General features: G+C 33.7%; 4 protein-coding genes across 5 annotated transcripts; 1 reads left to right on the top strand and 3 right to left on the bottom strand.

Annotated features, from left to right (window-relative positions):
• Positions 1–13,583: 13,583 nt before the first annotated feature.
• LOC130228364 (membrane-spanning 4-domains subfamily A member 15-like) lies at positions 13,584–16,908 on the bottom strand. The gene is made up of 6 exons (XM_056456800.1): positions 16,741–16,908; positions 16,435–16,557; positions 16,298–16,354; positions 14,335–14,424; positions 13,698–13,750; positions 13,584–13,596 (listed from the first exon to the last, which is right to left on the bottom strand). Exons 1-6 carry the CDS (start codon positions 16,906–16,908, stop codon positions 13,584–13,586), a joined length of 504 nt encoding a protein of 167 aa, XP_056312775.1.
• Positions 16,909–22,350: 5,442 nt separating this feature from the next.
• On the top strand, positions 22,351–24,684 carry LOC130228363 (membrane-spanning 4-domains subfamily A member 4A-like). Its single transcript, XM_056456799.1, has 6 exons — positions 22,351–22,518; positions 22,665–22,793; positions 22,877–22,933; positions 23,563–23,694; positions 24,248–24,385; positions 24,611–24,684. The coding sequence occupies exons 1-6, from the start codon at positions 22,351–22,353 to the stop codon at positions 24,614–24,616; spliced, it is 630 nt and encodes a 209-aa protein (XP_056312774.1). The 3' UTR covers positions 24,617–24,684.
• Positions 24,685–32,842: 8,158 nt separating this feature from the next.
• Positions 32,843–35,246, bottom strand: LOC130228523 (membrane-spanning 4-domains subfamily A member 4A-like). Its single transcript, XM_056456954.1, has 6 exons — positions 35,072–35,246; positions 34,791–34,919; positions 34,651–34,707; positions 33,902–34,030; positions 33,373–33,510; positions 32,843–33,147 (listed from the first exon to the last, which is right to left on the bottom strand). Exons 1-6 carry the CDS (start codon positions 35,237–35,239, stop codon positions 33,142–33,144), a joined length of 627 nt encoding a protein of 208 aa, XP_056312929.1. The 5' UTR covers positions 35,240–35,246; the 3' UTR covers positions 32,843–33,141.
• A 2,251-nt stretch (positions 35,247–37,497) lies between these two features.
• Positions 37,498–41,462, bottom strand: LOC130228522 (membrane-spanning 4-domains subfamily A member 4A-like). 2 transcript variants are annotated; one of them, XM_056456952.1, is made up of 7 exons: positions 41,426–41,462; positions 41,137–41,311; positions 40,925–41,044; positions 40,777–40,833; positions 39,251–39,367; positions 38,327–38,464; positions 37,498–38,006 (listed from the first exon to the last, which is right to left on the bottom strand). In XM_056456952.1, exons 2-6 carry the CDS (start codon positions 41,281–41,283, stop codon positions 38,327–38,329), a joined length of 579 nt encoding a protein of 192 aa, XP_056312927.1. In that variant the 5' UTR covers positions 41,284–41,311; positions 41,426–41,462; the 3' UTR covers positions 37,498–38,006. The 2 variants fall into 2 exon arrangements, with proteins under 2 accessions (XP_056312927.1, XP_056312928.1); XM_056456953.1 differs by lacking the exon at positions 41,426–41,462 and having other exon boundaries at positions 41,137–41,312.
• Between the last annotated feature and the right edge of the window lie 19,873 nt (positions 41,463–61,335).

Here is a 61,335-nt window from a genome sequence, read left to right as displayed (position 1 = left end):
GATCTCACTAGCCTGGATGTAGTTTTCTTTTTGTAGTCCCCAAACTTTATTCGCTTTGGGCCTTGCTAAGCTAACTCTTTAAAAGCCAATGTATGCCTTTGCATTGAACTTTGAGCATACTACTGTACATTCAGAGATGTTGTTTATGTTCACACAGCTACACTACACATCAACTAAAGTTTAAAATATGATATTGTAGTAGACCACCCCTTTAACAACAAAACATCAGTAAATAGCACTATTCCGCCTAGACTGCTTTACTGAGGTGAAGTTGGTTTTATATTCACATGGTTCATTTTTGAACAATGACAACCTGTGATGCGCTTCCTATATTGTTTGCCGTGCTACTCTGAATATTCTGTCTGAAATAGCATGTAAGAGTGGCTCAGTAATGTGTAATTTCTGCATGCCAGCGGCCAAGCATTAACCATACAGTAGTCGCTTTAGGACAAAGCGCGTGAGAGAGTGAGACCAGCGATCCTTGCATGCATGAAATATTGCACATTATGACAAGTTTTGCTTGCTACACAACTGAAAATATGCTAGACATAATACAGTCTTTGTTGGGAATTATAGTGTTATAAAGTGCTGTAAAGTATTCTAACTGGTGAATGACTTGAACTAGTAGGTTGTCTGCTGTCATTTTTAAGGTGCATGTGTTCGTGTTTCAGGAGGCGTGGCTTTGGACAGCAGGGGAGGGACTGCGTTCCAAAGATATTATGCTAACCGGATAACATTTTGGCAGATAACCTACTGCACCTTTAACTAGTGTCAAAAAATCTTGCCCTTTTCTTTTATTTGTTTATTGTTATTATTGTTATTTATTGTTTGTTTGTAATTGTTTAAATCAAAAACCATGTCAATATCAAGGGAGCAAAGTTACAGGACTAACTTTGTGTGTGTGCTATAGGTTTCTTTTTCACCTTTAATATGACAGGATCTAGAGATCACTGACAGAAACACAGAGAAGGGAGGGATGGGCAAAGGACCTTGAGGCAGGAATCGCAATCGGATCACAATGAGTATGGAATAAAATCCCTGTCATAAATATTTAGTGTGTAAATAAAATTCACGCATCCGTAATTAGAAAATCATAAAGGAAAACGGAACGTCCTCGTAATTTTACGAGGGTACAATTATAAAATCTGTGATTAGAACAGACACAGATACGACATTTTCTTTTTCTGTTTGTATATGACTGATATATTTACGATGGGTGTACTTTACAAACACAAAATACAGTTTCACCACGGACACGAAGACCTGATTACGAGTACAAATCAAACAGCGACACTCCACTGTCAAAATTACGTCACCGCTCTCACAGGCATTAATAAACAAGCGAGAGTCATCGTTCAAAACAGCGCACCTGCTGGGCACTCGAGCTCCCACACGCCGTCTCAGGTAACGTTAAGATTTTTGCTATTCCCTCTTTGAGAAATGTCCGACATGAGCTGCAATAAAAGTTGAGACTTAATGAGGTCCATTTTCGCAGTGTTTCTTGGACATTTTACAAAACCAAAATTAAGAACGGGCCGAAGCTAGTGACCATAATGTAAGTTAACGTTACAGTTTCTCAGTTAATCACTTACTGGTGTTTAACTATAACATGACATCTGTTGATTAAGTAACCTTTTTTAAAGCCAGATCGACAATTGATCAATTATGTAATGAAGTCATCAGCAAAAGGCAATTTAAATATTTGAGGGTTTGTGCTTACCAGAGGTGTGAAACAAATATTTTTATGAGACTATAAATCAAAATAAATAAATATTAAATATGTGAAATATGTGACCCCGGACCACAAAACCAGACATGAGGGGCAATCATTTGAAACAGGCTTGCATGTCATCTGAAAGCTGAATAATTAAGCTCCTCATTGATGTATGGAAAGGAGATTATATGTTCAGATATATATATATATATATATATATATATATATATATATATATATATATATATATATATATATATATATATATATATATGTATATATATATATATATATATATATATATATATATATATATATATATATATATATATATATATATATATATATATTTATATATATATATATATATATATATATATATATATATATGTATATATATATATTTTTTTTTTATATTATCTTTAAATTTGTACAAAGTAAGGTATTAGTAACTAATAATATTAATGTTTGTTTTGTTATTTGTTAGTATTTGTTTGTTACATTACTTGATTAAACTATTAGTTACATTGTATTGTATTATTATAATTAATAAACTATTACCATAAACATCTATATTACCATTTAGCCTTATACTATTCTATTTCTCTCTTTTCGTGTGTGTTTGTTCTAAATTTGTGATTGCTTAATTACCACATTATATTTAGCTTATTCTGATTTATTTGAAGTTGCAATTAATTAATAAGAGTAAAAGATTTCCTCGTTTTATCTACCTAATACTGGATTAATCTGTCTAATTTACTTTGTGTTCTCTGGTGATCTTATAGGGTGTTTGAGAGTTACTTAGACGGTTAAAAAAGGTTACCTAATCAACAGGTCATGTTATAGTTAAACTCCAGTAAGTGATTCACTGAGAAACTGCGCTCGCTGTCTGTAACGTTAACTTACATTATGGTCTCTATCCTCGGCCCGTTCTTAATTTTGATTCTGTAAAATGTCCAAGAAACACTGCGAAAATGGACCTCATTAAGTCTCAACCTTTATTACAGCTCATGACGGACATTTCTCAAAGAGGGAATAGCAAAAATCTTAACGTTACCTGAGACGGTGTGTGGGAGCTCGAGTGCCCAGCAGGCGCGCCGTTTTGATCGATGACTCTCGCTTGTTTATTAATGCCTATGAGAGCGGTGACGTAATTTTGACAGTGGATTGTTGCTGTTTGATTCGTACTCATAACAAAGAGCTTAGAATGAGCAAGAGGCGACACTCAATAGAACGTTCCATTGCAACAGCAGCACACAGCAACAGCTCCGGATTCCGCCATTTTGGAGTGAAGCGATCGGCTGTCCATTGCATCTTATTGCTGTCGCGATGGCAAGTAGCTGCTTTGTTTTTTTTTTGTTTATTTAAAAATCGCATTAAAGTTGAGATACAACCTGAAAGAAGACAATACAATCCTCAGCACTTTTAATAGTTTATTTTACAGACTTATAATATGCTGTTGTTCTATTGGAGTTTTCATTCCAAAATGGCCGCCACGCCATCTAGTGGCTGTTTCCCAAATTGCACTAGCGTGTCACCTCTTGGTGATTCTATGCTCTTTGCTCGTAATCAGGTCTTCGTGTCCGTGGTGAAACTGTATTTCGTGTTTGTAAAGTACACCCATCGTAAATTTATTAGTCATATACAAACAGACAGGGAAAATGTCGTATCTGTGTATGTTCTAATCGCAGATTTTAGAATTGTACCCTCGTAAAATTACGAGGACGTTCCGTTTTGCTTTACGATTTTCTAATTACGGATGCGTGAATTTTATTTACGCATTAAATAATTATGACAGGGATTTTATTCCATAAATGAGCACCATAGTACAACATGTCAATGCACTAACCACTGGGCTATTGGCGACTACATGTAAATTATTATATTTATATTTTAGATTTATTTTATTGTATAAACCCATTTAACCTTCGGTATGGAATATTTACCTGCCAAAACAGATGACTTAATGGGTTTTTGTGCTTGACAAACTTAGAATATAGACTATGTTGAAGATCAGGATAATTGATCAAGGTTATTTGTGCATCTGAAACAGATTTGCCACAAACATCTGATTATAACTGCACTTTGGTTGATCTTGTTCTTGGCTGTGAGCATGTGGCCTTAAGGGGCTCTCCGATAGTGTGCTGTGGCTGTGTGTTTGAGGTTTGGTTTAGTGATCTGATCTAGATACTTTTGTTATGAGCACTGCTTATCCAAATACATTTTTGTCTACTGACGTTCATTGTGGGCAAGTTTCCAGTAGTCGTTTCCTTGCAATTAGATCCTTAAACCCTGCACATAACAGTTTATGCTACTAATAACAATTTGAATTTTAGACATCACTGATGTGTGGTGGCGACCGCTAACGTTGTTATTTGGACTTTTCTTTTCTCTGCTTTTTTGGTAACATTTTAAGCATAACATTTCTATAAATAAATCTATAAAAAAAAACTATGCTCTATTATAATGAGTTATAGCTAAATTTATAATTGTGTTATTGAATAATTAATACTTATAAATTAGTGTATAATGTGTTATGAACATGTATATTGAAAAGTGAAATGCATCACTGACAAGTGTTAATAACACTGTAAATGTAGCTTTATAATACATTATAGGTTTTGTTGTGTCTTTATAGATACATTTAGAGAATTGTTATGTTTGGTTATTAATAATTACAAAGTTATAAATCATTATGAACATGGAAAGTGTTACCTTTTTCCACCTTCCTAATGATGTTACTTTGTATCTTCCCTTATTTTTCCTTTATTAAGGGGAGTTTGCATTATGTTTTGGGCAATGTTAAATGTGTAATGAACATACATGACAAAACACTGGGACTTTCATCCAAAAACCTTATATAATTATAAAATATGTCATTATAATCTTAAAATATGAATAAAATATACAAACAACAAGAAACTGTATGACTAGGATGTTAGACCTCCCAACAACACCACTGACTCTAAACAGGAAGCAACCCTTTTTGAGGTAACATTTCAGTTGTGGTCTGTACTATTTGCAGCACATTTTTGCCCTAGAATTTGTGTGCATGTGTATTGTCGAATTAATTAAGATGTTTTCTCCGAAGAACACCATCTCTGTTTGAAGATTTTTCTTTATGCATGGAGATTCCTGAACAACACAGTAGAAAGAATGGGGATATGATATAATGAATTTCAGCTATGGATTGGTTTAGAAATGTCTATTACCTGAAGAAATAGTATTGCATACGGTCATCTCATGAGTCATGACATGCACAGTACCAAGGTGCAATACGTTGCTGTTTCTAACTTAATATAACAAATATTAAATCGTAATATACTGTACGCAACATGCATATTAATGTAACTTGTTTTGATACACTGTAAAAACATCTTGCTGCAATTAACTTTTTTAGTCATTTTAACTGACTAAAAATGTTAAATTGAATTTTGAAAAACTTTAAAAAAATTAAAAACCTGATTAACTTAATAAAATAAGTTAAAGTTACATTAAAAAAAAACTATTTGTTGTTGACTTCCTGTCATTACATTTTTTTACAGTGTAGGTGTATGGTTGCTGCTGCTCTTTGAGCTTGTTATATATGTAGTTATTGTATAAGTGTAACCTCCAAAGGCTGTAATTTAATGTGTTTTCTAGTTACTCTTGGTTACTTGTAGTGTAAGATCCGTGGATTCTAATTTTAGTTTATCAAGGTGCCTACACTCAAAAGGTCATACTGTACTCTTGATTTGGTCTGCTGTTCTAGGGTGACTCCTGACAATTGTATTACCTCTGATTTATCACTTTCTGACCACTTTGTTAAAATCCTTTAATGTTCAATTACATGGATCCAAGTCTAATCAAAGTTGTACCAGTACATTTTGCAAAATTAGAAACTCTCACAGCCACACTATTTTATATTAACTGTTCATAAACCCTTGATGACTTAGTCCAGCATTTCAATGTTCACATTTAAATAAACCTCGATGTACCCCACCTGACAAAAGTCTTGTCTCCTATCCAAGTTTTAGGAACAACAAATAATACTCGACTTCTAGTTGATCATTTAGAATTAGAAGTGGCTTATATGTAAGGCAAAGGCCTCTAGATTACGCTTATTTTACCAAAATAAAATATGATCATGTCTTGATTTTTAATTATTTAATTAGGACTGTAAGGTCTGACTTTGCTTAGACAAAAGTCTTGTCACTTAACAGTAATAATGTACAGTATAGAATATAAAGTCATGGTGGAGTGGATATATATATATATATATATATATATATATATGTATGCTGTGAGACTCAAAGAACTTATTAATAAAGTCATCTGGAATGACAAAGAAAGCGTTCTTGCAGGACTCCCAGAGTTCATCAAGATTCTTTGGATTCATCTTCAATGACCCAGACCTGCTCAATATTCATGTTTGGTGACTGGGCTGGCCAATCCTGGAGCACCTTGACCTTCTTTGCTTTCAGGAACTTTGATGTGGAGGTTGAAGTATAAGAAGGAGCGCTCTCCTGCTGAGAAATTTGCCCTCTCTTGTGGTTTGTAATGTAATGGGCAGCACAATGTTTTGCTACCTCAGGCTGTTGATGTTGCCATCCACTCTGCAGATCTCTCACATGCCCCCATCCTGGATGTAACCATGATATTTCCTTCATCAAACTTGACTAATTTCTGTGAGAATCTTGGGTCCATGTGGGTTCTAATAGGTCTTCTGCGGTATTTGTGATGATTGGGGTGCCTTTCATCAGATTCATCAGAAAAATCTACCTTCTGCCACTTTTCTAAATGATCAACTAGAGGTCAAGTTATTATTTTTGCATTTACAACTGGGATCAATGACAAAACTTTTGTCAGGTGGTGTATGTGCTTCATTGAAAACCAGGACTGTTTTGTTTATTAACTCTGCACAAAGTAGCTGCTAAATAGTATTCAGGTACACAATGGAACTTTGTCAGTTAAAGATGTCATATAATGAAAATCTGGTTATACATATACTGTAGGCTATATCATGTTCATGTTCACTCAAAATGCATAAATCAAAACATTACACTGTTAGTAGGTTTGTCTACTTGTACGGATATCTTTTAATAAATGCATTCACAAATAGAGTGGCGCAATATAGACTATATGATATCTAAAGTGCTCACCATTTTTAAGTCGAATAATGTTTTGCAAATAATTATAAAATATACATAAATACTCTTGTCATGATAGATTTTTTTTCTGCTCAATTTAAGAAACCTTGAGTCATCAGAAGCAAAAAATACAGTGAGATATTTATTCCTTTGGATGAAAGGAAGTCCACACTGTGACTCAGTCAGTACCCCTGGAAAATAACAGACAACATAAGTATGTTAGTATTATGGCTGTCAATTTATTGCTAATTGAATTAACTAGTCATTGGGAAAATGTGTTCAAAATATAAAAGATACATTCACTTTAATTCAATCATTTTCTTTTCAGCTTAGTCCCTTTATTAATCTGGGGTCGCCACAGTGTAATGAACCGCCAACTTATCCAGCTTATGTTTTACAAAGCGGATGTCTAGCTGAAATGCAGTACTAGGAAACACCCATACACACTCGCGTTCACACGCATACATACGGCCAATTTAGTTTATTCAATTCACCTATAGCGCATGTCTTTGGACTGTGGGGGAAACCTGAGCACAGAAATGCCAGCTGGTCCAGCTGAAACTCAAACCAGCAACATTTCTTCCAAAAATATGAATCAAATAGAATAATTGAAATTAGACTAATTTGTCATAGGTTCCTATAAGATTTATAAGGGTTTTCAGTTAATAAAGTCTGACAGGACTTTAATGTTTTGGTCCACAATATAAATATAAAGAACTTCAAATGTTCATATCAACTTCCTTATTAGAAATATGCATTTCTTCTTTTCGCCTTAGTGACATTATTAGTCTGGGGTCGCCACAGCGGACTGAACCACCAACTTATCCAGCATACGTTTTACGCAGCTGATGCCCTTCCAGCTGCAACCCATCACTGGGAAACACCCATACACACTCATTCACTACAGGCAATTTAGCTTACCCAATTCACCGATATCACATGTCTTTGGATCTGTGGGTAGAAACTGGAGCACCTGGAGAAAACCCACGCAAACACGGGGAGAGCATGCAAACTCCACACAGAAATGTCAACTGACTCAGCCGGGGCTTAAACCAGCAACCTTCTTGCTGTGAGGCAAACTACCTACTGCGCCACCACGTCGCCCCTTATTAGAAATATGTATTTTATAAAACAAAAAATGGCTTCAAAATTCATGTTTTCAATATGGGTGTGTCTATTTACATTGTAGTTTATTTCATAAACTCATTTCAATAACATTAAACATTTTCTATCAATACACATACACACATTGATTAGATGACAAAAAAAAAAAGCCACACTAACATGAGCATACCAAAATGACCTCCGCTGAAATGAATGTGATTTTTTTCACAGCAATTATTAGATCATAATGATTACCTATTGTTATTCAAAACTGCCAATATAAATCTGCCACAACTCTTATGAATATCTATCCAGGTTGGCGCCAGTGGTATAGTGGTTAGTGCGTCAACACATGCACTCCGGTGCTCATGGCGACCTCAGTTCAATTCCACCTCGAGGTCCTATGTCGATCCTTCCCCTCTCTCTGCTCCCCATGCTTTCCTGTCAATAGTCTCTACTGTCCTATCAAATAAAGGTGAAAACCAATTCAATTCGGTGAGAGTCCCGGTAGTAAACATGCGCGCCAAAAAAGCAGGCTACTTGCTGCTCATGCGTTGTAAAACCGGCGTAACAGCCTTTTTCTGTTTAGCTAGTCAACAAAACTAAAGTTTAAACAATATGACGGTGATCTTATTAAGCATGCCTCCTCATAGATTATTTAGTATGAAGCAAGAAGGAGGGATGAGGAGTCAGAGAGGTAAAGACTTAATAAACCTAATTCTCTGCCATGTGTAAGATAACAGATAATCCCATAACACATCATTTTTTTTGTATTTTATTGATATGCCTATAGAATTTCATTCAAATGAAATTAATATTCATGCAAAAGATTTCTTAAATGATCTTAGCATCACTCTAGTTGTGTCTAAACATTGTTTTCCAGTTACATTTAAGATTATTTAGAATAATAACTGTATAATAACAACAATACTTTTATTTATAATATTTATAATATATATATAAGAAAAAAAAAAAATATATATATATATATATATATATATATATATATATATATATATATATATATATATATATATAGTGTGTGTGTATATATATATATATATATATATATATATATATATATATATATATATATATATATATATATATATATATATATATATATATTTTTTTTTTTTTTTTTTTTTTTAATTTTTTTTTTTTTTTTTTGAGGGGGGTGTGCCCAGTAGAGCTTTATGTCTAGCAACGCCCCTGGTGAAAACCCTGAAAAAAATAATTATAAAAAATGTATATCTATACAGAATGAAGGCCTTGTTGACGAGCACATGGAACAATTGTGATCATTCACAAAAACACAAACGTGACTGCAACAGACAACATGGATATACTTATATGGAGACCTATTACAATAAATAGTATGTGACTAAAATCTAGGTCTTGTCCTTTAGTGGCATTTTTGCAAATCTTTGTGGTATTAATTAAAAAAAAACAAAAGGCCTGGTCAAAACTAAAAGAATATTGAAAAAAAAAGTACTGATTTTACAGAATTTTAGAACATTCAATTAATAGTCTGTCAGAAAAGTTGAAAGTTAAGATAGAAGATACATTTTTAAAAAGGAATGGATACGTCCCTCTGCTGGATATATACTGAATATCATTTCTTTAATTCATTCATTTATTCATTCATTCATTAAAAAACTCATATTTAATTTTAGGTCATGATTACATTTTTGAGCTTGATAATTTTTCAATTATTTCAAAAGCCTTTTATGTGACTTTATAAAGTAAATAAGTATACATGTTCCACAGAGCCCTCAAAATACTACACTTAACTAAACCTAAAATAAGTTAAAAAGGTGGATTTGTTGACACTCTTTAAATGTGGTTTAATTTTGAACCCCTAATACCATCTGTCTTTCTCAGAATATAGGATAATGGATTGATCTGTTTTGACCAACTCACGCCTAAAGGAGATGCATCATGCTTGACCTAGTGCCTATAGAGTAGTACTTCATCCATATTTTCTCCAAAATATCTTTTAGTTAGTTACTGTAATACTTTAAGACATAATTACAGCTTAAATATTCTTTCCAGGAAAAAAAACAAGCACCTGGAGGTGTACCATGGCTGGATCTACTGACTCAGGAGTGTACAAGCATGACAGATTCCTCTTAGCAGCCACCTGCAGTACATTCAGTGATATTGCTATACATAAAATGGAGAACAACTTTGTAATCATAACAATTTAAAGCATACAATCACAACAGTGTGATCAGGAATGCTGGTCCCTGGAGCGTACAATCACACCAGTGTGATCAGAACATTTAGTGAATTATTGATTATTTGCTAAATTCAAATCTGTCTTCCTGCAATGGCTGGCACTGAGCCAGAGAAAGACGAGCACATGTTTTTCAAAGATCAAATCGTCTCAATCTTAGCAATGAAATAACATTTGTTTAGGTTGTCATTTTACACACGCTACAACAACAGATACACACTGTTTAGTTAACTGTTAGCTCTATTCTTCCAGTTAAACTGCCACTTTACTTTCATGCAGTTTAGAAGTTGATGTACTGAAGTGTAGTAAATCCAGCACCTCTAATCTTCAGTGGAGTGTGTGAAGCTGTGGCATGTCATGTCATAAACCAGACGTCTCACCATGGAAATATAAAAGTGACGCGTTCCAAATAACTCATGAAGGGGGATCAGCCGAAGTATTTAAAACTTATGTGTAAAGGGGTTAAATTAACTTGGGCTTAACAAGATCAGCTCTCCCTCACATTAAAAAGCACACTTAGGACTCATTATCATTCTCAGTCAAACACTGTAGTGTTATGCTTTCCTCAGTCAAACATCTGTTGTTTTTTTTAACAGGAGAAGCACCTAAAAAAGATTTCCAACCTTGGTTAAGGCTCGAAAAAACATTTAAAGCTGAATTCAACATCTGGAAGTAAGATTTCATTCATTCATTTTCGGCTTAGTCCCTGTATTAATCAGGGGTCGCCACAGCGGAATGAACCGTCAACTTATCCAGCATATGTTTTACCCAGCGGATGCCCTTCCAGCGGCAACCCATCTCTTCGAAAGGAAGTAAGATTTGTGGATCAGAAGCTTTTTTTGTAACATCCAATCATTTTTTGAAACTTTGACCTATGCTCGAGCATGATAGTCCAACTCGTTATCAGTATAAATAACTCTGAATGCATAAAAAAGAGCATTAAACCATCCATTTAAACGTTCAGTAAGTGCAATTTTTAACAAGAGCTAGAGCTTTTATATGCCAGTGATATTTGACAGACTAAATGAACCAGGACCCACAAACACTTGCTAAGCTGAATGTAACCTCCACAAGAGTTTTTTTTTTATTATTATTATTGTATATTTGAAACAACTTTTGTTAATTGTCTTAGATGTATGAATGTATTTTTCACAACATATAGGAATAATACTGTCACCAAGGCTATACAGTAAATACATGATCACCATTGAATCATTTATTCATTCATTTTCCTTTTGCTTTGTCTCTATTTTAGAGGTCGCTAGAGTGGAATGAACTGCCAACTATTCCAGCATGTTTTACACAGCGGATACCCTTCCAGCCACAACCCAGTATTGGGAAACACCCATATACACTCATTCACACACACTCATACAGTACACTGCAGACATTTTAATTTATTCAATTCACCTATAGCGCATGTCTTTGGGGGAAACTGGAGCACTTGAAGGAACCCACGCAAACATGGAGAGAACATGCAAACTCTACACAGAAATGCCAACTGACCCAGCCGGGATTCAAACCAGCTTTCTTGCTGTGAGGTGACAGTGCCACAGAGCCACCGTGCTGCCCACCATTGAGGCATTTACCTGATTTACTGCCACATTCACCTCTGTGGAATTGCTGTTACAGGTGGCTTTGCAGGCAAATCCTGACCGGCAAATAATCTGGCAATGGGGGCAAAATAATCTTGTTTTTCCTTTTGGCATTTTAATGTTTTGCTTATACCCAATCTTTTTTACCCCATCAAATTTTGAGATATTGTTTCTTAAAACAATAATATAATATGTTTATTAAATACAGTATAATATGTTTAATAATATTTTTGATAATGTTTTGCTTGTCTAGAAAATGCTTATTGATCCAAGTATTTATTTGGACTAGAAACAAGACAAAAAGAGAAGCATTTTTTGCAGTGTACAGTATATTTAAAATAAAGTAGTTGTGAACGCATGTTAACATGGTATTCAATGATAAAATGAAAACAACAAATAAATAATTTTATAATAACAAAATGAATAATGTGCAATCAATAAAAGTAAATTCATTTTATTATTTATATTTATTTATTGTTTTATTACAAAAAAACAGTTAAAGAAAGCTAACTTTTTATACCAGTGAAAGACAGTTTATCATGAAGCTGTGGTTGCCTTATAATTTTCCTTTGGTCTGACTAAGGCAACTTTGCTGTGAGATATTTCTCTATCTGAATTATCTCTTCAAAAAAATGTACACTTCTTGTTTTTAGCATTGACCAAACTGGAGTAAGATGTGTGAGAACCAGCAAAGGACCTGAGCAAATAACATTTATCATATTTTGATGATTATCATCTATAAATCTTTTTACAGAAACATTGGTGAGAAATATTGAGTACTGAGTTAGATGCAGAACTGACCACAATTACACTTACCAGTAATTTTGTCTTGCAGAGCAACAGCGACTTTACTCTACAAAAAACCTTGTTTTAGAAATTAACCAGAAAAAGCTCTGAGAAGAGACTTCTCAAACATGTCTGAAACATGTAAATATAAAATGTTCACTGCCATATTAAGGAAAAAGGAGAAACGGAGAACTACCATTGCCTAAAATAAATTACAAAACATGTTACTAATAGCTGTACATTATGAAGGCTACATTCATAAGATGTGTGCTCAGTTTATCCATTACAATCTAATCATGTTGAATATTGATTATTTTGATTATATTTATTGCATTTCTTACTGCTAAATTTAGCTATCATGTTTGGTTTTGGTTTTTCATCACAAGTTGAATGTGGCTGCTTCGTTTGAGGCAAGGGTTCATCTCTGTGCTAAATTCATTTCAAATTTAGACATCATATTTTCACTTTTAAATAACACTCCAGACTTCTAGTATGTCGTGGGGGCTGCCAAGGTAACACTTGAATAATTACTGTGGAGTTGACATGGACTGAATCATTACAGTTAATTTCTGTCATTTAGGGTCAGTAGTTTATAAACAGTCATTTAAGTCTGGTTTTGTCTTTGACACAATAAATGCAGTTAATTTCTTCATAATTGATGCAACTTTGAGAATATCAATATACATATCCTCAACTTAAAAAAAAAGAAAACACAATATTTATTTACTGCTTAAGAAATAATAATAAGAAAAACTTTGTGTATGTTAGTAAATCTATTTTTCCCCAAACTATTTAACCAATCATGACTTATTTTAGACAAATCTTCATAAACAACATAATGAATGACAAACTGACATAAACATAAAAGTTAGGCTTTTATTATATTTATTGTTGTTGTTGATGACGTGAGAGCAGTTGTAGATAGTTGTAGCTTTGTTTCAGGCATAATATTTAAAGCCAGTTAACAAAGGAACATTTTCTGATTGCTTTAGATTTTTTTTTTCATACTTTAGTTCTCACTTATTTAATCTAAATTATACAAACAAAAAAATCATTACTACATGTCATAGCAAACAATTACTACACACAGGTAGTAGGCAGGTAATAACAATCACAAGTATTTTTTTTACCTGTTACAGCTGGCTTTCCAGGCACATTCTGAGATACAGATGGAGATGATGACCTGAAGAATGGAGAACACCAACAAAAGTCCAATGATATTACAACATTATTATATTAAAGTTTAATTAAACAAATAATATCCTCTCACTAATACTAAATGCGCTTTCCCAAATATAATTTTATTATGCTTTCATCAGAATCACCAGGCTTTCAAAGTTGCATCTTTGTCACTTTTATGAATGTATTTTGGTGTCTTTTCATCATTTTAAGACATAAATTATCCAGTCAAATCCAAGACCAAAAAAAATAAAATTAGTTCAGTTAACTGTTTTTTATGTATTATTCTTTTAAGTAAATTAAACTAAAAAATCATATACAGATATTTTATTTACACAGTATATTTAGTACCTTTAACAATAAACAGTCTGTCATAACTATACTCCAGTCTACATTTTCAACCTCTCCCTAATCAAACACACCTGAATCATCTTATCATAACATCAGAAGAGACTCCAACACCTGAAGTTAATGGGTCAGATAACGGAGACATCCAAAATATGTACTGTTGGTGTGCCTCCAGGAACAGGGTTGGGAAACACTGCTATACTCTATATAGATATACTCTTGACTGTAGCATTTTTTAACTGAAATGAGTAGTAACTCCATGGACATCAGTGTAACTGCGACAGCTGCAGTCATAGTACTGATCACATTCACTGTAAGTGAGGCCTTCGCCTATGAATAGAAAAGATGAAAATTTGAAAATAACATCCCAGAAATAACATTCCAAAAAATGAAAAACACTTTATACATTACTGAATAGTGGTACAAAGGGGAATCTCTAGGTGTTCAGAAGTTTCAGAAAGTATTATGACTGTGTATCTTCTCTTTTTACAAAGATATCAGTATGGCTAAAAGCTCTCTCATTTTCTGAAAAGTTTAAGTTTTCAATAAAAGTCATATACAGTGCATTAGGAAAGTATTCAAAGCGCTTCAAAATTCTACACACAATACCCCATAATGACAATGAGAAAAAAGATTTTTTGAAATTGTTGCAAATTTATTAAAAATAAAAAGCCTGAAAAATCACATGTACAGAAGTATTCACAGCCTTTGCCGTGAAGCTATAAATGGAGCTCAGGTACATTCTGTTTCCACTTATCTTTCTTGATATGTTTCAGCATGTTTCAGAGGCACAAGGCTGGGGAAGGTTACAGAAAAAGTTCTGCTGCTCTGAAAGTTCCAGTGAGCACAGTGGCCTCCATCAACCGTAAGTGGAAGATGTTTGGAACCACCAGGACTCTTCCTTGAGCTGGCCGGCCATCTAAGCTGAGTGATCGGGGGAGAAGGGCCTTAGTCAGGGAGGTGATCAATAACCCGATGGTCACTCTGTCTGAGCTCCTGTGTTTTTCTGTGGAGAGAGGAGAACCTTACAGAAGGACAACCATCTGTGCAGCAATCCACCAATCAGGCCTGTGATAGAGTGGCCAGATGGAAGCTATTCCCCGCCTGAAATTTGCCAAAAGGCATCTGAAGGACTCTCAGACCATAAGAAACTAAATTCTCTGGTCTGATGAGACTAAAATTGAACACTTTGGAGTGAATGCCAGGCATTATGTTTGGAGAAAACCAGGCACGTCTCATCACCAGGCTAATACCATCACTACAGTGAAGCATGGTGGTGGCAGCATCATGCTGTGGGGATGTTTTTCAGCAGCAGGAATTGGAAGACTAGTCAGTACAGAGGGAAAGATGAATGCAGCAATGTACAGAGACATCCTGAATGAAAACCTGCTTCAGAGTGCTCTTGAATTCAGACTGGGGCGATGGTTCATCTTCCAGCAGGACAATGACCCAAAGCACACCGCCAAAATATCAATGGAGTGGCTTCATAACAACTCTGTGAATGTCCTTGAGTGGCCCAGCCAGAGCCCAGACCTAAATCTATTGAACATCTCTGGAGAGATCTGAAAATGGCTGTACACCGTCGCTTCCCATCCAACCTGATAAAGCTTGAGAGGTACTGCGAAGAGGAATAGGCAAAAACTCCCAAAGACAGGGGTGCCAAGCTTGTGGCATCATATTCAAAAAGACTTGAGGCTGTAATTGCTGCCAAAGGAGCATCAACAAAGTATTGAGCAAAGGCTGTGGATACTTCTGTACATGTGATTTTTCAGGTTTTTTATTCTTTTTTGACATTGTCATTATGGGGTAATGTGTGTAGAATTTTGAGGAAATAAATGAATTTAATCCATTTTGGAATAAGGCTGTAACATAACATTTGTGGAAAAAGTGAAGCGCTATGAATACTTGCACTGTACATAAAGACAGATGTATAGATGATGATAGTAATATAGGTGATGTGATGGTTTTTTTTTTGCTGCTTGCTGATGGCTATGATCATATTGAAATTTTACAGTGTACCTCAATGGTATCCTGCTTCATTTGTTGGTCATTTTACCACCATATACTGTAAATGCTGCTAACAAATGATGGTATTAGGACTGCAGCTATTTCTATATCATGAAATAGTTTAAACTGCACAACACTTTCTTGTGTAATGTGAATAACAGAAGGAACAGTTATCATGCACATTATTTGTACATACCACACATGCATTAAGTTTGTTCTGGGCCGCAACGGACAGAGATCCAGCACTGATGTACTGAGAAAGAAATACAGGACTTGTTAAAGTTAATTTAGGAAGATTAGAGATAACAAAGCAAAATTATTGACAAAATTTACAACAAGAGACCCCCAGTAGGTGATGCCACTAATAACAGAGAGATTTGTTCCAGGGTGTCCATAGATTGTGGTCCGTAAGATACCAAATAAGAAAAGCACGAGTCCAGTCAGTATGTGGACAGTCTAGACAGGACAGATTTGGGTCAAGTGTTTTTCTTCTCAGTATACAATAGAATGTCATTCATGTTGACCTACAGACATAACATACAGTATGACAAGATTTTTTTTCTCCTTATTTTATCACAGAAGACTCAAACAAGACACTTAAATCTTCCCAAACACATCTGATTATTAAATGGATATTACCCCCAGTGCCTTTGGTTGTACTTTAAAAAATCCCCGAAGAGACATATCGTGATGTGATCCACTGCCCTCCTGTCCGTCATCACTAATAACAGCATTTTGTGTCACCTGTGGATTTCTTTGGATGACAACTGTAACTTTTTCAGTCGAAATTAACTTGCTGCTTTCCATTCTTGCCATAGATTTCACCTGGAATGAATAGTTTAGCATGCAAATTGTACAGTTCACAAAAAAACCTAATGTTGTTTCCACACATTTCACGTCAGCCCAATTTGAAAAAAAGAAGCAGTGCACAGTAAACAATACTGTACTCTGATACATAGGCTACTCATTTCATAATCATTTGATTTTCTGAGATACTCGAGAATTGTAGATTATTGTAAAGTTTTGATGAAGATGCATTTGAATGTGTTCTTAAAGATACGATTTACATTTTATCTACAAAATATTTTGCATGGTAGCATATTTTGTAGCCTAAAGTCCAAGCAAACCACAAATCGAATTTAAAAGAAAGTTATAGAGCAACAAATTCCACTAAATTTACCATTGGGGTAAAAGATCACTTGGTCAAACGTTAAGGTTATTTTAAATTTACGTAGATGTAATACAAAATATGATTAAAAATATAATATATATATAATATAATATGATTAAAGAAATATAATAAAAAAAACCATGAATGTTAATTGATGCATGAAATATTTTACCTGAAATAGAATGAGTTGATGTGGATGTCTGATGTTCTTATGGTGCGTCTTTGTGATTGTAAGAAGAAGCTTGAGTCAGATGAGCTGATTTTATATATTTAATGATTATATTGATGCATTTCTTTATAAAATTTAAGCGAAAAAATATACAAAAAGATCTGTATCTGCAGGCCAAAGACTAAAGAATACACAATACATGTCACTCGTATAGTTTTGAATGGGGAAAAAACAAATTTGAGACACAATTGTTATTAATGGGCACCTATTTTACCCCTTTTCCAGATTTATAAAGTCTTTTGTATCCCCAGAATGTGTCTGTAAAGTTTCAGCTCAAAACAGATTATCTTGATTATATTGCCTCAAACAACAGACAGACATGAAGGAAAATCTCATGTAACGTTTGTGAGAAATACTACAGTAAAAACTTTCCCAATGAGTATTTGATGCATTTGTTGCAGAGTTGCAACAATGAGTCACACACAGTCGTTACAAAGTTCTCGCACACACACAGATAAACACACACAGCGCGAACACTTTGCAGTCTTTTTGCACGCAAATGTTACAGGATACAATTGGTCCACCGTTTTTTGTTGTTAAATTGAAAAAAAAAGGACTGGGTTTGTTTATATCATGCCAATATGACAGTACATACACTATACCCACACATATGTCTGTCCAAACAGCTTGAAAAGTAGATTTTTCACCATAGCTGCCCTTTAAGGTTCGAAATTGAAATTTATTCGTAAGCTTGGCAAACAGGAGAATTTTGGAGAATTGGATGTCTCCACCTTCAGGGGCGCCCCCAAGGTCACCCCTGGGAAAACTCTGGCCACCCCTGTGGCCACCCCAATATGATTTTGCTGTTGACATTATTAATTTAAATGTACTTATGTAAATTGCCAATATTTCAATAAATAAATAAATAAAATGCAGCCACTAAATTATTGTTGGTGCCACTGACATAGCTGATTCACTACCTCTCCCCCTCAGCGCTGGTTCAATGCTGTTGAAAGTAAACTGATGCATGCGCGCAGAAAATCATTCCCGTGCGCTTCACGCACTCCTGTGCGAATCCCGGTTGTTTACATGCACACCGATAAAATACGCGCCGTATTGTATCGTATGATGTAGATGTAACTTTCACCAAGCATGGCTATAAAGCAGAAAGGAGAAATAAAGAGTCAGGAAGGTAAGACTTCATAACATGAGTCGGGTCTGAGACAACAGATAATTCTATAAAACATATATTTTTGTATTCTTTAGAATTGTCATAATTAATATTCATGCAAAAGGTTTCTTAAGTGATCTTAGCATATCAGCCCAGTAACATTTAGGGTTGAATTCTGTTATTTATTTAAAATAATAATTGTATAATAATATTAATAATAATTGTATTTATTTAGAATAAATATAAATAAATTGTTATATTTACTGAATAAAAATTTAAACAATTTAAGGGGGGTTGGGGGGGGTGTATGGGGTGGTTCGCCCAGGGTGTCATTTAAACTAGAACCGACACTGCCCTACCTGATCATCGTTGACAGCAGGCACACACCTTCAATAGACAGCAATGGCAATTTAATTTACTTAAAGATACATCAATAGAAGAAGCTGCATTAATAATATTGTGGCTCAAAAAGGGATATGGATAAATGATATTATTAGGGTCTGTATAGTGAGTGTGTGTGTATATAGCAATGCCTTTTGTTCAGTTTGTTCAGTTGTTTGTTTTATTAATTAACTCATTAATCTTCATTAATTTTAAACATAGCATATACTGTAAATGGCTTACACAATAAAAGTATATGAAAAATAACTGAAAAGTTATTTAAATATATGAAAAGTGTTTTTAAACTAAATATTGATCTTTATTTGGTTTGCACATGTACTTGCTGAATTATTTCAAGGAAAAAATTGCAATATTTCATTCATAAATTTTCTTTTCGGCTTAGTCCCTTTATTAATCTGGGACTTATCCAGCACATGTTTTACGCAGCGGATGCCCTTCCAGCTGCAACCCATCTCTGGGAAATATCCATACACATTCATTCACTACGGACAATTTAGCCTACCCAATTCACCTGTACCGCATGTCTTTGGACTGTGGGGGAAACCGGAGCACCCAGAGGAAACCCACACAAACGCGGAGAGAACATGCAAACTCCACACAGAAACGCCAACTGATCCAGCCGAGTCTCAAACCAGCGACCTTCTTGCTGTGAGGCGACAGCACTACCTACTGCGCCACCGCGTTGCCCTGCATGTTGGGTGTTTGTGTTTTGTGCGTTTGTGTGCAACTATTGACCGGTTCATTGATGAAAGTCTGCAGGTCTGTGGAGCTCATTAAGAAAGTCAGACTGTAAGTTCTCATTTAGATTGATTTGTCACAGAATGGAAATAAGAAATTAAATTTGTGGACATTAAATTAAATAAAAAAACAATAATGAACTATTTAAATAGTCATACTAATGCCACATTATATAAACAAGGTGAAAATGTTTTTGTATGAACTAAAATGCACCATATGGTGGCAGCAGTTCTAAGACTGAATTTTTATAACACATGTATTCCATGATTAACGGGGACTCCCTATAGACATTATCATTTTTTATGTAAAAATGCTGTATATCTCTTGAGGCTTATCATATCTTACAACACAATTAAATATTAAAAACAAACAAATAAAACAACATTTTAACAATGTGTTGTTTTTATTGGACAACAATTTCTCCCCCTCTCAAAATGTTAGCTTTTATTTTGTGGGCAAATTTGATCCCCAAATTAACATACTGTAATATGTGGAAAAGTTAACTGCTGCCTTTTTAATTTTTATAATATTAAATAATATTCAGAGAATATGATTAAACATTCAGTTGAAGACCAAATGTGAAAATGTGAACATTTAAGAATAGTGTCTATTAAAAGCAGGTTTCTATTAAGTAAATGTGCAGTGGCAGTGCATGACAACACTTGTCAATTAGATTTTCTGGTCTGTGGTTTGTGGTCAGTTCTGCATTACTTTTCAATGTTTCTCACCAATGTTTCTGTAAATACTGTAATGGCTTAATATTTCAGAAGTAGACACTGATCAAAATATATGTTGCTTCATGTTTTTATGCCAGTTGACTTGTCTATGCTTGTTTCCAGTTTGGTCAATTTTGTAAACTACTGGAAAGATTTGCTCAAGATAGGGTTTGATAGATTCACAGCAAAGATACAGCTTGCAGACTGCAGAGGAAGTACAATGTAACCACAGATGCTTCACGATAAACGTCTTTAACCTGATGTGTTTAAGACAGTTTGCTGTAGGTGAGAAAAAAAGTGATATTTAATACCACATTTAAACATGTATGATGGTACTTTTTTGTTTTTTTAAGAAATGATGCACAAATTTCAGATAAGAATGATAATTTTAATGTTTTAAAGTTAAATATCAAATAAAATAAAGAATCATATACATATGATTAAATCTAAAATAAAGTTAAAGAATTGTATTGCACTTTATAATTATAAATGATATGTAATTGTAATGGTTCTTGTATGAATTATCCTCTGAGGGGTTCTTTAGGGACCTTGACTGTTTAATAATTATATATTCTTTGTATGCGTGTTTGTATGCATGTATGTATCTTGTACATACTTTCTACTAATTTAATATAGTATGTTATATATAGTAGCACACACACACGCACGCACACACACGTATATATATATGTGACTTTAAAATGGCTTTAAAAAAATTTTAATTAGTTTTATTTAAGCAAAAAATAAATAAATTAGACCTCCAGAAGTAGAAAAAATATTATCAAACACATCTAAAAATTTCTTGTTCTGTTAAACGTTATTTGGGAAATGTTTAAAAAAGAAATGTGTATATATATATATATATATATATATATATATATATATATATATATATATATATATATATATATATATATATATAAATATATATAAAGTGTTTTACCTAATTTATGATCAGTTTAACTAAAATACACATATTTTATTTAATCTCATCATAAATTGGCTGAAACACTTACCAAAATACAGCCTTTAATTTTTATTTCATCTCATGTGCTAAACTGGTTAAATATGCATTGATTATTTGCACTTAATTTTTGTAATTCATTCTTAGCTAATTAGCCATTTTACAATTTTTCATATATAAGAAAACAATTTGCATTCTATATTTAAAGTCCCTCCTTCCGTTCCACATGCACACACACACACGCACATACTGGAGCATTATTATGTTTGTATCATGTAGTTGTTATCTTCATGCAAAGGTCTTTGAATTTTCGGGATAAGAGCATCACCATATTCATTAAAATATTGCTCAAAAGTGAGCTCGTCTGACATAATCTCCTCCTCTGTGGTTCTTCACAGTCCACTAACACAAAGATACACCATAACAGCATCCATCAGACATCCACATCAACAACTCATTTTATTTCAGGTAAGATATATACAGATATATACATATACAGATATATAGACATATACATATATCATTTAACATTTAAGGTATTTTATTTATGAAGCTCTAATATACATACAATTTTTGATTTTAGTCAACTTTCACACTAGTGATCATTTACCGTACGATTATACTACATGCTTTAGCTAGAATATCCTTCTAGAATTTTAATCCTAGAGTTTTTAAAACATCCTTCCCAAAACTTAATGATTGGTTTGGGCAAAATATACAATCCAATCTTAATGGTGTATCTCAGAATTTAGTTTGTTTGTTTGTGTAAGGTTAAATCTTCCAGTCCCACAGTTTTATAAGTCACTGGACAAAGACACCATGCTAATGTTTAAATATAAATACTGAACACAAATATAAAAAAGGAAGTTGTGAACATTTTTGAATGATTAATTATTAATAGCAGGTGAAAACTTAAGAATGGAAAGCAGCAAGATTATCTCAACTGAAAAAGCGACAGTCGTCATTCAAGTAAACCCACAGCTGACACAAAATACTTTCGCTAGTGATGATGGACAGGAGGGCAGAGGATCATATCACTATATGGCTCTTAAAGAATTTTTCAAGGCACAACCAAAGGCACTGGGGGTAATATGCGTTTAATAATCTTTTATTCAGTGAGAAGAAAATAAAAACTGCTCTCATACTGTATGTCCTCAAGTGAAGAGATTTGTGAATGCTTTGCAATTAAATGAAAATTGTGAAGAGAAAAAACTAATTTCTGCCCAGTTTAGACTGTCCAGATAATGACAGGAGTGATATTTTTCTCGTTTGGAATTGTACTCACCACCAATGATGACTTCAGATACCCCTATCCACATTTGTCTGTATTTAGTGGCATCACCTACTGGGGATCTCTTGTTGTGAGTTTCTAAAGTGTTTTGCTTTATTGTCTCTTATTCTTAATTTCCAGAATGAACTTTGACACATCTCTTGTTTTTCTCAGTACATCAGTGCTGGATCTCTGTCTGTTGCTGCTCAGAATAAACTTCATGCATGTGTGGTATGTGCTTATAATATGCTTAATAATTTGTGTGACCATTCTTATTTAGTCACTCTCTTTCTAATGTATCTGTTATTCACATTACACAAGTTATTGCATGTTTAAATCATTACAAGCCGTGAAACACTGAGCATTCCAGAAATCATCAGGATATGGATACAAAGGTGTGTTTAAAGCCTAATGCTAATTATTTTTGCCCTGAAACAACAAGTAGCAAAATTCACACTGCACTTATAGATATAGTGTTTGCTGTATTTAAATTGTGTGGTAACTTTAAAATTAACATTTAATTATCTTTTGGTGTTTTTACAGTGAGAACATCAATATTTTAGGGTGGATTTAAGCAACACAGATGTATTTGTGTAACAGAATGATGCATTTGTAGAACTGAAGCATTCTGTATAACAGCATTAAAGACTAATATATTTTTTTGTGGTAAACTCTATTTTACCACATCAGTCTAAAACGTCTCAACAAGACATTTGTTCTATTGTCACTAAAAATATGTGGACTGAAAGGACATGTGGACATCACCATTTTACAAAGTCAATTTATCATTTTAAACCTTGCAAGTAAGCAATTGTTATTCTTGTATATGCTTTTTCAATGTTTAGACTGTCTTCTTGTAGGTGAAAGCATCTCTTATAATGAACGTGCTCAGTGCCATAACTGCAGTGGCTGCAATTACTCTGATGTCCATGGATTTATTCCTTGTTGTTCATCATCATTGCTACTATTACTCTGACTGTGGAAATATTAAGGTAAATACAACGTATATTACAATGTTAAGAATTTTGTATGTTTAAGATTTTATTTGATGTTTTATTTACTTGAATAGTTCACTAAAATATAAATTGATTCAAAATGAGTTTTTACTTTTAATTATCTGTTTAATTCAGTTGCAATGACTTGAGATCTAATGCCTAGAGGCACCATACACTATAAAAACGGCAAAGTATTCACAGTGCATCCAGAAAGTATTCATAGTGCTTCACTTTTTATGTTACTGCCTCATTCCAAAATGGATTAAATTATTTCCTCAAAATTCTACACACAAAACCCCATAATGACAATGTGAAAAAAGATTTTTTTTAAATTGTTGCAAATTTATGAAAAATAAAAAAGCAGAAAAATTATACGTTTTGACTGGAAAAAGTGAAGTGCTATGAATACTTTCTGGATGCACTGTATTTGTGTTCTATATATTCAAAGTAATATAACTGAATAAACTCACAAAAATATCTGACAGTTTGGTAACTGTACCACTGGGTTTTAAATTCTTTCATACTGTATGATCATGCTGATTTTTTTTAGAGGTATAATCTGGGAATCCGTGGAATTTTGCTGGTCTTCTCCATCCTTCAGTTTATCATCTCCATCTGTATCTCAGGATTTGCCTGCAAGGTCACCTGCAACAGCAACTCTGCAGTGGTGAACGTGGCTCTAAATCAGGTAAATAATTTAGTGGTGATCATGTACATTTATTTTAACATGGTGGTCCTTTATAAGGGTTTTTAAAAATCTAACAAACAAAAGAAAACTGTATGAAAACAATATATTTTTATTTTTAACATTACTGTTAAATAAAATTCTTACTATTTCTATTCTATGTTGTATAGAACATGCGAGGAGATTTTAAATTCATTGTGTGCCAACATCTATCTGGTTTTTTTCCAGGCATAGTGTCACAGTGAAGAGATCTACAGTATTTACAACATTACTTGCCTCTAGAAACCAAGTGTTCACTAAACTAATAACATTATTTGATAGTATTGTTTTAACAACCTTAATATCAGGCAATGTTATTTATCTGTGTTTTAGCAGTCTTGTCTTCTTGATTGCTTGTCACAGGGTAAAAATTTGTCTTTGACGCTGGTTATAGATACATTCACATTAATACTTAGAAACACATAAAATGGGGTAAGGTTAAAAAAGGGTTGAGTTAGTTGTATAACTTGTGTAATTTTTTAACACGTTGCTTATGGAATGTGTTTTACATTTTTGTATGTTAGGATATGTATTTCTAGCCCCCCCCCCCAAAAAAAAAATTAAATTGTTTACGCCAGTTTTTTACTGCATTATTTTTCTTCAAATTCACATTTTTCTGCTTCAGTTGTAACCATTAGTTGTTGTGTATTGATGCAGTTTTATTGACATTTCAGAATGTTTATAAACCCTGTGCTTTTGTTTGTTTGTTGTACTCTATTTGTTCATGTTAGCTCCAATGCTTAAACAGCTTACAATAATAAAAATAAAGACTTCTTAGGATTTGTTTCTTTGTTGCTTCATAAAACCATCAGCGCATTAAATAATAATGCATCATCAGTAATACAGATTCATAGTATTTTTCTTTTTTTTTTTGGTTTATTTTGTCTTTTCTTTGCCCTTGTGCCACAGCACAACTACATCAGACCATGTGAATGAGCCTGCTTGTAGGGAATTAGCTTAAAGGGGACGAATGTTTTATTTAACAATAACAAGTTATTGTTGAATTATAAATATTTAGATTATTTAAATATTTACTGTAGCAGATTTAATACTGCAATCATCTAATCTGACTTGTTTGTTTAGCTGATAACATTTACTAAAAGAACAAGTTTCCTCAAAATGTCAATATTTCAACAGAAACCAAAGTGTTAAATATATACTTTTGGAATAGTTTTTAAGGCTCCACACTGCACAGCAAACCCCACCCTCCGCCATTCAATATTTTTGTTTATGAGCTAAGAATCGCATCTGATTCTGTGAACCAGAGGTGTGGACTCGAGTGGCGGCAACCTCCCTCTCCCTCGGGAGTAACTGAAACTGCAATTCATCAAAATTCCGCTAGTCCTGGCTCCATAATAAAGCAAATTGCAATTGAGCCCACTGTTAGAATGGCCAACTTTACAGCAGAAAAAAAAGGTGTTTACAGCCTGGTACAAAGAACGATTTTGGGTCATATAGCTATTATTACCCTCCATGACAACTGTGAGGGGGGTGAATTTTTTTATAACTCATCCATTTCCTTTATATTAGGTTATTTTAAGTTTGCATAATTAAGGGCGTGGCCACTTGAGTGACAGCTAGGTCTCGCTGGTCGCCGTCACTTCACCTCAGCTGAACCCGGCAGATTAGCCACTGATCTCGGCATATTCATCGTATTTTTGTTCTGTTTTATGTGGCTTTACACAGTCAGCTGCCTTTTGGACTTATTTCTTACAATTATCAGATGATATGGGATGCTGTGTGCACTTAATTGTGCTCACAAACCATTCATGTGGCCTCGTTTCCCATGCCATGTGAGTAAAGTTATATACTTGTATACCATCTCTATAAATGTATTTGTTTTATTTAAGATCATTTATCATTAATATTTTTCTTTAGACCCGTAAAGCACTCCAGAATGTGACAGATTGATTAGCTGTAGGCTCTAGAACAGTCATCTGAAGCGTTATCATACAGTGTTATGCCTGGAGTTCATCAATAGTCTTGCATTTACTAACACAGACTATATCTGAAGTGTTTGGAGGTAATTCGCGTTTTCCTCCTGTAGAAAAACGTCATAAGAGCAATGTTTAGTGGCTCACTGTATTACTACAGTGTTTTTAGAAGTCTAAACACTTTATTGATATAGTGTACAGCCAAGCACATGTGGTCAGAACACAAACGAGTCGCAGGTAATAAAGTTAAGCGTTCTCCCAAAGTAAAGTCTGTCTGCCAGGTCTAAGCAAAGTGCCAGCAGGCGTCTGTAGCTCCGCTCACTCTCCGCCTCTTTACCCTTGTTTAGTATCCCGCCATGGGTGCGATGACGCGCGAACAAAATGGCGACGGTTAGCTTCTTCTTTTTTTTATTTTTTATTAAAGAACAGCAAATATACAATTCAATCATGACATCCAAAAAAATACAAACGTAACCAACAACACAAAATGAACAAAAAAATAAATTACAAAAATTAAGTAAATACAAAAAACAATTCAACATGGAGATCTTTACAATGAAATTATTTTAACCTATCCAATTGACAGCAAGTTTACTAGTCAATTAGCATCAGCTCCTTTGCCACTATAATTGTATTTTTACATTTTCGCTATTAATATATTGGAGCGATTCTATCATTGTATGTCCAAAAAAAAAATCAGCTTTTAGTTGTAATTTGACCCCCAAATATGTCATTTTTTATTTTGTTTCAAACAATTTATCTGTGGAATTTATAATGAATCTTTTGATTTTATTTGGTAAATTTCATGTTCATAAATGCAGATTAAATAACTCTAAACCTTGTTTAAAGGTTGCTACTTGCAGCTTCTTTTGCAGTATTCAGAAACCTATGGGTGACGTCACGGATACTGCGTCCATTTATTTTACAGTCTATGCTTTAGACTTGATTTGACAAAATATAAAAAGACTTGCAACTCGACTTGCACTTTAACATGAATGACTTTGACTTTCACTTTCCTATTGACTTGTAAAGACTTGCTACTTCCCATAAAAATTCCAAAGATAAAAAGTATGTTGACACGGACCGCTCTATCTCTGTTTTTGTGTGTGTGCGTGTGTGTGACAGAGAGCATGCGCGCATTTGACACGAGATCCAATCAAAGCACCGTAGATTGTTTTGATTCGACAGCGTCCCACGTGACTACTATGAGGGCCAGAGTAGACAAAAGTCAAGCCAACGAAGAGAGATCAGACCAAGCCAATATACTCACGCGTCAATACTCCGTCTCGCGCGCGCATTTTCAGTCTCTCTGCGTTCGCTTGACTTTTGTCCACTCTGGCGCCTCATACCTTCAGAGATCCAGAGATCCCCCTGTTAAATTGGCTATCCCAAGAATGTTGACATGATTTATCTATTGCCACACTATTAACAATACACGAAAAAAACTAAAAGGTTAAGGTAAATTCTATAATAACTTCTAGTGTTTTTGAGTGTTAGGTATACTGCTTATGTTTTAGGCTAAATTACAACTTGTTAATGAATGCTTTAGCATACTGTAGTATTAAGAACATTGAACTGATAAAATGAAATACAAAGTGTAGTTTTACTACTGTAAAGTGTGGTGAATTGTATAATATACCCAATATTGTAAAAAAAAACAGCGCTGGGTAATTTGTTTATATTACACTTGTGTTACCATAGCAACTATAGTATTACCACAACAGATTAATTGAAGTACTTTACTGTAGTTGACTACTGTTCAAAACACTGCACATCCCAATAGAGGTGTTCAGGGGCCCTGTGGAACAGCTTCTCCTCAAAATGAAGAGGATGACAGGGAAAATGTCTTCTAAAATCTCATCAACAATGAGGAAGACAGCAGACACTAGTTCACTTTATTTTAGTTGCCATGATAAAATGGGGTTGTGAGTGACATTTATTTGAAGAGTGAATAGTACAGTAGACTATAATATCAAGTTTTTCCTTATTTTTATCACAGTTACTGTACATTTCTGCTTGCGTTAGTTATATTTTTGTTTAAATGTTTTTTATTTGATTAGTATGGTGCACCTTTTGGATGTTTAATAAATGTTTATAAAATAAAATGTATTCTTTACATCCAATGTCTATTCCAGGGGAATAACAGCACGGCCACCCCAATATGATTTGGCTGTTGACATTATTAATTTAAATGTACTTATGTAAATTCATAATATTTCAATAATAAATAGCAGCCACTAAATTATTGTGGATTGATTGGTGCCACTGACGTAGCTGATTCACTCCCCCCCCCCCCCCCCCCCACACCTCGCCGATCCTCATTGACCAGCACGCACACACCTTCTATATAGACAGCAATGGCAATTTAATATTTATCTTAAGGTACATCAATAGAAGAAGCTGTATTAATAATAATGTGGCTCAAAAAGGAATATGGATAAATGATATTATTAGAGTCTGTATAGTGAGTTTGTGTGTGTATAGTAATTTGTATATAGTAGTTTTTTTTTATTAATTAATTTATTCTTCTTCATTAATTTTAGACATGGTATATATCGTATGCTGTACAATAAAAGTATGTGAAAATTACTGAAATTTTTTTTTGTATATGAAAAGTGTTTTTAAACTAAATATTAGTTTTTTGATTTTATTGAATTTGAATTTATTGGTTTTTTTAGGAATAAATTGCAATATGTCAAGAGTAGTTAATTAATTGAATTAAAACCACATTATTTCATTTACCAGAAACAAAAATATAGCATCACACTGAATTCATAATTTTTTTTTTTGTGTGCCACTTTAAGATTTGGTGCGGCCTTTTCTGGCCACCCCTAAGTAAATTTTCTGGGGGCACCACTGTCCACCTTCAAAAAGAGACCGTAGCTTGCAATTGCATGCCCCAGGGGCTTATCAAAGATGGGCACCGATGGGCATTTGCTAGGTTGCAGTGCATAAAATTTGATTCTTTTGTTCATGAATAAACTATATGTATGATATTAAATTTCAAGGTCAGAGGTAAACTATCTAAATTCATGTTGTGTTGCAGATGGATAGGACAAAAACATTTATCATGTGTTGCATGTTGTGTCACATGTAATTAGGACAGTATAATACAGAGCTGCTGTGATAAAGAAGTCTGGAGTGTTTGAGCAGGAGTACAGATGCGAGAGGAATCTGAAGGGTTATGGAATGCTGAATGGGATCTCTAAAGATACAGGAGCTTTAAAGCTGAGCGGAACCAGCAGACACAGTATTTTTGGAGACTAGTGTGGACTCTGAAAAATTGAGGTTGGAAGAAACAAGTCAGGGCAGGAAAGATCCAGGGCTGGAGACAAAAGACACAGGGACTTTTTTATTTTCCATTAAAATAACAGAAAAATTTGAAGAGGGCGGAACGGTGGCTCAGTTGTTACAGTACCACTGTCGGCTCACAGCAAGACGGTCTTTGGTTCATGTTTGCACATTCTCCTAGTATTCGTGTGGATTTCCTCCGAGTGCTTCGGTTTTCCCCACAGCCCACAGACATGTGGTATAGGTGAATTAGATAAGCTAAACTGGCCATAGTGTATCTGTGTGAATGTGAGAGTGTATGGGTGTTTCCCAATGCTGGGTTGTAGCTGAAAGGGCATCCGCTGCGTAAAACTTATGCTGAATAAGTTATCGGTTCATTCCGCTGTGGAGACCTCTGATAAATAAAAGGACTAAGCCATAGAAAAATGAATGAATGAATGAAAAGTTTGCAGAGGCCAACTGAAGCTCACCCTATGTGATGGGAGTATGTAGCATTTATTCAATTCAATTCAGCTTTATTTCTATAGCACTTTTACAATGTAGATTGTGTCAAAGCAGCTTAACATAGAAGTTCTAGTAAATAGAAACTGTGACAGTCTATTTTTCAAAGTTGAAGCTCAGTTTAGTTCATTGTGGTCATCACTGTTGAAAGTTCAAACATTGAAGAGCAAATCCATCAATGCACAGCTCCACAAGTCCCACATCAAGCAAGCTAGTGGGGAGGAATAACACTTCACCAATTGACGAAAGTGAAGGGCAAAAAAACCTTAAGAGAAACCAGGCTCTGTTGGGCACGACCATTTCTCCTCTGGCCAAAAATCTTGTGCAGAGCTGCAGTCTAGGCACCCGAGGCTGAAGAACACTGGACGTCCATCGTGGAGAAGCTGTAGGTATAAGAAGGTCACCGACAAGTGTTCAGGCTGGGCCACAGGATCAATGAGAAGGCTCGGTAACACTTTATTTTGAAGGTCCATTTGAGTATTAGTAGACTGTCTGCTTAATATCTGTTGATACTGCTCCTTCAACAGACATTTAGCTGACTACAAGAAACTTTGCAAGTACATGTCAACTTACACTAACCCTTCACCCAACCCCAACCTAACAGTCTACATAAAATCTAATGAGAATTAGTTGACATGCAATGATGCAATGTAACTTAAATTCAACAGACCATCATGGTCTCATGCTCTCCACTCCTCCATGACCGCCACAGCATCTGCACAGGATACGTCCTGGTCTAGGATTATGGTCCAGGACCTCTAGAAGTCCTCTATGGTTGCCATCATCTCTTCTCAGGTCACAATCTCTAGAGGCCTCGGTATGAGTATCCCCAGCTAGAAATACTGAACAGAAAATAATTAGCATAGCTGCTGTTCATAGTGTATTTAAATATCAAGGCAAAAATGAAATGCTATAAATAAAAATAGTAGTTATATGAATAAACATGATGAGCACATAATTATTTCTAACAAAATGTCTGGTGCATTAAGACAGGAGAAGTGGGTCCTACAGGTGGTTTGTCAAGCACGGAGCATACTCATGCATCATACTGTTATGTGGTGCATTGTGTGAAAGCTTTACTAAAAAGATCTTTAATCTAGTTTTGAACTAGGAGAGTGTGTATGAGCCTCGGACATTATCAGGAAGGCTATTCCAGAGTTTCAGAGCCATAAATGAGAAGGCTCGACCTCCTTTAGTAGACTTTAGTAGACTATTGCTATTTTAAAGTTTTGCAGTCTTAAGGAGCATGTTGGGTTGTAGCAAGACAGAAGGTTGGCTAGATAAACAGAAGCTAGATTATTTAAAGCTGTATAGGTAAGAAGCAAAATTGTATAGTCAATACGAAACTTAACAGGCAGCCAGTGTAAGGAGGATAACACTGGGGTGATATGATCATATTTTCTAGACCTGGTAAAAACTAAGAAACTGCATTTTGTACTAGCTGAACTTTATTAATAGAGAATGCTGGGCAATCAGTAAATAGAGCATTACAGCTATCCAGCCTAGAGGTCATAAAAGCATAAACTAGCTTTTCTGCATCTGAGATGGATAGCGTACTTCGTGACTTAGTAATATTTCTCAGATGAAAGAAGGCATGGCATGGGAGATCTGAACTGAGATCTTAAGTTAATTTGCTATCTAATATGACACCCAGATCTTTTACAGTAGAGCTAATACTAATTATGCATTACTCTAATTGTAGGTTGAGTTGTGAGATCTGGATTTTGGCCCAATAAGTAGTACTGTTGTTTTGTCTGCATTTAAGAAAAGAAAATTGTTGGTCATCCAGTCTTTAACATCTTTAATACACTCAGTTAGCTTAGACAGTTAGCTTAGATTTTGCTAAAATAAATAATTTAGTATCATCTGCATAGCAATGAAATATTGAGGAAAAGAGATGGTTAACCTGTTATTCCTAAACTAATGGTGTAAAAGACACAGTTCACACAGTCAGATGCGATTCTTAGCTCAATGGGGCCATAAACAAAAATATTGAATGGCAGAGGGTGGGGGTTGCTGTGCAGTGTGGAGCCTTAAAAACTATTCCAAAAGTATATATTAACACTTTGGTTTCTGTTGAAATATTGACATTTTGAGGAAACTTGTTCTTTTAGTAAATGTTATCAGCTAAACAAACAAGTCAGATTAGATGATTGCAGTATTAAATCTGCTACAGTAAATATTTAAATAATCTAAATATTTATAATTCAACAGTAACTTGTTATTGTTAATTAAAACATTCGTCCCCTTTGAGCTAATTCCCTACAAGCAGGCTCATTCACATGGTCTGATGTAGTTGTGCTGTGGCACAAGGGCAAAGAAAAGACAAAACAAACCAAAAAAAAGAAAGAAAAATACTATGAATCTATATTACTGATGATGCATTATTATTTAATGTGCTGATGGTTTTATGAAGCAACAAAGAAACATATCTTAAGAAGTCTTTATTTTTATTATTGTAAGCTGCTTAAGCATTGGAGCTAACATGAACAAATAGAGTACAACAAACAAACAAAAGCACAGGGTTTATAAACATTCTGAAATGTCAATAAAACTGCATCAATACACAACAACTAATGGTTACAACTGAAGCAGAAAAATGTGAATTGGAAGAAAAATAATACAGTAAAAAACTGGCGTAAACAATTACGCTAGAAATACATATCCTAACATACAAAAATGTAAAACACACCATTAGCAACGTGTTAAAAAATTACACAAGTTATACAACTAACTCAACCCCTTTTTAACCTTACCCCATTTTATGTGTTTCTAAGTATTAATGTGAATGTATCTATAACCAGCGTCAAAGACAAATTTTTATCCTGTGACAAGCAATCAAGAAGACAAGACTGCTAAAACACAGATAAATAACATTGCCTGATATTAAGGTTGTTAAATCAATGCTATCAGAGTAATGTTATTTGTTTAGTGAACACTTGGTTACTAGAGGCAAGTAATGTTGTAAATACTGTAGATGTCTTCACTGTGACACTATGCCTGGAAAAAAACCAGATAGATAATGGCACACAATGAATTTAAAATCTCCTCGCATGTTCTATACATCATAGAATAGTAATAGTAAGAATTTAATTTAACAGTAATGTTAAAAATAAAAATATATTGCTTTCACACAGTTTTCTTTTGTTTGTTAGATTTTTAAAAACCCTTATAAAGGACCACCATGTTAAAATAAATGTACATGATCACCACTAAATTATTTACCTGATTTAGAGCCACGTTCACCACGGCAGAGTCGCTGTTGCAGGTGACCTTGCAGGCAAATCCTGAGATACAGATGGAGATGATAAACTGAAGGATGGAGAAGACCAGCAAAATTCCAAGGATTCCCAGATTATACCTCTAAAAAAAATTCAGCACGATCATACAGTATGAAAGAATTTAAAACCCAGTGGTACAGTTACCAAACTTTCACATTGTCATTATGGGGTATTGTGTGTAGAATTTTGAGGAAATAAATTAATTGAATCCATTTTGGAATGAGGCAGTAACATAAAAAGTGAAGCACTATGAATACTTTCCGGATGCACTGTGAATACTTTGCCGTTTTTACAGTGTATGGTGCCTTAAGGCATTAGATCTCAAGTCATTGCAACTGAATTAAACAGATAATTAAAAGTAAAAACTCATTTTGAATCAATTTATATTTTAGTGAAGTATTCAAGTAAATAAAACATTAAATAAAATCTTAAACATACAAAATTCTTAAAATTGTAATATACGTTGTATTTACCATTAAACTTCCACAGTCAGAGTCATAGTGGCAGCGATAATTAACAAGGAATAAATCCATGGACATCAGAGTAATTGAAGCCACTGCAGTTATGGCACTGGGCACGTTCATTATAAGAGATGCTTTCACCTACAAGAAGACAGTCTAAACATTGAAAAAGCATATACAAGAATAACAATGGCTTACTTGCAAGGTTTAAAATGATAAATTGACTGTGTAAAATGGTGATGTCCACATGTCCTTTCAGTCCACATATTTTAGTGAAAATAGAACAAATGTCTTGAGACGTTTTAGACTAATGTGGTAAAATAGAGTTTACCACAAAAAATATAGTAGTCTTTAATGCTGTTATACAGAATGCTTCAGTTCTACAAATGCATCATTCTGTTACACAAATACATCTGTGTTGCTTAAATCCCCCCTAAAATATTGATGTTCTCACTGTAAAAACACCAAAAGATAATTAAATGGTAATTTTAAAGTTACCACACAATTTAAATACAGCAAAAACTATATAAGTGCAGTGTGAATTTTGCTACTTGTTGTTTCAGGGCAAAAATAATTAGCATTAGGCTTTAAACACACCTTTGTATCCATATCCTGATAATTCCTGGACTGCTCAGTATTTCACGGCTTGTAATGATTTGAACATGCAATAACTTGTGTAATGTGAATATCAGATACATTAGAAAGAGAGTGACTAAATAAGAATGGTCACACAAATTATTAAGCATATTATAAGCACATACCACACATGCATGAAGTTTATTCTGAGCAGCAACAGACAGAGATCCAGCACTGATGTACTGAGAAAAACAAGAGATGTGTCAAAGTTTATTCTGGAAATTAAGAATAAGAGACAATAAAGCAAAACACTTTAGAAACTCACAACAAGAGATCCCCAGTAGGTGATGCCACTAAATACAGACAAATGTGGATAGGGGTATCTGAAGTCATCATTGGTGGTGAGGACAATTCCAAACGAGAAAAATATCACTCCTGTCATTATCTGGACAGTCTAAACAGGGCAGAAATTAGTTGTTGTTTTTTCTCTTCACAATTTTCATTTAATTGCAAAGCATTCACAAATCTCTTCACTTGAGGACATACAGTATGAGAGCAGTTTTTATTTTCTTCTCACTGAATAAAAGATTATTAAACGCATATTACCCCCAGTGCCTTTGGTTGTGCCTTGAAAAATTCTTTAAGAGCCATATAGTGATATGATCCTCTGCCCTCCTGTCCATCATCACTAACGAAAGTATTTTGTGTCAGCTGTGGGTTTACTTGAATGACGACTGTCGCTTTTTCAGTTGAGATAATCTTGCTGCTTTCCATTCTTAAGTTTTCACCTGCTATTAATAATTAATCATTCAAAAATGTTCACAACTTCCTTTTTTATATTTGTGTACAGTATTTATATTTAAACATTAGCATGGTGCCTTTGTCCAGTGACATATAAAACTGTGGGACTGGAAGATTTAACCTTACACAAACAAACAAACTAAATTCTGAGATACACCATTAAGATTGGATTGTATATTTTGTCCAAACCAATCACTAAGTTTTGGGAAGAATGTTTTAAAAACTCTAGGATTAAAATTCTAGAAGGATATTCTAGCTAAAGCATGTAGTATAATCGTACGGTAAATGATCACTAGTGTGAAAGTTTACTAAAATCAAAAATTGTATGTATATTAAAGCATCATAAATAAAATCCCTTAAATGTTAAATGATATATTTATATATCTATATATCTGTATATGTATATATCTGTATATATCTTACCTGAAATAAAATGAGTTGTTGATGTGGATGTCTGATGCTGTTATGGTGTATCTTTGTGTTAGTGGACTGTGAAGAATCACAGAGGAGGAGATTATGTCAGACGAGCTCACTTTTGAGCAATATTTTAATGAATATGGTGATGCTCTTATCCCGAAAATTCAAAGACCGTTGCATGAAGATAACAACATGATAACTACATGATACAAACATAATAATGCTCCAGTATGTTGGTAAATCTGATGCACAGCAGTGTGTTCAAGTTTGACTTTAATTGTGAAATACGATCTTTATTAAAAGTTATGTATTAAGTTATTAAAAGAGTGGTGGTCTTGATTCTCGCAGTTTGCAATAAAAAGTATGAATTATAGCTTCTTGTGTGTGCGTGTGTGTGTGTGTGTGTGTGTGTGTGTGTGTGTGTGTGTGTGTGTGTGCGCGCTTCAGGTATACCCTATGCTTTGGCAACACCTCAGCATATAAATGTGGACCTACTGATATTTTTCCACATCAGAAGTATGCAGATTCCTGCAGTTATGACACTGAACAACAAAAGTTAACAAAAGTTAAATAACAATAAGCACCAAGAATCTTTCCCTGCAGGCTGGTAATTGTGCATAAAGTTGCATTTCCTCCTTTGGCAAACATTTTCAAAGATTTTTTTATTTTCTTTATTTTATACATATTAAAATGTATTTAAGATGATCCTTTTCATTTTTACACTCTCAAAGTCTCTTCCATCTCACCTCCCCAAAGTTCCTGTGCAGATCATCAGCCAGTGTCAGTAAATACAGTACTGTACAACTATTTAAAATTAGTGCTTTTTCTAGAGCCTCTGTAAATGTTTCTCCATTTGAATGTTGGTCAGGGGTTACCGAAATGCAGTTTATTGTCAATCATGGCTATGTAAAGACAGATAAATCTGAACATTATTTAATGAAATTCAATCTTGCATATTAATTTCAAACATAATTAGAGGCTTATAAAATAAAAAACATATATAATTTTAAAACATCATAGATGTTAAGTGACGTAAGGATATTTTACCTGAAATAAAATGAGCTGTTGATGTGGATGTCTGAAGCTGTTGGTGTATCTTTGTGTCTGTGAACTGCAAAGAACCGCTAAGGAGGAGCTTGAGTCAAACGAGTCTTTACACTTAGAGTAAAACAACGTAGTATCATAAATTATAGCTAATGTGATAGCCAAAGGAAACTATTAAAAGCACCATCAGACATGTCTGTGTACAGTAACAAAATAATTCGGTTGCTGAACCTGGTTAAAAAAACACCACAAGTTATTTACAGTTAAATAAATTCAACTCAGATGGAAAATGTGTTTTATTTTTAAAGTATATGATTTTTATAAATTACCAAAATGCATGCTTATCATTAATAAGCTTTAATCAGGATTGCGAAAGCACTTAAATACTTAAAAAAAAAACATTGCGCTTACTTTATACTTCCTTTCCATTTTTGCTAAAACCTTTGCTCTTGTGACGATACTGGCAAAGTTTTTATTTTTTCACATGAGCAGGCAAAGTTAAAAAGTGTCAGTGTCAGCATGCTTCAAATTAGTATTCTGTTTTTTTTTCTGGTGATGCAGTTACTGTGAGTACATGTTTGACATGTCAGTGGCAATTTTTATGATTTATGACATGTATGTGAATGTTTGCTGTACTACATCTCAAACCAAACATTTGAGTCCAAAATACGTACATATTTATTCAGAATCATCCAAAATACAATCTTTGATTAACAGCATACCTGAAAATACATGACAATGTCTTTATATAAGACCTTTCCTTAATTATGCAAATATTGATAAAGGGCAATATTTCAAAGTTCATTCATTTATTTTATTTTCAGCTTATTCCGTTTATTAATCTGGGGTCTCCACAGCGGAATGAACCACCAACTTATCCAGCGTATGTATTACGCAGCGGATGCTCTTCCAGCTGCAACCCATCACTCATTCACATACATACACTAAGGACAATTTAGCCTACTCAATTCACCTATACCAGATGTCTTTGGACTTGTGGGAGAAACCAGAGCACCCGCAGGAAACCCACGCGAACACGGGGAGATCCTGCGCACTCAACACAGAAACACCAACTGACCCAGCCGAGGCTTGAACCAGCGAACTTCTTGTTGTGAGGTGAACGAGCTACCCACTGTGCCACCGTATAGCCCAATATTTCAATGTATATCACACAATTCAAAAATTAACTGTATATATCTGTTGTATTTTTGTCAATAGGCAACAACAAAATGTGATGTTAACCCCTTGCAGCCTTTGGATGGTAGGATCTTCTTTGTGACTGTGAAATAATGGATATACAATGTTAGAGATTTAGACTATCAGTTTAAAACAAGTACTTTAATTCTGCTAACAAGATCCACATATTATATTGAGTATTGGTTGTAAAACGTAATTACTTACATTCAGTAGCTACCAAGGTTAAAGGCAGTTTACTGTTAAACATTCTGTTCACTTTTTATTATTCTGCCAGCTCAACTATTGGTTGTGCTTTGTTTAATGAAGGGTATGAGTATAATTGTAATTTGTTATTGGGATAAATCTGGCTACCACTTAAAGATGTTAGGTAAATACTAACATCACCAGCACTAAATCCTTTACCTAGTTCAGTGCCACACTGACCACTGTAGAGTCCCTGTTACAGGTGGCTTTGCATGCAAATGATGAGATATAGACGGAGATATAGAACTGGGGAATGGTGAACACCAGCATTATTCCAATGATCCGCAACATGAAATACTACAAAAAAAAATGGATGGCATCATTTACATTAATTACATGTAATCATAAGAATGTTTGACAATAAAAGTATATTTTCAATAGTTTGTTCTCACCATTAAAACAGGAATGACAGCTAGAGCTTTAAAAGAAAACTTTTTCTTTTTTTTCTGAAATTGTATAACATTTTACTTGAAGAGGGTATTCATATGACTGTCATGAAACCTTTATAATCATGACATGCCAAATGATTTTATGCATGATTTATGCAGATTGTATGCATGCTTATGACCACTGTCATTGAATATAATTTGCTCCGCTACATTTTGTCATTTTAAATGCAAAGATGACATTGTTTGAGTTGTCTTTCATATGACAACTTGACAAACAAATGCATCTCAACCTGTCTTTGTCATGACAACTTGCCATTACCAAGACAACATAACTTGTCATAAATCTGTCATAAACATGATTATTATTATTATTGTAGTGTCATGCATATTTTTGATCATTTGATTTTTCAGTGGAACAAACTAAATTTGTTATTCAAATTTCTCAAAAAAATGTCCAATACCCATTCAAATCATTTATATTTATAACAACATCATTAATATTTAATGACAATTAAATGAAAAAATCAAAGTGTACCAATAGTTGAGATCAAGAATTAATGAAGCTGTTATAATGATTATAATGAATTATAAAAGCCTCATGACAATCATGTTTATGATGGATTTATGACAAGTTATGTCATTAAACAACACACAGAATTAGACAATATTGTATACTGTGCATGTACTTGAATACCTCAATGTATAAACTTGGATCCATTGTAGATAATATGCATATTTGTATGGACATCAGAAGAATGCTGATTCCTGCAGTTATGGCACCGAACACATTTATTCCAAGAGAGGCCTTCATCTACAATAACAGAATACACTAAGAGTTAGAAAACTGAGAACAAACTTCACCCAAAAACAGATCATTGAAGAAACTTTCACAAACATACTCAAAACTTTCAACTAAAAGTAATAAAAACATCAGAAATCTAGAATCATTCTGTCTGAGCAAATGAAAAGTGGTGTGTTGAGAATGAGAGTGTTAAACAGCCATATATCTGCAATATGAGACTATAGTAGAGGCAGAATTATGTATTGGAAATTATTTGTATTTCTGTGACACTATAGTTTTAAAGGCCCACACGAAAACTGTTCTCACAGAAATCCACAGAAAGGTCCTTATATTGTTGAGCCCATTATTCAATCTATTGTGTTTATTTATGAATTTTTTTGTAAATATATAAATGTATAAAAAAAAATTATTTCAGTCATATTATTCAAGAAATATGCAAATGTTTTTTCTATAATCATTTTCTGTTTCAGACCTTGCAAATGTGTGAAATGTTTATTAAATAGATTTTGAGATATCCCGTGTGCAGAGAGCTTGCAGAGAGAGAGCTCTTCTGGTTAGTCATGGTTTTTAAGCACTTTTTTTTACTTCTTGGTGTAAACAGAAAAATTGGTTACCACTGGAATTTTATTGTGTTGTGTCTTATTAGAAAACAGCTTTAAAAGCAAAAAGTGTTACAACCATCCACTCACTGTATTACAACCATACACTCACTGTATTACAACCATACACTCACTGTATTACAACCATCCACTCACTGTATTACAACCATACACTCACTGTATTACAACCATCCACTCACTGTATTACAACCATCCACTCACTGTATTACAACCATACACTCACTGTATTACAACCATCCACTCACTGTATTACAACCATACACTCACTGTATTACAACCATACACTCACTGTATTACAACCATACACTCACTGTATTACAACCATACACTCACTGTAAAAAATAAATTTTTTACTGTTTTAATTTGAATTGTGAGACTTTGATCTCAGTTTCAACATTTTTTGTTGTCGAAAAGTTAAACAAAGTGATTTTTATTAACATTTTTAGCATGCTGAAAAAATTTATTGTGTACTATAGAAATGTAAATGATAACAGTTTAAAGATATGCAGTGAGCTATCAATACTTTTCTGTTATTTTGTTGATGATGTATTTTTCTATTCAGTTTTTGTTATGTATTGTTTCAAACTAATAACCAAGCAATAAAATTCACAAAGTACCAAATGTAGAGTTGGTTTTCAACGATTAAATAATTAAATCAAGATAACTAAACTCAAAACACACAAGCAAATGTTAAAATACTGTTTAATACAAAGTGTTGCAGTTACAATTACTGACCACACATACATAAGAAACATGTATAAATATGTATGTTGAAATATGTGGGTATTATATACATACCAAACACAAATTATGTTTATACTGTGCAGCAATCGACAGAGATCCAGCACTGATGTACTGAGAAAGAAACAAAAGTTTACAGAGAGAAAGTTTATTCTGGATAATAAATTGAGAGGCAATATAAGGCAAACTTTTAAATGAAACTTACAATAAGAGATCCCCAGTAGGTGATGCCACTGTAGACAAGAATAGCGGGATAACCGTAGCCACTGGTGGTGAGAACAACACCAAGAAAGAAGATCATCGCTCCGGTCATTATCTGGACAATCTAGTCAGCAAAGGTCAGATGTTTTATTCATAATGACATAACATGCATGTTTATACCCATACATCATCATGATTGATCATTAAATGTCTTACCCCCAGTGCCTTTGGTTGTATTTTGAAAAATTCAGTCAAAGTGTGGGTTTTTTCTGCTTCTTCCTGTCCATTCACAAAAATAAAGCTGTCTTGTGTCATCTGGGAATTTACTCTAACTACAACTTTTGAGACTCCATCAGCTACCATTCTGGCATAGAAAAGTGCTGGATTTCACCTGCAAAACATCATTTTCCTATATCAAATATTCAATTGTTATTCTTTTGTATATTATATTATATTATGTATAAATTACATATTTAAATATAATGTATACATATTATTATGTTACCTGAAAAGAGAGTTGTTCATGTCTGGTAATTCGTTGGACGGATCTTTGTTTTGTATATATGTGCGTGCGTGTGTGTGTGCGTGTGCGTGTGGAACGGAAGGAGGGACTTTAAATATAGAATGCAAATTGTTTTCTTATATATGAAAAATTGTAAAATGGCTAATTAGCTAAAAATGAATGAAAAAATTAAGTGCAAATAATTAATGCATATTCAACCAGTTTAGCACATGAGATGAAATAAAAAGTAAAGGCTGTATTTTGGTAAGTGTTTCAGCTAATTTATGATGAGATTAAATAAAATATGTGTATTTTAGTTAAACTGATCATAAATTAGATAAAACACTTACCAAAATAAAGACTTTATATATATTTATATATATATATATATATATATATATATATATATATATATATATATATATATATATATATATATATATATATTTATTTATTTATTTATATATATATATATATAGACATTTCTTTTTTAAATATTTCCCAAATAATGTTTAACAGAGCAAGAAAATCTTTTATGTGTTTGATAATATTTTTTCTTCTTCTGGAGAAGTCTTATTTATTTTATTTTCGCTTAAATAAAACCAGTTTTGAATTTTTTTTAAAGCCATTTTAAAATCACATATATATAAGTGTATGTGTGTGCGTGCGTGATTGCGTGCGTGCGTGCGTGCATGCATGCATGTATGTATATATATACTTCTTTTAAACACACTATATTAAACTAGTAGAAAATATGTACAAGATATATACATACATACATAAAAACACGCATACAAAGAATATATAATTATTAAACAGTCAAGGTCCCTAAAGAACCCCTCAGAGGATAATTCATACAAGAACCATTACAATTACATATCATTTATAATTATAAAGTGCAATACAATTCTTTAACTTTATTTTAGATTTAATCATATGTATATGATTCTTTATTTTATTTGATATTTAACTTTAAAACATTAAAATTATCGTTCTTATCTGAAATTTGTGCATCATTTCTTAAAAAAACAAAAAAGTACCAGCATACATGTTTAAATGTGGTATTAAATATCACTTTTTTTCTCACCTACAGAAAACTGTTTCACACACATCAGATTAAAGACGTTTATCGTGAAGCATCTGTGGTTACCTTGTACTTCCTCTGCAGTCTGCAAGCTGTATCTTTGCTGTGAATCTATCAAACCCTATCTTGAGCAAATCTTTCCACTAGTTTACAAAATTGACCAAACTGGAAACAAGCATAGACGAGTCAACTGGCATAAAAACATGAAGGAACATATATTTTGATCCGTGTCTACTTCTGAGTTATTAAGCCATTACACTATTTACAGAAACATTGGTGAGAAACATTGAAAAGTAATGCAGAACTGACCACAAACCACAGACCAGAAAATCTAATTGACAAGTGTTGTCATGCACGGCCACTGCACATTTACTAAATAGAAACCTGCTTTTAATAGACACTATTCTTAAATTTCAAACACATTTGGTCTTCAACTGAATGTTTAATCATATTCACTGAATATTATTTAATATTATAAAAATTAAAAAGGCAGCAGTTAACTTTTCCACATATTACAGTATGTTAATTTGGGGATCAAATTTGCCCACAAAATAAAAGCTAACATTTTGAGAGGGGGAGAAATTGTTGTCCAATAAAAACAACACATTGTTAAAATGTTGTTTTTATTTGTTTGTTTTTATTATTTAATTGTGTTGTAAGATATGATAAGGCTCAAGAGATATACAGCATTTTTGCATAAAAAAATGATAATGTCTATAGGAAGTCCCCGTTAATCATGGAATACATGTGCTATAAAAATTCAGTCTTAGAACTGCTGCCACCATATGGTGCATTTTAGTTCATACAAAAACATTTTCACCTTGTTTATATAATGTGGCATTAGTATGACTATTTAAATAGTTCATTATTGTTTTGTATTTAATTTAATGTCCACAAATTAAATTTCTTATTTCCATTCTGTGACAAATCAATCTAAATGAGAACTTACAGTCTGACTTTCTTAATGAGCTCCACAGACCTGCAGACTTTCATCAATGAACCGGTCAATAGTTGCACACAAACGCACACAACACAAACACCCAACATGTGTACACACACACACACACACACACACACACACACACACACACACACACACACACACACACACACACACACACACACACACACAGTGAATTGCATTTGCAGTGGCAGAAAGTAAATACCTTTTTGGAAAAGCATTTTAGTTAGCAGCATGAAGTGAGGATGGCCAAGGACAACTTAAAAATAATAAATATAGAAAGCTTTCTGTGCATGCACTTTCTTTCTTTTTGGTTCCTATTCGTGGTTTTTCCCTTTTTTTCTTGTTCTGAGCTCTATGTGCAACTCTCAGTGTTTGTTAACCTGTTTATACGTATATAAAAATACAATATACAACATACTATTTTTGGGGCGGCACGGTGGTGCAGTGGGTAGCATGGGTCACCTCACAGCAAGAGGGTCGCTGGTTTGAGCCTTGGCTGGGTCAGTTGGCATTTTTGTGTAGAGTTTGCATGTTCTCCGCATGTTTGCATGGGTTTCAACTGGGTGCTCCGGTTTCCCCCACAGTCCAAAGACATGCGGTACAGGTGAATTGAATAAGCTAAATTGCCTGTAGTGTACAGTATGTGTGTGACTGAGAGTGTATGGATGTTTCCCAGTGATAGGTTGCAGCTGGAAGGGCATGCGTTGTGTAAAACATATGGTGGATAAGTTGGCAGTTCATTCTGCTGTGGCAACCCCTTATTAATAAAGGTACTAAGCCGAAAAGAAAATGAATGAATGAACATCCTATTTTTTCCTCCCTTTACTTTCCATGGCCCAGTAAAAGTCAAACAGCATGTGTTATATTGGGAGCTGCTGACCTCTGTCCACCGATGGATTGGTCTTTCTCTCTGAGGAGCATTGATCTGGAGGAGGATGTCAGCTGGGCCTCGCTGAGACTCCCATGACTTTGCGCTCCTGTATTTATAATAGCCAAGCATTGACCTCTCCAAACACCCAGAAAATGCAAGAACCGGCATCTGGATTAAGAAGTTACACCCCCCATGAAGAGGCTCTATGTCCCCACAATCAATCCTCAATCGATTCTCAACCGACTTCCTCAGAAGATGTGATGGATTTAACCTTTTAACTTGCATTTAACCTTTATAGCACTAAAGAGAGAGCGAGTATATGTGTAATATGTCTAAGGTGTCTAGCTCTAAAACCATTTTAACCTGTTTCATGCAACTAAAGTGAACCTGATTTTTTTTCTAAAAGCTTCTAGAATATAAACAACTCTCTTTTAAGAGGAAAAATGTTTTCAGTTTCTAAATGATTGGGTCTTAAATTATTGTTATTTCAAGTAGTCACATAAATATTTACTGACATAAATACTTATGTATTAATTTTTTATTTTACATTCCAACACTTACAGAACCAAAAATAAAAATGTTAAAACTAAAATATTTGTATGAGTATGGATAGAATATGTGTTATTTAAAACATTAACACAGCCATATCACCCTGCAGCCAAAGACTGGTTACTCACTGAAGCTAAGCAGGGCTGAGCCTGATTAGTACCTGGATGGGAGACCACATAGGAAAGTTAGGCTACTGTGGGACATGGTGTAAGTGAAGCCAGCAGGGGGTGCTCAACCTGTGGTCTGAGTGAGTCCTAATGCCCCAGAATAGTGAAGGGGACACTATACTGTCAGTGTCAGTGTCCTGGCCGAATTCCCTCTCTTATCCATCATGGCCTCCCAATCATCACCATCCACTCATTTCACTCTCTCACTGTCTCTCCAGTCCACCAAAAACTGGTGTGTGGTGAGCGCACTAGCACTGTTATCCTGTGGCTACGTCACATCATCCAAGTGAATGCTGCACACTGGTGGTAGTATAGAGAGACCCCTCATTATTGTGAAGCGCTTTAGGTGTATGGCTATACACAATAAATGTGCTATATAAATACACATTACTTACAACACACCGGTGCAAACCATGCTATTCAACAAAAAACATGTACTGTATATAGAAAATAGTTTAATAGTTTTTAGCAAATATAAATTTTAAAGATCAAATGCACCAAAATATATTACCTATATTCACTGAGAAATGGATACAAATTGTCACAATCACCAGCGATCTAATTCTTGCAGATTGCTGGTAAACCAATGACTGTCAAAACATGGTAAACGCGCAGATCGCTAAAGAACTACAAATCCGCCGTTATATGGAATACATATCCAGTACCTGTATATTCAGTCAATTACTTCCCTTCAGCTATTTACTTTCTTTATTGGGATCACCACAGCAGAAAAAAAAGGTGTTTGTCTTGCAGAAAGACGCAAAATAGGGTTTTATTCTATTAAAATAATAATAATATTAGTAGCATCAAGTTCATAAAACACTTATGTGACAGTGTTCAGATGTGTTTGTTCTTGTGAGCATTTAAATATCCTGGCACCCCCCTGTGGTGTATTTGAGGAAATGAGGCAGATTGGTTACGTGTGAAGACAACTGACAATGAAAGCTTTAATTTTTAAAAAACAACAAAAAATTCATACAAGTATTATGGAAAAGTACTGGTATGGAAAAGAGCGTCTGCATTCACAACTGATCCAATTTGTCTTTAACAATCAACACAATAAAAACAAGGCACAGAGGACAGCTAACATGCATGCTCTAATTTTTGTATTCATAAAGAAGTCTAACATCAATGAACTACTCACCAGCTAAAATATAACAGACTCTTCACTAAAGTGCTTTTGTGTAATAGGACCTTTCAGCCCATAGAGTGATCAAGTTTATTTTCTGTTGTCCTGGCTGACCGTCTAGTCGAAATTACATGCAAATTACATCTCATTAGATGTACACTTTGTCCATTACGGGTTAACAAATGTAAAAAGAGAAGCAAGAGAGGTTGTTCATTTAAATGAAACCTCTTTTACACAGAGTACACACACTACTACACACACAAACACACAAATCCTAATGTGCTGTGCAGACTTTAAAGGGCAATTTTTAACAACTGGGGGAGAGTGGCTACCCTGTTGGCAATAAAACTATGGCCTCACATAATAGCATGTAATTTAGTGCTCTGTGTGTGTCCATGTGTGTGTGTATGGCCGTGTGTGTGTGCACAAATAAATACAGGCGGCAGGGAAAAAAAAATATTGCAGATGCAGCAGTTCTTAAGGGGATGAGAAATGTAATTTCTCACTTCAAGTGTGCTGTGTCAGGGTGTTGGACATGAACAAGCACCATAAACAAAAGGTGAGAAGCAGAAAACCTAAAGTAAAAAAGACAGATTCAAACTCCATTCCCTTGATATGAGGAGGATAAGTGATTGATCAAATGTTGTCTTCAGAATATATGACCTTTTTGTAGGTTTAGAGCATTTGTGCCATTTATTGAGAACAATGCAAACAGTGGTTCTTGTTTATGATGGAGGAGAGGGCAAAGGACGGCGTTCATTCTCCAGTTCATGAGCTGCACATTTCAGCGTCACCAGAATACAGACAAGAGGTAGGATAATCATTCAAAATGGCACTTATTTGCAGTGGACACTATAAAGTCTGCACCTGCTGAGTTTGAAGAGTTATTAAATAAAATATTAGCAGTTAAAATGGAATCAAAACAGTGCAAATCATTTCTCCCAATGATTTTAGGGTCATTTTTAAAACAGACAATTTAATAAACTAATCCAAAAATTCTTTTAGAATTGATTAACACCCAGTGTTGGGTGTAATCAGTTAAAAAATAAGTATTAAAATAAGTATTAAAATAAAAATAAGTATTTACATAACAAATAACTAAATCCTTAATTACCATACAAAAATTCAACAGTTCTATAGGAACCAATTTTATCATTTAAGAGAACATTTACCATAATTAAGAAAATAGTATATATATATAAATTAATCTTTAATTAATTAATATAACACATTAATTTGTGTTTTGATACATTAATTCATTTTCCTTCAGCTTAGTCCTTGTTTATCACAGTCTTTGGACTGTGGGGGAAACCGGTGCACCCGGAGGAAACCAACGCAAACCTGAGGAGAACATGCAAACTCCACACAGAAACTCAAACCAGCGACCTTCTTGCTGAGAGGCGGCAGTGCTAACCACTGAGCCACTGTGCTGCCACGTGTTTTGATACATTAATTGTTTAAAAATCAAGTGCTATTATTAAAAAAAACTCAATTAAATGCTCCTGTTTTACTCAAATTTAAATAATTAAGATTTTAATTTTCATTGTCTGTGTGTTGAGATTTATGTGGATGTCTTCATATTTAGTCAGGTCATTGAATTAGCTGTTGAGTTGCTTTTTAAATAAAAGTAATTGGTAAAGTAATTTAAATACATTTGTAATAATGAATTAATTAATAATTAATTAGTTTTTTGAAGTAACTTACCCAACACTACCCACACTCATGTCATTCCAAAAGGCTTGCATTCAGCTTAATTTTTCTAGAAAAATATTTGTAATGAATCTTTTAGATCTGTTGCTCCACTGAAAGTTTATTTACCCAAAGGCATGCATAAAAAATCCCTCAGATCATCCAGAATTTTTGGTTTTATGTTTGTTTTTTGATGTTTTGAATGTTAGATATTTGTGTGATTATACATTCAGTGAAAAGATTAAAATCACTCATTTGATAAAAGAAATATCTGTCTAATATCTAATTAAATATTTATGTTCAGAAGATCAGTCAATTTCTTATGGATTTGGAATGTCACAATGGCAAGTAAAGGATAACAGATGTTTCGTTTTGGAGTGAAATAAGTCTTTGATGTTGTACTCAAAGCTCTGAATGTGTTACATTTTTTTTGTTCGACCAAATTGTTTTGTCAAAGAAAGAAAGACTGAAGCTGCATGCCTTATAAATTATTTTAATGTTTATTTACAGCTTTAAACTAGTTCTAAAAAGAACAATTTGTTTTCTGTGACATTTTCTGCATAAACTTTTAGTTTAATTAGAAACAGCCTTAACTTTCAGTCCCAGTTATGCATATTTTTTCAGTTGTGGCATAAAATTCTAAAGCATCAATTCATTAACCTGCCAGTTTTGATCATATTTTTGATACATCCTTTAATTAAGCTATAATTATATCACTTTAATTCATGATAAAGTAAATGTGATAGTAGGATACATTATCTGTATTAATGTATTTAAAAAAAATTATACACATATACATATATACATATATATATATATACACATATATATATATATATATATATATATATATATATATATATATATATATATATATATATATATATATATATATATATATATATATATATATATATATATATATACAGATGAAGTCAGAATTATTAGCCCCCCTTAGATTTTTTTTTTCTTTTTCAAATATTTCCCAAATGATGTTCAACTAGGCAAGGAAATTTTCACAGTATGTCTCATAAAAAAAAAATTTCTGGAGAAAGTCTTATTTGTTTTATTTCGGCTAGAACAAACGCAGTTTTGATTTTTTTATGAACCATTTTAAGGTCAAAATTATTAGCCCCTTTAAGCTATTTTTTTTTCCGACTGTCTACAGAACAAATCATCATTGTACAATAACTTGCCTAATTACCCTAACCTGCCTAGTTAACCTAATTAACCCAGTCAAGCCTTTAAATGTCACTTTAAGCTGTATAGAAGTGTCTTGAAAATTATCTAGTCAAATATTATTTACTGTCATCATGTCAAAGATAAAATAAATCAGTTATTAAAAATGAGTTTACTATTATGTTTAGAAATGTGTTGAAAAAATCTTCTCTTCGTTAAACAAAAATTGGGGAAAAAATAAACAGGGGAGCTAACAATTCAGGGGAGCTAATAATTCAGGGGAGCTAATAATTCTGACTTCAACTGTATATATATATATATATATATATATATATATATATATATATATATATATATATATATATATATATATATATATATACTTTGTATTTGATGTACAATGTGATAAAAACAAAAATAAAGTTGTTAAAAAGTGGACAGAAGTAAGAAGTAAGTTTGCTTGTATTATTTTCTTGTATTTTCTTGTATTGTGTTTGCTTGTATTATTTTCTGCTATATTTTTTTAGGAGGAAAGTAAAAACATTCACTTGACACTTAATTTCATTCACGCATTCATTTTCCTTCGGCTTAGTCTCTATTTCAAAGATCGCCACAGCGGAAAGAACTGCCAACTTATCCAGCATATGTTTTACTCAGCAGATGCCCTTCCAGCTGCAACCCAGTACTGGGAAACACCCATACACACTCATTCACTCACACACACACACACACACTCATACACTATACGGCCAATTTAGTTTATTCAATTCACTTGACCTGTCTTTGGACTATAGGGGAAACAGGAGCAACCGGAGGAAACCCACGTGAACATGGGGAGAACATGCAAACTCCACACAAAAATGCCAACTGGTACAGCCAGGACTCGAACCAGAGACCTTCTTGGTGTGAGGCAACAGTGCTAACCACTGAGCCACCTCTACTTCATTTCATTTAACAATTATTTTATATCTACTATCTTTCAAGATATGAAGAGCTCTTAAAAACATTCAAGTTCAATTGCACATTGCTTCTCTTTGGTTTCTTTAAACCAGTAATGAATCACACTACCAGGTATTAATGTCACATACAATATTATAAGAACTTCATGAACAGTTAAAAGTCAAAGTCACACACGTGCACACACATATTTCATTATACTGTTGCCATGGAGAACATCCCATGGGGAAAATTACAGCCCATTAGACTAAAGCATAACAATGTATGCAGGACAATAGTTCAGCCTCCATCACACTGCGCAGAAACACAATGAAGGCACGGCACGCGTGTATGTATGTGAGAGTGTGTATTATATATCAGGGATGGAGAGCCAGATTCTCCTACGACCTTAGCTTAACCTCATAGCACGGCTGTCTGAATGTAGCAGATGGCACAGAAATAAATGCGTCAAGATCTATCATTCATTCTCCCCGCTCGCCTCCTTTATTTCTCTCTTCCCCTCCCCAGATCCTGCTCATTTCATTTTATTTGTTTATTTTATAAAGCCAAAGACACACATGGATGTTAATCTCTTCGAAGACGGTTCACCCCCAAAAACTGAGTTCTGTCATAATTTAATCACACACTTCAATCCTGTCTTTATTCCGGGGCTCCTGTGAGGGGGGGAAATATGGCGTTTTTGGAATGTCTATTTAGGCTAAGTGCAAATAGTGCTCCACGTTGGAATAAGCTATTTGATCGGCTTTGGCCCAACACTGTTTAATCCACAGTGACAACCTAACTAAAGACAGGCGCAGAATGGTGTGAATGGCGCAGCTTGTAAAGTGAATGGCAACATGTTTTGATGCGATCGATCATCAACCCAGTTCGAATCCACCGTCTGCTGAACTCTTTCTTCTCTTTTTCCCTATTACATGACAGATTGGAAATACATTTATTTTTATACATTTATTGTGATATAAAGTCATACTGTGAGTGGCTCATGGTTATTTAATAAGGTTTAGCCTATTTTTATATGTGTATAAACCTACTGTAGGTATTAACAGCATCTACTGTAAATGGTTACTTTAAATATTCTATAAACTGTTATTTTCCAGCTGGTGTTAAAAATGTTAGCGATATCTTAATGGAATTAATTTGTATTTACAATGTTAGTTGCCCTGCTTCATGCATATTCTCCTACCTCATGGATTCGTTCAAAGAATAAATGGCATATTAATAAATGGCACATGCCCTAATAAAGGTGCCTCCCTCTCTGTAAAAAAAAAAGCACAGACAACTATATATTTTTCTCTTAGCAAATAGTCACCACCAATACTTTTTCGGATACTTTAAGGTTTATAGTCAAGTTGACCTATGTTTTTCCCTACTGTTCATCAGGAGGGAGACAGTGGGAAATTTTTAATAAGTGTGTGTATTATGGAAGACTCAGATTTATAGATCTGGATTGGAGAGGCATTGTGTGTTATATGCAAATCATATGCATTTTAAGTTTGTAGAAGTTATATATTAAAAATAGCTTTAAATATATATTTTAGTACTGCTTCAGTGAACTTGAACAAGTATATTAAACATTTTTAGTAGTTTTTTTATTAGTATTTTCTTATTCAAAGTGTTCTTTAAATGCTTTAAAAATAAGTTAAATCTTTGTAGACTATAAATATATGTACTATCTATCATATATTTTAAAAATGCGGCCAATACATTATAGATTCATTTTAAGAAAAAATATTATATTATTCTTATTTTTTAATTTAACTATAGGGATGTGACCGGGTAGGGGGCTCTACAAGACACTGTGCCCAGAGACCTCTGAATTCTTAATCCGGGCCTGCATACAAATGATAGTAAATGCATCCCAAATGACACACTATACAATGTATATGCATCACTAAACAGTGTGGTGTATGAGTTTAGTGTCATCCCAAACGGAACACGCTTTTTACTAACTATAATTCAAACTGTTTTTCAGTCAACTTTTAACAGTGGCAGTGAAATAAATGGCCAACCTATCAAATAGCACTTGTCATGAGTACAACCCCAGTCACCATCAAGAGGTGGCATAATAATCTTTGTAGAAGAATAGACATGATGTAATCCAAGTGTAGACCCTGATAGCTCCTCCCCTTCATAATCAGCTCCTCCCATTCCACTACATCTAAGCATAGCTGCAACCATTATATATTTACATGTGGTCTTATTTTGCTAACAATGTATGTTCTTAATTGTTTTTTTTTTGTTTTATTTATTTCATTGTCAGCTTAGAGCAACGTTGTAGCACCTTTTTGCCCAAGACAAATCTCCTCTCGGGGATAAAAAAAGTTTATCCTATCCTTGAGTGCACAAAGTGTTGTTCAATTTACCACAATTCTTTTAATAGGTTAAATAAACATATCATCCTGGTATTTAAAGTAGATGTACTCTTTTAAGTATTTTCAGTGGGAATATGCTACTTACACTGTTTATGTTACAAAAAGGTATAGAATAGTGCATAAGTGTGCAGCCAACTGCCATGGCTATTGGCTATGGCTACTGCTATTGGCTTTTTTCCAATTATATGGCAGTCAACATGTCTTCTTTTGTGTTAAAAGAAACAGATGAAAGGACCACGATGGTTTAAAAGAAGTTAATTGTGACTTTTAAATTGTTTTGTAAGCAAACTATTCCTTTGACCATAATTATTAGCGAACATGTCACTTCAGTCTCAGAGGCAATACACTTTCTTTAATTAGACATTATTAGCATAACCACTGAAGCAGAGATTTAGTCTGTATTACTGTGCCTCTACCAATCCATTTTTTAAAGCAAACTAAAATCACCAGTAGCCCTCCTGAAAATGCTAGCTGTGATAACTTGAGAGCACTTTAACACCATGAATCTTTTTTGACATGTGTCTTTGTGATATCTGCAGAAGTGTTTCCATCAAGAGTGCCTTTTATGTCCTGAAAAGCGAAGCCAAAAAAACTCCATTCGCCCTCTGGTGGCTGGCTGCAGTAAAGATCATTAACCTCACTTCTTCAAGTTCACAGATGAGATGTGAGGCAAATTTGTCAAAATCTAATTACATTTCCCACATATGGTTTCTGTCTTTTTGGGGAGTTCTCATTACACTGATTCACATTCAAGTGTAAGTTTGTCTAAAAGTTGCTATTAGTTGCATTTGATGAGCTTTGCATTTGATTCTATAGAATTGAGGAATGGTCTTATGAGTGCATATGTTCAATGGGTCTGCTGCGGGCTTGGGTGGGATATTAATCCTAGGGCTTGTGTTCAAGACCCAAATTGATAATTTTGGGGGTAAATTACATTGGCCGAGAGAGCTTACCAAGATGCAATTTAAGAAAACATGTGCAATTACAAAAAAAGCCAGCAAATTGAGAAAAGATCTTTATCCGTTTGACAGCATGCGTGCAGCAAATCCTCACAATGCAAACACATTTTTAAAAACGCGCAGCATTTTCTCAGAACGCAAACATTTTATGAGAACATGCTGCATTTTTTTCATAAAACAACAGAAATATTTCAAGGGGAACCAAAAAACGTGATGAACACTGCTGTGCCGTGACTATTGCTCTGTGAAGTGGTAGGTGGTCTTTGAAAAATGAGTTTTTTGTTTATTTTAATATTCAGATCCCTGTGTCTTTAGTATACATTAGCCTAAATAACCAGAACCTAAATAGCCGGGTCCGTCACGTTTTAGGGTCTCCTTAAAATATTTCTGTTGTGTTGTGAGAAAATGCAGCATGTTTTTGCAAAATGTTTTGCGTTGTAAGAAAATGCAGCACGTTTTTTAAAATGTGTTTGTGTTGTGAGGATTTGCAGCATGTGTGCTGTCAAATGGATGAAGAGCTTTTCTTAAGTTGCTGGCGTTTTTTGGAATTGTATATGTTTTCTTAAACTGCAGCACATTAAGCTCTCTCGGCCACTGTAATAAATGTTATTATACCATACCATTATAAACAACTGACAAAATAAGCTAATCTTGAGAGAAAAAAAAACACTAAAAACATTAACGATGCAACACACAAACTACTGGAAATAACCACAAAATGTCATTAATCTACAATGAATATAACAGTTTTCTGCACTTTGATAGTCCTTGCAAGTATTGAGCTCAAACTCAAGATTTAATCACAGGTTAAGTTCATTGGTAATCAGCAGAACAACAATACATTCATTTTAGTACCAGTCAAAATGATCAAAACTCAAATTCAGAAGCAGGCAAACGTTTTACACATTGGACTGAAATTTGTTCGTTTAAAATTAGAATTTTTATCTGGATGAGTGTGCTAAGATCCTTGAAATGACTTTTGTAAACAAATAAATCTATTATTTAACAAATTATTTAAATTAATTAGTGAATAGTGAATGAAAATGAGATAATAAATGTCCAAATCTATTTACTGCTAAATCTATTTTAAAAGGACATCATGCATCTCATGAAACTGGCTGAGAAAAAAAAATGATTGTCTATTTCACATAATTGGGTTATTTAATTATTTTTATAACTATATTATTATTATTATTATTATTATTATTATTATTATTATTATTATTAAAAAGTGAAATATTTTATAAATAATTTTCTCTTTCATTCTCTTGCACCTTCATGCTTGAGTCTGCTGTCCATTACGGAAAACAAGGGGTTACATAGATAAATTCTGTCATAGATGGTTTAGTGTGACCTTTGAAATTGGATGACCACAGTTGTGATCAGGTCTGGATGATTGTTGTGCTCTGCTAGTTTGTGCTCGGCCGACAGATAAGGATGTTGTTATCTGCTGTGATCAGAAGAGAAAGACACAGCAATATCTCCTGCATGTCTATCAGAGCCAGCTGCCATCTAATATGCAGAACGTCTTTTCTTGCATGCTAAAAAAATGCAAATGAGATTGATTTATCAGCACTTTGGCCACAAGCAGTCTCAGATTTGCATTAATCTGAGCCCCAGGGCAATTAAGGTGTCAGTGTTGGGCTTGCCTCAGTTTGTGTATGTGCCTATGTGTGTGTGTGAGTGTGTTTTTGTGGGAAATGCAATACTAAAATTGTATGTACACAATACCCAATCTACTAATTAAGAGTTTAATACTTAAAACTTAAAAGGGGAGCTGGACATGCTGACGGTGTCTGGTGCGGAAAGGAATGAATGATATAATTACTGTTATTATCAATATTTTGCAATTTTACAAAACATACGTTTTTATTTATAGAACCACCCACAGTATAGATGCTTTTTCACTAGGTACTTCATTTTCTTTTATTATTTTCCACCCCATGGGATGTAAGAATTGTAAGAATTGCAACATTCATCCATCTGTCAGAATTCCCCTAGTTATAAAGAAAACCTGCAGAGATAGAAGCCAATTATATAATATACATTACTGTAGAATTAATGTCATTACTTTTTTTAAACAGCGTTTCAGACCATTTATCAACAAACTACCCCCCCCCCCCCCCCTTTATCATGCATGTTTACTGTCTGTGTATTTTTACTACTCTTCTGGTACAAGCAAAATATTTCAACAATGTCCATTTACTTGTTTAAAGGTTCACTGTAAGACTGCAATAAGAACTGTAACATTATTCTTCTTTATTCTCAACCACTGAGTTTAACCATCAAGTTTAAAAGCATTAAATTTCAATATCTACAAATATTAACCCACTTTGTATTATTACAATGTTATTAGTAGATGTAGAAATATATTTCTTTTACTCTGTGATTTATGGACAGAGACATGTGTGTTTATTTGTCTGTATTTTTGCAGGAACTTTGGGTGTTTAGACAAAAGTGCTTACCGTTCCTCTTCTGGTAATTTAACTGACATGATGGTATGTTCTTTCTGTTTTTACAGTTTGATACTGGGGCTTCAAACACAGAGGTTCTTCAGGTTTGTTGCAGTGTTGACATTTTATTTTTAGAAATTCATAAATCATATAACATATTTGCAACTCTTTGCAAGATTTAGCCTCTGCCTCACTTAACAAGCTGGTAAACATTTAGTTCTTGAATTGGACTAAATTGAACCTCCAATGAAACTCCAAATGATCAAAATACTGCATGTTAAATGTAAAAAGTATGGTCTCACTTTTTTTTTAATTGCAACTATTAAGATTAACTAGATCAGTGTTTCTCAACCACGTTCCTGTGAGACCACCAGCTTTGCACAAAGACCTGTAATGGGTGCGACAGACAAAGGAGACATCCAAAATGCACTGAACTAGATTATAATTTATTTCAAAGTTGTAATGTACAATTTTCTAAATATATCACACATAATAGATGATAGATCTTCCTTTATGTCAGACTAAACTATAAAACAAAATCCGTTCATTAACATTTGCCCACAGTTTACTACATTTATTTTGATAGTTGAAGTCAGAATTATTAGCCCCCCTTTGAATTTTTTTCTTTTTTAAATATTTCCCAAATTATGTTTAACAGAGCAAGGAAATTTTCACAGTTTGTCTGATAATATTTTTTCTTCAGGAGAAAGTCTTATTTGTTTTATTTTGGCTAGAATAAAAGAAGTTTAAAATTTTTAAAATACCATTTTATGGTCAAATTTTTAACCCCTTTAAGCTCTATTTGTTTCGATAGTCTACAGAACAAACCATCATTATACAATAACTTGCCTAAATACCCTAACCTGCCTAGTTAACCTAATTAACCTAGTGAAGACTTTAAATGTCCCTTTAAGCTGTATAGAAGTGTCTTGAAAAATATCTAGTCAAATATTATTTACTGTCATCATGGCAAAGATAAAAGAAATCAGTTATTAGAAAAGAGTTATTAAAACTATTATGTTTAGAAATGTGTTGAAAAAAATATATTCACTCCGTAAACAGAAATTGGGGGAAAAAAATAAACAGGGGGGCTAATAATTCAGACTTGAACTGTATAGTCAACGTTGTTATCTGTTATCCATACAATAATAGAAAAAAAATATTATTCCATAAACACATAACCATGACTATATATCATTTTAAACCACACAAAAAAAAATCAAATATCAAAAATAAAAAAATAGTTTGTTTATTAAAACACTGCAGAAACTAATTCAGTCAGACAGACATTGTTGGTTAGTGTGTGAGTACCCAACTTTGATTTCCTTCTTCTGGTTGCTTAAACATGTAAATGGTCAAACTCACACTAAATTATTCAAATGTCTGTTTTGTTAAGTGAAATTTTAAACACTGCTGGTTATGTTTCAAGTGAACTTACAGTGTAAGTGAAAAAAAAAACAAGTTGATACTCTAGGTTACTCTAGGTCTATATACAGTGCTCAGCATATACAGTATAAGTACACCTCTCACAAATGTATTTTTTAAATTCATATTTTTAATAGGAAGCTATACAATATTATATTTGTGCATATACAATAGCTTAGTCAGTACTGTCAGTAGCTTATCTAACAAAATAACTTACGATAACGATTTAAAAATTAGTAGGCCAAATTTATACGTTATAGAAAAATATTAAATACAGTTTTAAAAAAAGAGGTAAAATCAAGAAAAGCAAAAAATTACACGTTTTATTTTGCTAGAATTTAATTGTATTATCTTTCTAAACATGTTTGGTGACTATAATATAATTTTAATAAATATATCTGTTTAATAAATACATTGCCTATATTCACTGAGAAATGGATACAAATATTCATTTTCAAAATGGGGTGTACTCAATTATGCTGTGCACTGTATATGCATATGAAAGCAATAATCTGTACTGCTGTCTGTGATGTAAATGGTAATCAAAAAATGGAAAGTGAAAAAAATCCAAATTAAGCTTTAATTATATGTATTTTTCGATTATATTCATTTATCCTGATGTTAAACCATTACAATAATAAATGTTTGTCAAAGTCTGCCATGACTGAAAATAGCATAATTTTTTTTTCATACAATCATGATACAAGTTAATACATTGTTTTTTTTTTACTCAAACATATCCTGTATTTTCAGACAGAGATCTGCACAACAAAATGCCTCTTGCGTTATGTGTGTCATGCTAAGAAAAGACAACAACTTTTCTCTCTAATCTAGCAGCACTACTTTCAAAACAGATTTTGTCTTTCTTGAAATTTAATGAAAACTCATTGTGACAAGGATGAAGTACTCAGTTCTGCTTGGTTATTTGGGGCACATGACACCCTCATGTTTCTGCAAATCACTATATCATCCAATGGCAAAGCTGTACATATATCAGACCACTCATCAGATTAACTGAAACCAGAACTAATTGAATTCCTCTATAACACAACGCAGACTCACAGCAAAGTCATTGATATAATTAGCTTAAAGCATGTGGATATTAAGTTAGGTATAATGTATCGGATTTTTTTTGGTAGACACAAAAAATATACATTGAATCTATTTTAGCCACACAGATCTGTGTCCTGATCACATTGTTGGGGAATGATGTTTCATTAATCATGATCGCTTATAAAATGATCCACATATCAGGAATAGCTGGAAAAGAAAACTCAATCTAATCTAATCTACCTGTTTGCAGCGTTTACTCTCAAATAAACATACCTCTACTTGTTATCCTATCACTACGTTAATTGGCATAAAGGATGTGTTAAATGCGTAATGTTTTCCCACATTAAATTTGTTATTGTTTGCAACACGCTAAGGCTCATTGAGTCCATTTATTCGCGAAAGTGTCTTCATCTCTACTGCATTAATTCATTAGATTTGCCCTCGTTCAATCCAAATGAATGACTGTTTCATTCACATTCATGTATTCTCCTCCAGTAATAATCTCATAATGAAGTACTCGGTCAAAGCAGCTCTAGTTTAGACCCATGGTGACCAGCTGGACGGGTCAAGTGCGCCAAATGTGCTTACGGTTGCTATGGCAGTGTTTCTAAAGGGGTCACTGTAGAGATGGAAAGGAAGGAACGGAGACGTGACGAAAAAGAAAGTTCTGGTAAGATGAAACTCATGCAAATGGTGCTGCCAGGAGTGGGTAGGAGGAGGAGAGGAGAGTGGGAGAGAGAAAATGAGAGAACCAGAGAGTGTGCGCGAATCTCAATGACTTATTGAAGTGAGTCTAATTAATCTCTTAGTAGCTCTCATCTTTCCTCCAGATGCCCCAGGGACACAATGTACGGTGTGTATGTGTGTTCATACAGTGTGTGTGTGTGTGTGTGTGTGTGTGTGTGTGTGTGTGTGTGTGTGTGTGTGTGTGTGTGTGTGTGTGTGTGTGTGTGTGTGAACCATGGTTTTTGGTTCAAGGATTAACCTTAAGACTGTCTGAGCAGAAATGCACCCTGGGTGGAACATCAAAAAACAAGCACCCCATGTCAGTGGAAAAATTTCGCTTTGGAAGGTGCGTGTGTGTGTGTGTGTGTACTGGTTTGAGTGGATTACAAGGACATGAAATTTCTATAATGACATGGGTATGACCTACAGTAGATATTACAACATTAAGGTGTTTTATAAATCAAAAAACATACTTAATGACATCTTTTGACATTCAAATGTGTGCCACAGGATTCCTGTGAGGGTTGAGTTTAGATGTAGTGTCACATAATAAATGTTTTTACAGTATAAAATACATCATGCTTATGGAGAATCCTCCAATACCAGTGTGTGTGTGATCTGCAAAGAAATGCATACGTGCCATTGAGTATTAGAGTAGGGGACTTCAGCGGCGAGCTTCTAACAGAGACTATTTATTACATTTTTGTATACGGGGAGCTCAACACTCTACAATTCCACATTCCAGCTGGACCTACATGACTCATTTAACACTGACTCAACGACTACATTTCACAACCAAAAACTGATGGTACTCATCCAAGGACAATTATAATACCTGGAGAAACCCTGAGAAAAGTATCTGTTATTATTTCCATTTATCTCAGTGATATTCCTGTTTTCTCATGGGACCACACAACTTTTCAATCAAACAGTGTTAAAACCGTTCTTAAGCCGTCCATTAAAACGGTCCTTAAGAACCATTTTTTCCTCATATTTTAATTCTCTGCATGCGTTTTGCACAATCATACACAATTAAATGACGTCTGGTTCAAAAATCAGGTTAAGAGGGTTAATATTGATATTTTTTTGGCATATCTGAGTCAAAGGCTTTTACGGAGGGGATTCTGGAAATCTCTTTTTACAACTCCTTAATTCATAAATCACTTTGAGCAGCCAGAAATTGATCAGTTTTGTTGAAAAAAAGGGAATAAATTAATGCATATAATTATGCATATTATATCAAACATATCCTAATACATGAATAAAATAGTGACGTTTAGTCTGTATAGAAGTGGAGTGTCAAAGAAATGTTAATTTTTTAATTAATCATAACTAACATTCCTTTTCTTGCAAATGTAATAAATTATGTGCTTCAGAAATCTATGTTAATATGGTAAGGGTTTTATAAAATTATATATAAAATTATAATAATTAGCTGAAAGTTAATGTGGCAAAATATAAAGAGGAAGCACGTCTAGACAGCTCTCTAAATATATATAATATTTACACTTTGGCTGAAATACTCAAAAATACAGATTAATGCATTTTTAGAGGTAAACACGTTTTATTTTATAGGTGATAGGTGATTCCATTCCATTAGACTGAAGAAAATATAAAAATACCAAAGCAAAATTTTTTAACAACTCCAAAAATGTACAAGTGCACAAAAAACCTTAAATGAACTGCATTCATCTTATATAGAATATTTGTAACCTTCATTGACTCTTGATAAATTAGATACATCCTTGCAGAATAAACGCATTCATTTATTTAAAAAAAATAATAAATTATATATATATATACATACAGTTGAAGTCAGAATTAATAGCCCCCTGAATTATTCGCACCCCAGTTTATTTTTTTTCCCCATTTTATGTTTAACAGGGAGAAGTTTTTTCAACACATTTCTAAATATAATAGTTTTAATAACTCATTTCTAATAACTGATTTCTTTTATCTTTGCCATGATGACAGTAAATAATATTTGACTAGATATTTTTTAAGACACTTCTACACAGCTTCAAGAGACATTTAAAGGCTTAACTAGGTTAATTACACTAGGTTAACTATGCAGGTTAGGGTAATTAGGCAAGTTATTATATAATGATGGTTTGTTCTGTAGACTATCGAAAAAATATAGGTTAAAGGGGCTGATAACATTGACTTTAAAATATATTTTTTTATTAAAAACTGCTTTTATTCAAGTCGAAATAAAACAAATAAGACTTTCTCAAGAAGAAAAAACATTATCAGACATACTGTGAAAATTTCCTTGCTCTGTTAAACATCATTTGGGAAAATTTGTCATGGCATCTACTGTGTATGTTGGTGTTCTC

Source organism: Danio aesculapii, chromosome 5 (genome assembly GCF_903798145.1).
Source record: "Danio aesculapii chromosome 5, fDanAes4.1, whole genome shotgun sequence".
Taxonomy (NCBI): domain Eukaryota; kingdom Metazoa; phylum Chordata; class Actinopteri; order Cypriniformes; family Danionidae; genus Danio; species Danio aesculapii.
Note: the sequence above shows the minus strand (reverse complement) of the source record. Positions and strands in the feature narration are given on the sequence as shown.

Bases quoted from the DNA above. Each gene is read 5' to 3' on its own strand.
- LOC130228364 (XM_056456800.1), bottom strand. From the start codon at position 16,908: ATGGAAAGCAGCAAGTTAATTTCGACTGAAAAAGTTACAGTTGTCATC. The intron at 16,355-16,434 runs GTAAATTTTGTC...TTTCTTTCTCAG, and splicing joins CCTACTGGGGGTCTCTTGTT to TACATCAGTGCTGGATCTCT. The intron at 14,425-16,297 runs GTATGTACAAAT...TTCTATTCATAG, and splicing joins ACAAACTTAATGCATGTGTG to GCGAAGGCCTCACTTACAGT.
- LOC130228522 (XM_056456952.1), bottom strand. From the start codon at position 41,283: ATGGTAGCTGATGGAGTCTCAAAAGTTGTAGTTAGAGTAAATTCCCAG. The intron at 41,045-41,136 runs GTAAGACATTTA...TTTGCTGACTAG, and splicing joins TACAACCAAAGGCACTGGGG to ATTGTCCAGATAATGACCGG. The intron at 40,834-40,924 runs GTAAGTTTCATT...TTTCTTTCTCAG, and splicing joins CCTACTGGGGATCTCTTATT to TACATCAGTGCTGGATCTCT.
- LOC130228523 (XM_056456954.1), bottom strand. From the start codon at position 35,239: ATGGAAAGCAGCAAGATTATCTCAACTGAAAAAGCGACAGTCGTCATT. The intron at 34,031-34,650 runs GTATGTGCTTAT...GTCTTCTTGTAG, and splicing joins ATAAACTTCATGCATGTGTG to GTGAAAGCATCTCTTATAAT. The intron at 33,511-33,901 runs GTAAATACAACG...AATTTTTTTTAG, and splicing joins CTGACTGTGGAAGTTTAATG to AGGTATAATCTGGGAATCCT.
- LOC130228363 (XM_056456799.1), top strand. From the start codon at position 22,351: ATGGAAAGCAGCAAGATTATCTCAACTGAAAAAGCGACAGTCGTCATT. The intron at 22,519-22,664 runs GTAATATGCGTT...TGCCCAGTTTAG, and splicing joins CACAACCAAAGGCACTGGGG to ACTGTCCAGATAATGACAGG. The intron at 22,794-22,876 runs GTGAGTTTCTAA...TGTTTTTCTCAG, and splicing joins CCTACTGGGGATCTCTTGTT to TACATCAGTGCTGGATCTCT.